Source organism: Aegilops tauschii, chromosome 2 (assembly GCF_002575655.3).
Source record: "Aegilops tauschii subsp. strangulata cultivar AL8/78 chromosome 2, Aet v6.0, whole genome shotgun sequence".
Taxonomy (NCBI): domain Eukaryota; kingdom Viridiplantae; phylum Streptophyta; class Magnoliopsida; order Poales; family Poaceae; genus Aegilops; species Aegilops tauschii.
In genome coordinates this window covers 415,116,678-415,188,766 of record NC_053036.3, presented here as the reverse complement: position 1 = coordinate 415,188,766, position 72,089 = coordinate 415,116,678, and the positions used below count along the sequence as shown (strand labels likewise).

Here is a 72,089-nt window from a genome sequence, read left to right as displayed (position 1 = left end):
GCCCATTGTTTCTACGGACCGCAGAAGGCCCATTGTTTCTACGGCCCGTAGGAGGCCCATTGTCACTAAAGTAAATATGTAGCCCATGGTTATTGTGGCCTAGTTTTAAAAAATAGGTTATTGCGGCCACTAGCAAACCGCGGAAAAAGAACTGCACTGACTACAAGCAAACAAATAAACAAGACAACAAGGAAATAAATAAGCAGCAAACTTACGCTAGGCTCTCGCAGCTATTACACATATTACATCCACTGGGCATCAAGGTTCACCACCAGTGCAAATAAACGCGTCGACAAAAGAATATACAAAACTGAGAACACTTCAGAAGGCACTAGGCCTGGCCAGGTCGGGGCCCCCAAACTGCCGAACAAGCTGATTAGACCTTAGTTGTGTCAACTAGATGCATCACCCGTAGCTGTATGGCATGATGGTGCGCAAGGCAGTCCTCTGACATCTTCATTACATCTTTGACTTCAAGTCGGAGCTAAGCTGAAGCAAGTCTTTCCGCTTTAAGTTGAGACTGAAGAAGTCGAACTAATTGAGGCAGCGACTGCACAGAGGTTGTCTCACACCTGCTGGTGAGTAGCTTCAACTCACTGTCTTCATCAAGACAGGACCTTGGGGTCATCTCGCTGTCCTCAAGATGGTTTGGCTCACTATCTTCCCTAAAGTTCTGCCTGGCATAAGAGATACGACTCTGAAAGAGAAACAAGGAGACACGTAACAGGTTTCACAATTATATAAGCAAATAAATGGATCTGTTCTGCATAAGGAACATGTTTTTACAACTACAATTTGAAACTGGTAGTTGTTGCAAACATCCAATCAGATGTAAACAACAAAGCAAACAACAGTGGAGGAAATGATGCCTATCCAAATCTATACTAGAACAAAGTTTGAAGGCTTGAGAAGGATGAACTTACATTACATGTTAACACGGGCTGGACAAAGCCCTTCTCCATGTTGATGGAAGGATAATTCAATAAATTCCCCAAAGAAAATTCTTTATAAGCATTGCCATTATTCTACATTTTGCAAAGAGTAAATATAGATCAAATAATATTGGAAGAAACAGAGGATAATGAAGCTCAGGTGCAGACTGATGATACATAATCAAATAGCAATTAATTAAGTACAGCGTTACAAGGCAAAAGGGAGAGAGGTACTGACAAGAGCAATGCAGAGCCCAGTATTGTTGTGAGATTGTATGATCCTTTGAGCAAGGAGATTCATCTGAAATTAGTTTTCATACAAGAGAGAAGGTAAGGCACACGCAGAAATTTAGGAGTTCAAATTTTGAATTGATATAATAGATAGTACCTGACGCTGGGCTCCCAGCAGTTCTAATAGGGGTTTGGCCACTGGAGTAGGGGTAAAGTGTGGTACAGTTGGGCCTGTGTTTTCTGTGGCTGCTGATCTATCTGATTTAATAGGTATCACTACCTTTTCCAAATACCTAGTTTGTACTCCTTGAGGATGTGCACTCACCCTCTTCCTTTTGGACATCTATTACGAAAGAACAATATTTGACTAGAAAAACATAGTATGACAACACATGGAATAAGTACAGAAAATGGACAGGTACGGCATATACTCATATATGATGCTTAAACTAAGCAGATGGTGTAACAAAGTAGAAGTAATGCAAGAGGTCAGATGCAAAGTATGTGCGACCAATACAACCTTGCCAAGTTAGAGCAAGCACCTTGATGGGTGAATAAGATAGGCCATCCTCCACCATGCCAATTTTGTTAGCCAGTGGATTGTTCTGCAATATTCCTCTCGTGCGCCCATTCTCATATTCATTTTGATAATGTTCAATATCTGACATGCATGAAAACATAAAAACAAGTGAGATTATCTTTGTAATGCAGAAGTGATTCTAATCCAATATTGCCTCCCTGTAAACCCCTTTGTGTTATCTCTGCAATTCTTTTAAGAGATGCCAAGCATGCTGTAATTTGGTGTGTGCATTAATATAATGTGGCCTACTACTCAAAATATGAGAGCTCCAGAAGTGATGACACTTCGCAGATAATAGCTTCAACATATAGTAAAGAAGAACAAGTCGACCTGACCTGACAGATTCAAAATATACTAAGGGAGAACAACTCGACCTGACCAGTTGACCGCAAGAGAAGAGGATCATCTTAAAGAAGAGCAGAAGAGCAAGCAGATTGAAGATATTACAAGTCTTTCAATACAATGTCGGTTGGCAACCCATGATGAACCAGAGCGCACAGAGGAATACTATTCTTTCCGGTCTCTCCATATGTGGCTCACATGCATTTCGAAACTAAAGTAGGAACATTTAGCTGACCAATTAAACATGTCTCAGCTTTACTAATATCAGCATAATATCAGATTTGAATTTGTACAACTAAGCTTGTTTAGCTCGATGGGTGGAGCAGTGCTATTACGACACGAACCACGTAGGCTGATCGTGGTCATCATAAAATGGGGAAACCATAAGCATGATGAGTACAGTGTTGACCGTGGCAGTGGGATGGCAGATCTGAAGCTGCAAACCGCGCAAAGGGTAGTTAGCAACCGATGTTCGCTTTGAAATAACAACTAAGATTTGGTATGGACAAGAAAGTACAGTCAACAAGTGACAAAGAAATACAATTCTGCTGTCTCTCTATATGTCGCGACATGCATTTGGAAACTCAAGTGGGACCTTTAGCTAATCAATTAAATGTGTCTGTTAACTAATATCAGTATCATATCACAATCATATCTGAACAACTAAGCTTTCGAATTTTGAGTGTTGTGTTGTCTAGCTTGAAGGGTGGAGTAATGCTAGTACGACAGAAAGCACCTACGCAGATCATAGTAGAGTAGATAAAAGGGGAAAACCCTAAGCATCAAGAGAAAAATCAGGAAAGTGGAACTAGCTGGACCAGTGGGTGGCGCACATGCTTTTCGAAACGAATATAGGAACATTAGGTGACCAATTAAACGTTCTTTGTTTTAGTGATATGAGCATCATATCAGATTCGTACTTCAACACGTAAGCTTTGGGTTGAGGTCTTGAGGAGCAATGCTAGCACGACACGAAGCACCTACGATGATGGTAGTGAATATAAATGGGGGAAACCATAAGCTTTACGAGTATAGTGCCCGTGCCACGGCGGATCTGAAGCTGCAAACCAGACAAAGCTACTTCGCAACCAATGTTTGCTTTCAACTAGCCACTACGATTTGGTACGGACAAGAAAAGTATAGTAAACAAATTACGATCTATTTTCCGGGTGAGATCAATAACTTAAGCACATATGGAAGAGTACCACCTCTCTTGCGACGCCGTGTATGCCTCTGCTGATACGTTGAGGGTGCTGCGGGTGCGATGGCTGTCGGCGGCGGGGAAGAAGACTTTAGACGGCAGACGGCCGGGTCGGGGGATAAATCCTGTTGCCGTGGACGAGGCGGTCATAGAAGCGGCAACGGCAAGGTGGACGACGGCGCCGATGAAGCGAGAGGATGCGATGAAAGGATCCTGGTCCAGTGCCGTGGATGAGAGACGTCCATCTCTTGCAGTGGACGATGGGGTAGGGGTAGCGGCTCCGGCAAGGTGGAGGATGGGGTGGCGAACGGAGGAGGCTGGCCGCAGTGGGGAGGTTGTCGTGGCGCCGACGGTGTATGAATGGGGAAATGGAGGGGAGGGGATCTCAAACTTTGGGACGCGCTTCTCTGAAATGTGGGAAAGTTACGAACTTATCCCCCGTTTAAAATTTCGGACATCGCGTCGGTTGGGGATAGGATGGTAATCTCGCATCTCCCAAATATTTGCCGGTAACTATTTCGGGCGAGGAGAGGGTGTTTTGCCGCCCACGGTTGGCGCCCATGGTGTATGAACGGGGCTGACAGGTAGGGCGGTTGGGTCACATCTGAGGGAAGTTACACATCTGCCCCTATTTAAAATATTAGCCTACATCGATTCCGGACGAGGAGAGTTTGTTTTGCTACCCACCGTGTATGAATGGGGAAATGGAGGGAGAGACACATGTCTTTCGGATGAGCTTGAATAAAATGTGTTTTGCCGCCCACGTTTGGCGCCCACCGTGTCTGAATGGGCTCAGAGGCCGTCGTGTCATGTCTGATTGAAGTTACTAGTCTACCCCTATCGACAGCAGTCTAAATCCGGTCAATAAGGATGTAAGTGTGAGGGGTAGACAATAATTTCCATCTCGCAAACACTTGCTTCGAGCAGCCCACAAATTATAGTGGGTGTTTAGCCGCTTCGTTCAAAACTTGGGAGAATTAGCATTCACGTTTGCCCTGGGCCCTGGCTAACTAAATTCAAATCCAATTTGTATTCGATTACAAATATCCATAGATAATTCTAGGTTTTGTTATTTATTTCTTCAAAACCACAACAAATATTTATTATACCTCTATATATGATTATGATTTAGAAATGCCGTGATCTTCGAATTCAGTAGGTTGGATACACTTTGAGTCAAACAGTTATTTCATCCAATACAATATGCTCACATGAAAAACAGTTCACCTTATGTCAATCATACAAGTACTGAGGACTACCTCACCTAAAAAATTCGGATAATTACAACACATGGACAACATAGGGGGTCTTACAACATAATCCATTTAGAGACATGACACAACATGCAAGTACAATAATCTAATGACAATTTCAACTGGTATCTAAAGAAGAACCGGGATTACCCTGGGCTTCAGATAGCAGAAACAGCAGGACCTCCTCCGTCTTCAAATGCAACATTCTTACTTCCTCCAATTATTGGGTTGCTTGCATAATGCGTGCCGCTAATTCCATAATTTCCAGCCTCAAGATAAATATTACCTCATTCATGGCGGCCTCACCATCTCTTTCTGCCTCTAGTAGAGCCTCAAGAACTATAATATCTGTGCTCAGACTGCTCTCCGGCAGTGTTGCCTCTGAACTGCTACCATCTGGTAACATGGACGGCGCACTGCTTCCACAAATAGATTCTGGGGTTGTACATTGTGTCCTAGTGTGAACGACATCCTGAAAGGTTTCGGCTAGACATAAGTAAGAGATAGTTATCGCATGATCCAGGCAGTAAGCTTACATGGTAAACAACATACGAATTATTGCCGAGCATGGCAAGCTATATTTAAATGGTTCGAAGCAGCATCAGCCAAAAAGAAATTAAAATGGTAAGATGAAAGTTGAAAGGGAGTGTACCACCGCTATATTTAAGTTGCCAAGGCATCTAAGCAGTTGAAATAATCTGAGAAAACACTTAACAGTGTGGCCTCATATAAACTACAAAGACAGTCTTGTGATGAAGTTCAGAGGAAAAGTTAAGGACTCAAATGAACTAGGCATGCATTTCTTTACGATAGTACAGCAGGCACTCCTGACATATTGGCCAACTCAGGTATAACATAACAACAAACAAGCATTCGAATCAAGCAATACAGCAAAGCAGACAACTGAACATTTGTAATTCTGTAGGATTACAGGTTGAGGGCACAAGCCAAGAAAGCAGCCCACTCGCATTACATTTCACATGTACTAAAACACACTGGCTTATCATATGTTGCTGTGAAGCCTCGCTGCTGATGCAATATTCTTTGAAGATATCGTCAGCATCCCGTGGTTGCAAATCTAGTTGTTGTAGTTTATTTTGCACCCTCTAGTTAGGTAAAATTAATTTTAATCGCATGCACTGGTCCGAATTGATCATCAATGGTTCATCTAAACTAATGAAAGAAGGGTGTGTGCATACACGGCAATATATCTGCTTCCCTCTATTTTTATGCTTGTTCGAGGTGCCAGCCCCAAAAGAACAAATATTTTGCTTGACGGGGTTGGCAGCTCCATAATTAATAGAAGCATCAAATTAGTCATGCAACTTGGGAAGATCAAGAACACACAAACAAGTAATGAACAGAGTCTCTGTCGGGGTTGGGTGCGACATATGCCAATGGATGGCTTATCATGGTGGGAGCGAGTAGAAAGACGCCGGTGCCTGGAAGCGGGATAAGGCATAGACACGAACGCCGGCGCACTTTACCCAGGTTCGGGGCTCTCCTAGGAGATAACACCCCTAGTCCTGCTCTGCGGGGTCTCCGCATGATCACTAAGGCACAAGTGAATACAATGGTGCTCCTCGAGCTGTATGCTAGAGGTAGGAGAAGGCAAGGTTAGCTCTCTCCTTTCTCTATGGGCTGGTCTAGTTCTAACAGGTTGGGAACCCTTTGCATGGGTGCCCTGGGGGGTTTATATAGGCCTACCCCCCAGGGGTACAATAGTAATCTGGCCGGGTGTAAGCCCCGGCTGTCAGTCTCTCAGGTCGCCGGCTTCTCCGCCGACTGCTGGGGCCCGCCGACTGGTCCGGTACGGGGCCGATAGGCCGTCTCCGCCGCTCTCGGGTCTGGTCGGCTGCTGATCACTGTGGTCGTGATACTAATGACGCAGGCTTGGTCAGGGGATCGTGGCTACAACTCCGCCGCCTGGCGGGCGATTACTGTAGCCACACCGTGTCTCGTCTGGTTAAAGGCGAGTGGGCCCCGAGGAAGGGGCGGGCCGACTGCTGGGGGCCGACCTCCCTCGGGTCCGACTGGTGGGGCTCTAGCCGTCTTCCGGGCTCTCGCTGATCGTGGGGCCCGTCGTCCTTGGGCCGTACCGACAAGTCATCGTGGGAGCAGGGCTCTGCCTGCTTGTGGTGATGTCAGGGGTAGAGTGGCTACAGTGCCACGCCGGGCGGAGATCCCCGCCTGTACGGTACACTGTGGCCACGCCCATCCCTGGATTTGGGAGGGATGGGCTATACTGTAGCCACTCCCTGTCTCGTCTTTCATGATGAGGGCGCAGGCTTCGTTGGCGCCACGGGCCGGCTGCTAGGGGTCGGCTTCTCTAGAAGCCGCCAACTAGGAGTCGGCTTGTCTTGAAGTCGATCTCTGGGACTCGGCCGTCTACGGGCAGCCAGCTATTCGTCCAGCCGGCCACCAGAAGGCGACACTTCATCTTGGTGCCTGGAGGCGCGCAGCCAGCCCCGATGTCTTGAAAGGTTCTGGGCCTCGGGTTAGCCTACCCGTGGCTCATTACTCCGACAGTAGTCCCCGAAGCTGGTGAGGTGCCGCGGCTGAGCAGCCGAGGAGCCTCAGCAGTTTCTTTCTCCGAGTGCGTGAGGTGGAGCTTCGTCCGTCTTCTCCCTGGCCGACTGGTAGGAGTCGGACTCGCCCGATCCGACTTATCCAAAATTCGAATGCATCAGCGGGAACCAAGTGGCGTGCTAGCTAAGCCTCCAGGCCGCCGCCCGTTATGGGCTTGTCACGTGGCGACGAGCGGCCGGGCCAGTCTGCCAACCCACGCTCGCGATGGGACATGCCTGCTGGCGGGGCCCGTCACTACCACGCCTCGGCACGCGAGCGGATCCGCTGCGGCCGAGGTGGGCGGTTGAGTTTCCCGCGGAGTTACTGCGCGTAGTAACTCGCGCGATAAACGTGGGGTTGTGGGGTCGTGGGCCCAGTAAATCCCACGATTGCCCCCTCGGCTTCGCAGCCCATAGGCCTATAAGTAGGGGGAGGAGGGGGGAGCAGCGGAGCACGCGCGTCCCTCCTCCCCACTCTTTCCTCCTTCTTCTTCCTCTCGCCGTTGCACCTCCAAGCCACGCTGAGCGCTGCGGTGGTTCCTTCCCGACGAGCTCATCTTCCACCCCCACGCCCCCCACGGCGCGCTCTGGAGCATGGGACGGCTCCGATTCACGACGACCACGTTGATTTCCTCCGCAGACGCGGCGGCTGCCCGGCAAGGATTACGCGAGGGTCCGCCTTGCGCCGAGGGGGGAGATCTCGCCGGCGCCGGAGGAGGGCGAGCGGGTCGTCTTCCGCTCGCACTGCCTGCACGGCCTTGGCTTGCCGGCGAGCAGCTTCTTCCGGTCCTTCCTCGAGTTCTACGGTCTCCAGCCGCACCACCTCACCCCGAACACGGTGGTGCTACTGTCCGCCTTCGTCACCTTGTGCGAAGGCTTCCTCAGCGTCCTCCCCACCATTGAGCTTTGGGGGGAGTTCTTCTACATCAAGCTCGGCACCCTCGTTGCCGGCCTGACGGCCCAATGCGGCGCGTTCATCGCGGTGCGGAGGTCGGTGGCCGACAATCCGTTTCCTCCCATCACGCTGATCAAGTCGGTGAAGATGTGGCAGCGGTCGTACTTCTACGTGAAGAGCGTCTTCGCGGAGGGTGACTAGGTCAACTTGCCGGCTTACGAAGTCGGCCCGCCTGCTGGGAGGCGGCCCAACTGGTCGTACTGGGCCAGGACGCTGTCGCCTTCTGGAGCCGCCGCCATCGCGTGGCTCCGAGTGTTGACACAGACGGAGGGCCTGACCAGGCCTGACTTGCTGTCCGCCTTCGTGGCGCGCCGAGTGCTCCCGCTCCAGAGCCGCCCTCACATGATCTGCCAAATGAGCGGGCACCGGGACCCAAGCCGACTGTGCACCAAGGAGATGCCTCACGCCGAGGTAGGTCTCATGGTGAACTATCTTGCGAACTGCGAGCTCACGGAGGAGTGGCGGTTAGGCAAGGAGCCGTATTCATGCGCCAACCCCCCGCCTATGGTAAGTCATCTGTGTTTTTTCTCTGTCTCTTTGTTGCCGAGTCCGGCCTGCCTGACCTGACCAATCGGCCTTTGAGCAGAGCCCCCTCCTCCAACCAGCAGCCGGCGCCGCGGGGCCGGAGCGCCAATTCCTCCCCGACCGGGCGGAGAGCGACGTTGACGACCCCGACTTGGGGGCGGCGGCCTTGGAGGACGACGCCGAGGGAGGAGGCGGCGAAGCAGGCTGCTCGAGGCTCGGAGCCAGCCTCGAGGACCGGCCTGATGACGACGCGGGCGAAGTCGCCCCGCGCCACCAGCCAGGAGCCGGCCAGCCGGGCGCGAGCTCTTCTGCCCCGCCGGATGCCCAAGGAGGCGCGAAGAAACGCAGGGCCGCGCCGAGCTTGTTCGGCAGCCGGCCGAAGAAGCCCAAGGGCTCGGCCGCAGCGACCAAGCGGGACGAGGCGGCCGCAAAGGCCATCCGCTTTCGCAAGGAGGTGAAGAAGCCGCAGCTGGTTTCAGCGTAAGTTCGGCCTTTATCTCGTACCTTCATTTTTTCCTTGTTGATCTTGTCTGAGTTTCTTCACTTTGTTTCCCTTGATCTAGGGCTCCACTCTCTCTCGAGAAATCGGCCGCCGCCTCCATCGTGGGGTCGGCGGAGACCTCCACCACCACTCGGCGGATTGATCCGGCTGCCGACCTCCGGGAGGCGAGGGAGCAGAATGCGCGGGAAGCGCGCGAGGAGGCGGAAGCCGCCCACCTGGAGAAGGCGGAGGCAGAGAAAGTGAAGGCCGCCGCCCTAAGGAAACTGGCGGAGGCTGAGGCCGCCGACGTGGCGAAGAAGCAGGCTGAAGAAGCCGCGCACCGCCAGTCGGCGATTTTCATCACTCCCCGGAACTCCGCGCCGCCACCTCCGGAGTTCATGGCGCAGACTGGGGAGGCCGGCGACGAGCACCCGGTCATGGAGAGGGACGGCGGCGACGTCGCTATGCCGAACGTGATTGTGCCTCCACCGCCGCCGTCCGGGAGCGCGCAAGGCGAGCAGCTGGCGTCGCTATGGCAAACTTCTTCCCTGGCCACTCGGACGCCGCCAATCAGGCCATTGAAGCTGATCGCGAAGGACGGAGGGCGGACAGCGCACAGATCGCCGCCGACGCCCCTCGAACCCTTAGCGAGCAGATCCTGAGCATCGAGGCTCGTCTTCGGCCGGCTCACCGGATGCTGCGCCGGCTTCAGCGTGTCGGCGCCCAGGCGATCGCCGCCCTGTGGCGGGACATGCCGGCACCGCGCACTCCCAGTCGGACTGCCGACTGGCTGGAGGTGGCGGCCGGCCATCTTGAGGCCTGGAAGGGCTCCTCGGCCCGGGCTGGAGCGCGCCGGGCCTTGGAATTCGTCAAGGTGTGGTACCCTGGGCTGAGTCTAGCCCAGCTAGCCATGTTCCGACTGAAGGCTCAGGAGGAGTTGGCGGTCGTGGAAGATGACCTTGTCAAGCGTGCGGCATCAATCGTCGAGTACACCGACACCAGCATTTTTGTCCCAGAGCGGGTTAAGAACGGCGCCGAGGCGCCACCAGAATGGTTCGGGCTGAACCCGGAAGACGGCGAGGACTCGGCGGAGGTGATCGACTCCAGCGGCGAGGAAAAAGGCAAGGCGGAGGAGGAAGGCGAAGAGGAGGCGCCAGAGGTCGGAGCGGACAGCCAGCCTCAGCTCGACCGCGCCTCCAGCAACGAGCCACGCCCAACCGAGCCGGCTACCACCGGAGGCGACCAAGCGGAGACTGACCAGCCGACCGCTCCACCAACTAGCGCCGCCGACTCCTCCGATCCTCCGAACCCGTTTGCCGCTCCCTAGGCCGCCAGTTTATCTTTTGCTTTACCTATCTATCAGTCTCGACGAACTTGTTAATTTTGCACAATTCCACCCGCGGGGTGTATCTCAAACTTCTGTTGAATATTGGCCAAGGGCCTTGCTATGTAAAATATTTTGTCCGAGTTCTATCTTTTCTTGCTTGCTCCTCTTTGGCTTCTTTCCTTTGCCGCCTTCCCTTGGTTGCCGTCTTGCCAGCCGAACAGCCGCTCTGCGGACTGTGGCTGGGTCAAGTACTTAGCTACTTCCGGGAAGGCAAGTACTTAGCCGTTTTTAGAACATTTTAGCAAGTTACGTAGAAGCCAGCAGGCCGGCTGCTCAACAGTCGGTCGTAGAAGGCGGGAAGCCGGCTTAAACTATGCACATGCTTTGTGTCCTTACCCATTTTTCATGTGGGCACCCTTTCTACCTTGCTCCTGCCCACCAGACAGTCGCTCTACGAGCTGCGGCTTCTGGCTGGAGACGGCTTAAGTGCCAACACATTACTTGTCCGGCTGCAGGAAGCATTTCATAGTACAAGGCGGCAAGTCCCCGGGCCGACTAGTCGGACCCGGTGCCAAGCAGCATAAAGAAAATGACATACTCATAGGCATAATTCTTATCATAAAGATAAAAGAGGGCAGTCCCCGAGCTCTTCTCGGGGGACCCGGAGTCTTCGTACTTTAATACAAAAGGTAGCGTGGTACATACTGCATCAACTGTAAAATCTTCGGAGGAGATTTGCATTCCATGGCCGCTCCGTCTCCTTGCCGGAGTCTTCCCTCTTGCGCGCTCGAGGCTTCTGAGCATCGATCAGGTAGTAGGAGTCGTTGCCCAACACTTTGCTGATGATGAAGGGGCCTTCCCAAGGCGCTGAGAGCTTGTGCTGGCCGGCTGTTCGCTAGATCAGCCGGAGCACAAGGTCTCCTTCTTGAAAAGATCTCGGCTTGACCTTCCGGTTGTAGTATCAGCGCAGGCTCTGCTGGTAGATGCTGGACCGGCTGAGTGCCAACAGCCGGCCCTCTTCCAACAGATTGACACCGTCTTGACGTGCTTCTTCTGCCTCCTCTTCGGTGTACATGGTGACTCGAGGGGAGTCGAATTCTATGTCCGTTGGGATGACGGATTCAGCACCGTAGACGAGGAAGAAAGGCGTGAAGCCGGTTGACTTGTTCGGAGTTGTGCGCAGGCTCTAGAGGACGGCTGGCAGCTCGTCGAGCCAGCAGCCGGCCGAACGCTCCAGAGGCTCGACTAGTCGGGGCTTGATGCCGGACAAGATGAGGCCGTTTGCTTGCTCTACTTGGCCATTTGACTGCGGATGGGCAACGTACGCTAGGTCCAGTCGGATGCCCTGCGTCGCGCAGAAACAGGCCAAGGCGCCTTTGGTAAAGTTTGTGCCATTGTCGGTGATGATGCTATGTGGTATGCCATACCGGATGGTGATGTCGGAGATGAAAGTCACAGCAGTCGGACCGTTCAGCTTCTTGATTGGTTTTTCTTCTATCCACTTGGTGAATTTGTCTACTGCGACAAGCAGAAGAGTCATGCCACCTCGTGCAGTCTTGAATGGTCCCACCATGTCCAGGCCCCAGACAGCAAAGGGCCAGACAATGGGGATAGTCTTGAGTGCAGAAGCCGGCTAATGTGGCTTGGAACGGAACTTCTGGCACCCTTTGCATTTCTGGACCAAGTCTTTGGCGTCTTCTAGAGTAGTCGGCCAGAAAAAACCATGGCGAAAAGCTTTGGCGAGAAGTGCTCTTGAAGCCGCATGGTGGCCACATTCGCCTTGATGGATGTCTTTGAGGATTGCTTGGCCTTGCTTCGGCTCCACGCAGCGCTGGTAGACACCAGTGACACTGCGCCTCACAAGCTCTCATTTGACTATGGTGTATGCTGCTGCCCGGCGTTGCACTTGCCGGCCCGAGATCTCATCAGTCGGCAGCTCTTTGTTTACCAGGAAGTTGAGGATGGGCTGGGCCCATGAAGGTGCTGCGATTTCTTCGACTCCCAGGACTGCAACTTGGACGAGGGCGGTTGGGCCGGGAGGCGGCGGGTTGGAGTCGGCTGCCGCTTGCTGGGTCGATGAAGTCCCCGGGCCGACTGCCGCAGTCCCCGGGCCGGGCTCTGAAGTCCCCGGGCTGGCCGTTGCAGTCCCCGGGCCGGGTTCTGAAGTCCCCGGGCCGGGTGCGACTGCCGCGGCCCCCGGGCCGCCTGCCGGAATTCCCGTGCCGGCTGCTGGAGCTCTCAAGTCGGATCCGACTGCTTCAGGAGGAGCCGGCACGAAGATAGAATCCGACTCTGGTGATGGCTTGACAGACGGCTTGAGGAGGCGTTGTAGGGCGACGCCGGTCGGTATTGCTTGACGGGTGGAGCCGATTCGTGCGAAGGCATCTACTTGCTCATTGTCATTTCTTGGCACATGGAGAAACTTGCACCCTTCAAAATATCCACTGAGTTACTGTACGAGGAAGCGGTAGCTCGCCATGTTTGCATCCTTGGCGTCCCAGTCGCCTGACGACTGCTGGACCACCAAGTCAGACTCACCATAGCACAGGATCCGGCGAATGCCGAGCTCTTTGGCAAGCCGGAGCCCGTGAATGAGTGCCTCGTATTCAGCGATGTTGTTGGAGGCGGCAAAATGGATTTGCAGCAAATATCTGAGCTTGTCGCCTTTGGGAGAGGTGAGGACGATGCCGGCTCCCAAACCGGTGCGCATCTTGGAACCATCAAAGTGCATCCGCCAATGGGTGGAGTCCGGCGCCGGTGGCAGGTACTGGGTCTCGGACTAGTCGACGAGGAAGTCGGCCAGCGCCTATGACTTGATGGCGGTGCGAGGCTGGTAGTAGATGGTGTAAGGGGCCAAATCTATGGCCCATTTGGCCACTCGGCCGGAGGCATCTCGGCTTCCAATGTCTCGGCAAGCGGAGCAGTGCAGACAACAGTGATTGGGTGCTCTTGAAAGTACCGCTTCAATTTCTTGGCGGCAAAGTGCACGCCGTACCACATCTTCTGATAGTGGGGGTAGTTTTGCTTGGAGGCTGACAACACTTCACTCAGGTAATACACCGGTCTCTGGACTGGTAGCGCCTTTCCTTCCTCCTTGCGTTCTACCACTGTGACTGTGCTGACCACTCGGCTGGTGGCGGCGATGTAGAGGAGAATGGGCTCCTTAGGAGTCGGAGCCGCCAGGACAGGTAGAGTAGTCAACATCTTCTTGAGCTGGAGAAAAAGCTTCATCCGCATTGTCGTTCCACTCGAAAAAGTGGTCTTCTTCATGAGCTGGTACAGGGGAAGAGCCTTCTCGCCCAGCCGACTGATGAATTGGCTGATGGATGCCAAACAGCCGGTGAACTTCTGCACGTCCAGCAGTCGGGTGGGCACTTCCATCCTCTCGATGGCCTTGATCTTCACGGGGTTGCACTCTATGTCGCGCTCTGGGACCAGGAATCCAAGAAGCTGGCCGGCTGGTACTCCGAAGACGCATTTCTCTGGGTTGAGCTTGATTTGAAATCGGCGTAAGTTCTCAAAGGTCTCCTTGAGGTCTTCCAGCAGCGTTCCACGCTTCTCTGTCTTCACCACAACATCGTCCATGTAAACGTGGGCGTTTCTGCCGAGTTGTTTGAGGAGGCACTTCTGCATGCAACGTTGAAACGTGGCGCCGGCATTCCTCAAGCCGAACGTCATGGTCAAGTAGCAGAAGGCTCCAAATGGTGTGATGAAGGCAGTCTTCAGTCTGTCGGCCGGGTTTAGCTTGATCTGGTGATACCCTGAGTATGCATCCAAAAAACTCAGCAGCTCGCATCCGGCTGTGGAGTCTATCACTTGGTCAATTCTCGGCAAAGCAAATGGGTCTTTGGGGCAGGCTTTGTTCAGGCTGGTGTAATCAATACACATGCGCCACTGCTTGTTTTTCTTCAGCACAAGGACTGGATTGGCCAGCCACTCTGGAAAGAACACTTCCATGATGAAGCCGGCTGCCAACAGCCGGGCTATCTCTTCTCCAACGACTCTTCTCTTCTCTTCTGACAGGCGGCGCAAGGGCTGCCTGACTGGCTTGGCATCAGACCGGACATGTAACTTGTGCTCGGCGAAATCCGTCGGAACACCCGGCATGTCTTTGGGCGACCATGCAAAGATGTCCCGATTCTCACGGAGGAAGTCGACGAGCTCGCCTTCCTATTTGTTGTCAAGGTTTGCGCCTATGACAACGTACTTCTCCGGGTGCTCCGGGTACAAGGGTATCTTCTTTGTCTCTTTGGCCGGCTTGAACGAGCCCTCGGCTTCCGACTCCTTGGGGTTGGGCGACATTTCCGGCTGCTTGCCTGCCATTGCCACAACTTGGTCAAGGAGCCGCTTCTCGGTCGCGATCACAAGGGACTCGGCCAGCCGGCTGCTATCTGCTGCGCAGGCGGACGACTTCTTGTAATCCCCTGCTATGGTCAGAATTCCCTTGGAACTCGGCATCTTCATCTTGAGGTAAGCATAGTGGGGGACAGCCATGAACTTGGCCAGAGTGGGCCGACCAAGTAGTGCATGGTATGGGCTCTTGAGGTCCACCACCTCAAGCCAGACTGGCTCTTGGCGGAAGTGATCCTTATCTTCAAAGAGGACGTCTATCTAGATCTTGCCGATTGGTGAGCAGGAAAGGCCAGGAACTATGCCATGGAATACAGTCCGGCTGGACTGAAGTTGCCTTTGTTTGATTCCTAACTTCTCCATGGTATCTTTGTACAAGATGTTGATGCTGCTGCCGCCATCTATCAGAACTCGGGAGAAGCGAGCAGCTCGCCTATCAGTGGCAAAGGTGGCATCCAGAACCAGGGCGTAAGAGCCGGGATTGGGCATCACTTCCGGGTGGTCAGCTCTGCTCCAGCTGATGGGCTTCTCGAACCAATGCATGAACTCGGGGGTCTCTGACGCTACTGCATTTACTTCTTGCTGTCGTTGCCATCTGCTGTGCTTATCGTCGGCCACGCTGGTGAACACGACATAAGCCCCGTGCTCTTCGGGATACTCGTCTTGTATGGCTCCGACTGGTCGAACTGCCGGCTGCTGGGGTGGAGGAGGAGGCGGCTGCCCAGCAGGCGGAGGAGGCAGAAGGCCGTCACCCTTGGCGATCCTGGTGAGCCAGTGGCACTTCCGAGTGGTGTGGTTGGACGGCTTCGCGCCGCTGTGGAATTTGCAGGGCGCGTCAAGAGTCTGCTCATACGAGAAAGCCGGCAGCCAATTGGGCTTGCCGCCCTTCTGGCGCTTGGATGGAGGCTGCCCTTCCGGCTGCTGGTCTTCGACTGTCGCCACCTGCCGACTTATGGAAGCCGGCTGCATGGCCTTGCGCTTGTTGTCGCTTGGTTGCTGGCGCTGACTGGTGTCGCCAGCCGGGGTTCGAGGAGCTTGAGGGGCCACTTTGCCAGACGCATCAACTTGGATCTCTGCCTTCATGGAGGAATCGGCCGTGGCGTATTTGTCTGCTATGATCAGTAGCTCGTCAAGGGTTGCCGGCTCGTCGCAGAGAAGTCGGTGCTTGAGGAGGGTGCCCTCTCGGCACCCAGCGGTGAAGTACTCGATGGCCTGCACCTCGTGCACACCTTCGCAAGAGTTGCGGAGCTCGGCCCAACGCGTGAGATAGTCGCGAGTCGACTCGTTGGGGCCTTGTACGCACAAGGAGAGCTGGCGGGGCTTGGGCAGCCGCTTGTAAGTGCTGGTGAAGTTGTGGACAAAGGCTTCGGTGAAGTCAACCCAGCTATTGATGCTACGGGGCTTCAGGCTGTTCAGCCATGTCCGGGCCATGCCCTGGAGCATGAGCGGAACGTACTTCACAGCAGCGCGCTTGTTGCCGTTTGCTATGCTGACGGCTATGGAGTAGTCGACCAACCAGTCCTCCAGCTTCACGGAGCCGGTGTATTTGGGCGTGTCTCTCGGGAGCGTTAACCCTTTGGGGAAGGGCTCATCTCGAATGCGGGGGCCGAAACAAGGCGGACCCAACTCATCTTCCTCTTCTAGCGCCAGGGATCGGTGGAGACGGTCGATCCGGTTGCGGGCATCGTTCTCTCCGACTCCTTCTCGGTGGCCAATGCGGTCGCCGAGTGTCGGGTGTTCAACAAGCGGCGGGGTGACGCGCCTTTCCCGGCGAGGGGGAGGAGGCGGGCAGTCATCCCGTCGTTCCACTGCTCTCAGGCGGCCGTCTCGGTCGCGCTCAATGGTGATGCGAGTCTGGCTGCGGCTGGCAGCCGGCTCCTTGTCTCTTCTTCCGCGGACGCCGCCAGTCGGCGTCCGGGATGTCGCGCCTTGATCTCGACGAGGAGGCAGATCATCGTTTTGCCGGTGTGGTGCCTCAGTGCGGCAGCCGGCCTCATGCTGCTCGGCAGCCGCATCGAGGAGCCGCTGGACGCGCTCCGCCATCTGGCGACGTTCTTCGCCCTCGAACTTGTCCAGCTCTTCTGCTGCCGCCTGGGCAGCCAGGATATTTTCCGCGGGCGTGGCGTAGAATGTCACGGCAGATGTCCTAATGAAAGGACTTAGTCGTGAGGCCAACGCATCTATGTGGTAGCTTGAGATGGGTTGAGCGGAATCGAGAGACGCGACACAAGACAGGGATTTAGAGAGCTTCGGGCCTCGGGAAACATCATCTGGTAACAACCCTACATGCTGTTTGAGGCTAGGTCTCATTATCATCACGAGGGAGTCGTCGGTAAACCGGCTCTTTGTGTCTAGCCCTAGAGATTGTTTCTTCTTCCTTGCCCCCTCTTTGGGGAGCCCTGCCCCTCCTTATATATGTTGAAGGGGCGGGTTACATGTGGAGTCCTATTAGGATTAGGACTAGTCTATCTCTAATACAAACCGGATACAAGTCCAGGTCTTAACTCCTTATAAAACAAATATTCCTCACTCCTTTCCTCTTAAACCGGCCCACCATAGTATGAACCAGCCTTCATGAACCGCCCGTTGGGCCACCGGGTCTTGTCGCTCCTCTGACCCGCCTGCCGGATTACCAATGAATCGTAAACTGCCAGGTCCAAACGGGTCGCCAGTGAATCGTTAAGTCTCAGCCGGGTCTCAAGTAAACCGCCAAGTCCGGCCGGGTTAAACTTCCGGCCGGTTTACGCTGCGGGGTATATCCCCGACAAAAACCCCAATGGCAGAATCGACTGACACGCAGAGCCGTGATTGGAATTCCCTCCCCAATGTTCTCTTGGAGCAGATCTGTAATCGTATGGACCTACTCAGCATCGTCCGTCTGGCCGCATGCTCGGTTTCTTTGTACCGTCTACTCGTCTGCAACCGGCCGGCTCTTTTCAAGACACCCTGCTTGCTGATGCCCGATCCTCGCAGGTGGCCCAGACACCGACTTGACGATCCTACGGAGGTTGCCGTGGTGCCCCTCGACATGCTACCACTACCCGTCCACCTGTTCTTCATGCGCGGCCACTACTAGGCGGGCATCAAGGCCAACTGGATCGTCCTCATCCACCAATCTGGTAGTCCATGGCGTCTCGTGGATATCTACACCCAGCGAGAGATCACCCTTCCGTCGTTGGATACCGCCGCCATCGAGCCTCGCAGCCCGCCGGACACTCCTTCCTACTACGCATGAGACTCGTCAAGCTTTTGGCTCGACCTCTGTTTGCTGAAAGTTGTTATCTGCGAAGTGCCCACACCATCAGAAGACTACATGGATTACAAGCTCATTGCCTTGTTCAACATGGGATTAGTCTATCTGGAATCCGGTCGCCATACATGGTTATGGCTCATCGTCAATCCTGTTGAGGCAACATTTCTGTCTGATGCTATAGTGCACAATGGCATCGTTTACGCGGTCGATGCACAGATTGGCTGCCTATACTGGTGGAATCTACCGTCGTGTAATTGTTCTATCTCATCTCATCTTTACCTTATGAATACGACTGCCTGTTCATTGTTACAAATTTAGAATAGATGGTATGTCTATAACCACATCATTGCTATATGTTCCTCTCATTTCCTAGATTTTTATGACCACACATGTTATTGTTAGAGTTGATATGAGAACAATTGGCATCTAATGATTGTTAGAATAGACAATATGAGCATAACATCATGATTGCTATATGTTACTCTCATTTCCAAGATTTTTATAACAACACATGTTATTGCTTAGAGTTGATATGAGAACAGTTGTAGTAAGTGCTATGGTAGAATATGAGTAGGCTCTGTCATAGCTATTTTTCTCTCATTGTTACATGATGTTTGAACCATGACATATTGCTAGAATATGAAAGCCATTGGCTTATTTTTTTAACTTGGGGTATGATTATGACCAAGACATTGCAATTCTCTGTCTATGATATGTGTCATTCTTATAATAATCTTAATTCCACACATACTCTGAACATGATTGTTTATTTTTGTCCTTTTGGTCTCTAATATGAATTGACAGCTGGCCTTCATGATTCCAGGACCTGGAATCATACCAGCCGATGGGTGGTGGTTTATCGCTCGTTCAGCTGACGGCGGTCATTTGATGCTCATTCGCACGCACCAAATTGACCAAACCATTACATCAAACCACATGTAGTACAGTGCCTGGGGCGTTCGTGACATTGATGGCTATGGCTGCTTCATTCTCAAGAAAGATCCCACCTCTGTTGGGCCAGGCGTATTCAACTGGAGGCTGGTTTACAGCCTCGGCAACCACTCCATGTTCCTCGGACTCAATTATCCGATCATCCAACCAATCATCGATCATATCACCGGCGATGATTACCGTGCTATGCAACTTCCATTCGTCAGGGGGGGCTGTGTTTACACATCATACCATAGGTTTCATGAATCACCATATCCAGAAATTCGTCGACACAGCTTGTTGCCAGATAATCTTCAGTGTGTGAAAGGCATCAAGCTTCCATGCGATGGATGGCTTTTGCAAACCCGACATGCGGCGATGTGGTTCATGCCAACAACAAATATGCACAACTTGATTCGTACTGATATCTAGACTGAGCCGTGTATTCTGCTGCTATAGCACGACCCTCTTTTGTTGGATATTATGTACTATTGTTAGTTTGAAGCACTCCTCTGGTTTGAAGGATAGATACCTTTCTAGGATCAAGTGCATCCTAACTCACCTGCGCAGGATGTACTGATAATGATGATGGAGATGCTGTGCAATATATATATATATATATATATATATATATATCAATTAGGCTTCAAGTGCATACTTGTTAGTTAAACCTATGGTTAAAATGTGACACTAAATATGACTAGTAAGTAGTACAGTAGCAGTACTAGTATACGTCGGTGAAATTATTCATCATGTCCACACATTCAATTGACGTGACAACACGCTGCGCGTGAGGTGACACAAGAATCCCGGTGGCGTGCTCGGGTATTCTGGACTTTAGATTTGGAGTACCACTTATCTGTCGAAATCTTTCATCATTCACTTAAAACAGTCGATTGATCATACATTGAGTACGATATAACTGGAATTAAACGATGCAAGTCGAAGAAGGATTGGCCGGTGCTGCCGACTGGCGTCATGTTCGATCCCACGGATCAGGAGCTGATCGAGCACCTTGAGGCCAAAGTGGGTGCTGACAGCGCGAGATCTCACCCTCTCATCGATTTGTTCATACCAACCATCGACAGCGAGCACGGCATATGCTACACCCATCCTGAGAAACTTCCAGGTAAGACACCGATCGGCCGTCTACTTGCACAAACATATTCCTTTGTTTATAGCTCTATTTTTCTTTTTAGACGCAGAATTGGTGAAGCAATTACAATTTGACAGTTAATAAAAAGTGAAACAAGTGACTGCAACATGCCAAACATGTTATGAAAATGCCAACTACATACACTAAAACCTGTATTCGACAATACTGCAGGTATCACACTGAGTGTCCTAAGCAAGCATTTCTTCCAGCGCAATTCCAGGGTGTTCAAATGGGGCACGTGGACGCGTCGCAAGATACAGTCGGAGTGCGGCATGCACACGATGTGGCACAACACCGACATTACCTTGCCGGTGATTGTCAACGGCCGGCAGATGGGCAGCAAAAAGGTTCTGGTGCTGCACACCAACAAGAACTTCGACCAGCAGAGGACCAACTGGGTGATGCACCAGTACCACCTCGGGGACCTGGAGCAAGAGAAGGAGCGGGAGCTGGTCCTCTACAAGATTTTCTACCAGACGAACACTAGGGCCAGGAGTAAAAAGATTATAAGTTAGTTTGGTATTGGTACTTGTACTACCTTGTCGTCCGCAAGTTGGTATTGTTGTTAGCGATCTTTTGGTATGAACTTGGCATTTGCTTCCAACCATCATGCCGAGGGTCGACGTGGATATAAAGCTGAATCATTTGTTTCGAAATGAATTTTCAGGCATCTGATTTTTATTTGATGGGTAGCATAAGCACCTGCCATTTGAATTCCCAGTTCTCCAAATTTTTGAAACAAGTGCATGCACTTATTATCACGATGAAAAAACAATATCCCTGCTGCATCCCAGTTATCAGTCTGTACTTGCAGAATTCTCTCGTTTATTGAGCACGTATATTGTTTTTTCAGGTCGAGCAAGTTTCAACTGGGCTGTAGACTGCCCAGGCTTGGTTTTCTTTTTAACAAGCCCAGCCCATGACGACAACGGGGCACAAATATCCAGCAGGTATCTACTGGCCTCTGGCCCGCCAGCATTAGTTATATTTTGTCTTACAACATCCGCAGGCAGTTTTTTTACTGAATCAAACACACAGCCCAGTTCTATTTTCCTCTTGAAACGCATGTCCTACATCCGTTTTCTAATCTCTACCTATAGTTTTACTAGTTCATATACACGTATCATTATATTGAAAATACATAAAATTCCCTTTTCATATTTACATCCTTATTTTTGTTGTTGTTTTCCCTCCCAACGCTAATTTTTTTACCACTGGTTTTCCCTTAAACCAACTCAATTGTCCCACGTCTTATTTGCTTACAAAAACAAAACGAATTTTTTGGCAAATCAATAAGTTCTTAAAAATGTTTATCATTTCGGGATTACAAAAGTTTGGACTCCACCGAAATATGCAAAATAAGGTTGAACTTTTTAACCGTGGTCCTGGGCAGAAAATGGGCTATAATAAATTACTTAAGAATTAGCAAACGGGCAGCAAATTATTAAGAAATAGCAAATGGGCTCTATCTTGTCTGCCACAGATTTGGAGGCTGACTTGTGGGCCTACTAAGTTCATGCGTACACAAGGTTTCTCAAAAAAGAAACTTAGTCAACAATCGACACTACCAGCGTCAGACCGTTAGATGTCAATCTATCGGCAATCGTGCTTCTTCAGTCTGTGATCTTCCTGCCCCAGCCACCCAAACCAGCGCCGTCGGAACCACCTGCTCCCGCCTCCCGTGGCCGGCTGTGCTGCCGGGCAGGCCTCACGGCCCCATCATATACTCGCATCCCTGGCCTGTCTATCCCTCTACTCACCCACACCTCCTGTTATTTTCTGGCGACGGTAGCCGAACCAGTCAACCCTCGTACTCTCCACCGCGTGGGCAGCCACTGTCGTGTCTTCCCCGGCTCTGTATCGTTCCCTTTGTAGGCCTCGCCGTCGTCCACCGCCCTGGTGCTCTCGGCGCGGCGTGGTCAACGAACGACATCCATCGGAAGTGGACTGTACGTGGAGAGGCTGACAGCTGGGTCCACGGCCGCACACAAGGAAATGCCTCCTTATTACATGCAAAATAATGATTCCTCCACCTGACATCTGGGACCCGTCGGAAGGGCCTCTGTATTTCACGAAAAAAACGTTCCCTCCGCTGACAGGTCGGACCCACCAACTATATCTTCGCACGCAAGGAAGTGCCTCCTTATTGCGCATAAAAAAATGAATACCCCCCTGCCAGCTAGGACCCACCACAGTGGGAGGCTGACTTGTGGGCCTACTAAGTTGACGGGGATGGAGGGCTTTGTCAACTTAGTCAATATATGAACGATTCTTGCTCCAGTGACTGTATGATGTCCATCCAATGACCATAGTGCTTCTTCAACCTCTGGTCTTCTTGCTCCAGCCACCCAAACCAGCGCGGGTCGTGCCGCGTGCTCCTGCCTCCCGTGGCCGGCTGTGATGCCCCGGAGGCCTCACCGCCCCCTACTACTCCCACCGCTGGCCAGGCCATCCCTCTACTCACCCACACCCCCTGTTATTCTGCGGCGACGGCAGCCTCACACCGCAGCCGAACCAGTGAACCCTCGTACTCCTCTCCGCGTGGGCATCCACTGCCGCGTCTTCCCTGGCTCCGCGCCGTCCCCTTCCTAGGCCTCGCCATCGTCCACCGCCTTGGTGGTCTCGGCGCGGCGTGGTCAATGTGGTCAACGACCGACTTCCATCGGAAGAGTACTGTACGTGGAGAGGCTGACAGCTGGGTCCACGACAGCCGCAAGGAAGTGCCTCCTTATTACGCGCAAAATAATTATTCCTACACCTGACAGCGGGGACCCACCGGATGGGCCACCATATTTCGTGAAAAAACGTTTCCCCCCTGACTGCTGGGACCCACTAGCTACATCTTCGCACGCAAGGAGGTGCGTCCGGGCAAAAAGAAACGATTCGCTCCCCTAACTGCTGGGACCCACTAGCTACATCTTCGCACGGAAGGAAGTGCCTGACAGTCAGGACCCACCTGGTCGAAGAGTACGTAGCGTTGTCATTCTGGTCGCGAACGTGTACGTACATACTGGTCGATGTAGAGGCGTGCACGTGTCGTAGTAGAGGCGCGCACGTAGCACGTACACGTACGTACATCGGCCAGTGTGCAAGAAAGAAAATACGTCCACATACGTACATACGGGCGGGGTCTCGAACGCCTACTCGCGCATACGTACGGCCAGGGCTCGTGTACATGGCTGGGTCGGAACGGAGAAATAGCGTCGTCGTCGTGTTCATGGGGAGCCAACCGGCTGGGTCGGAACGAAATGCGTTGTCGTGTTCATCGGGAGGGCTTGGACGGAACAGCCGATGGAAACGAGGCCTGGCGTACCGCAGAACGGAGGAAACGGCCTTGTGTTCGATCGGCCACGTTCGAAACGAGATCATGTTCATCGGGAGGGGTCTGGCGTTACCGCAAAACGGAGGAAACAGACTTGTGTTGGACCTCCTACAGTCGAAACGGGGTCCTGTTGATTGGGAGGGGTGTGGCGTACCGCAAAACGGAGGAAACGGACTTGTGTTGGAGCGCTACGGTCGAAACGGGGGTCCTGTTCATCGGGAGGGGTGTGGCGTACTGCAAAACGGGACTCCAAGTGATACTGTTCATCTCCACCATCGACCCCCTCCAGCCTCCACGGGCTACTGTTCGTCCACTGTCGACCTCCTCCAGCCTCCACCTGCGACTGTTCATCCACGGGCTCCTGTTCATCCAGCCTCCACTGCGCGCTACTCCACCGGCTACTGTTCAACCAGCCCTCTCCACGGGCTCCTGTTCAACCACCCCTCCACGGGCTACTGTTCATCCACCCCTCCACCGTCTAATGTTCATCTAGCCCTCCACGCAGTGGTCCTGTTCATCCAGCCCTCCACGGGGTCCTGTTCATCCAGCCCCAACCGGCTTGATCGATCGGGGTCCTGTTCATCCAGAGGCAACACCACGGGGTCCTGTTCATCCACCCCCACCGGGAACTGTTCATCCAACCCCCCAGCAACGCTCACTGTTCATCCAGAGGCAGCATTGATCGGCTTCAGTTAGCAGCAGTAGCGAAGGAATCGCTCGATCGGGTTCAGTTAACAGCCATCGATCGATCGCTCCGGTTTAGTAACGCGTAGCCTGCAGTGCAATTGCTCGGGTTCAGTAGGCGAACGCCTCGCCCGGGTTCAGTTAGAGCCCAACGCCTCGCACCCACGCGCGTGCGTGTACGAGAGAAACACGCAAACCTCAGTGCATCGCTCGGCCCCGACCACCCACCGTAACCGGGAACACCCCGATATTTTTCTCGCCCTCGCTTCTACCACGGTTTTTTCTGTCATGGACGGCCCAAAGAATGTCATGCAGCTGCGTCTCCGGCCCGCCCAGGACGAAAAGCCCATTTTATATCATGATTTTTTGTCATAGAAGTAGGAGCCCACCACATCTATGATGATACTGGGTTTTGTCACAATTATCGTCATAGAAGTGTCATAAGTATGACAGATTTTTTTTTGTTCAGCCCAAAATGTCACGGATGTGTCTTTTTTTAGTGATCGCCATCCCCGGTTACCTCCGAACGAGCAACTCCAAATTCACCATAGACCTTCATCATCGAAGCCAACCCCGCAAGCAACTGCACCGAAACCATGATGACACATGCCAACAGAAGGCCACACGCGCAAACAACTGACAACTCTGACTCTGACGACGAGCATCACAAGGGAAATGTGCAGGACTTGCGGTGCTGCAGCTTTGACTTCAAACAACCAAACAACCAGCGAAAGAGCACCTCGGACACGTCGAGAAGATCTGACTAGTGAAGCCCGAGCCACGAACGAAGCTCCTCTCGACTCCATCATCGTTGCCAAACAAACACCATCGCCCCGAAATGGTTGCCTCAACAAACTACACGGCGAAGATGCTGCAAAGCATGCAGCGAACATGCCATCATCCACCAGTCTCCGGGTAGTGGCCGACTCTGAGACGATGCCCCAAAGAAGGAAGAAGACGTGAAGGCCCCTTTGTCGCCCGATCCTGAGGATCTGAGCTTTCCCTCCGGAGACAAGGCCGCGGGGATGGGCCGAGAGGAGCACCACATAGCAACAACGCTTCCAAGAAAGTGCACGACGCCCACGGGCATCACTGTCACCGAACCCGGCAAAGGCCAAACATAGGATTTCTCCCAGAGATACTCAACCATCAACTACTCACACCGGCACAACAAACAAACCCCATCCTGCCGAGGCCGACAATGAACTTGTCATGGGATCCCACGATGCACCACGTCTAGACGCATGCACCACCCCCTCCCCCCAGCCAAAGCCGCTAACACCAAATCCGGGGCCACCGCTCCAGCAGCCTCCACCATGCCACAACCACGCCGGGCTAGCAAGATGGCCATATTCGTCGCACCAAGCCTGAAGGGGGCCACCACCCCGCCCCATCCCGCAGAGCAGAGCTGCCGAAACGAAGCCTGAGGAACCCGCAGCAGCCGCAACCCCACCCTTGGAGTGGGTGGCAAGTAGCCGCCGGAGCGCCACCGACCACCATGCCATCCCTGGCAGATGCCGTCGAGGCGCCCCAAAGCCGCTCCCCAAGCAACATGAAGAAGGACACCCATCTCCCGGTTGCCTCGTTGTCGCCCACGCAGCCGAAGGGGACCGCCGCATCTGCCGTCAACCGACCAGACCAGCGTTGTGACCAACCTCGGGGCTGCCGCCACGAGCTCCCAGCACTGTTGTCAGAACGATGTATGGGTACCCCGCCGCCGCCACGCAAGCGCCAGCGGCAGTGGCGGCAGGCCGCTTCATTTGGCCTATCCTCTCGCGGCTAGGTTTGGCGCCCTGGTGCCGCCAGGAGCGGCACTCGAGCGGGGTCTTTTCTCTATGGGACCAAATTTTACCTCTATCTCTTCATCCGCCCTTAATCTAGTATTATTGTCAAATCCCAAACTTTATCTTCTCGCTTTACCATCATTTGACGTTTTTACTTTCAACTTTAGGAAATCAATGAAATGGTCCTCATGTACTGCGAAAGATGGCATATTGTCTGCTTTAAAAACGAAACAGTTCTCACATGCACTATTCAAGGAAGAAAAAGAATATAGTTAATTAGCAAATGCCATATGTGTAGACCGGAGAATGGTAAACACTCAAAGGTAGTTGCCGCACCCATTACTTCTTTTTCTTTTTTGCGCCTTGTCGCACCCATTACTAACCGCAAGGAAATTCTGCATTACCTATAATGGTCTGTATCACCATGGGGTGGAACCCAGGAGCACAGGACGAAGGCAGGATGGGATAAGGGAGGGTGTGAAACCTAGTAGCCCTGTTCTGCAGAAAAGGGAATGGTAGAGAGAAAGGACATACCATTTTGTATAGAAATTTGGACAAGCTTTGTGTAGGTAATGTTCAATATTAATGTGCGAACAATTTTCAACATGATAACTGCCATGGTGTACTGACCGGGAACTACTTACTTACTGAAGATCACATAAGTGCGGCTTTTAGCATTTAATGAAGAAGAATGTATTCACATCAGAGAAGTATGTTCCGGTTTTATGGGTTATATATAATTTGACTGTTCTTATCATGGGTTATACAACCGAAAACATTATTAATTATATGCATAAAATAAATAAATAAATGTGAAACTTCATTGTAAATTCATCTTTGCCACTCCATGTAATCGGAAACAAAAAAAATTATAAACACGTTGATGCACAAGACAAGTGATGGTCTTGAGGCAGGAGGGTCAGAGGAGGGTGACGAGACCTAGTCTGTCTCCACTGTGGTCTTCTCGTATGGTCCTATGGCGATACGATGTAAATCCAATGGTGAAAAGTAATCAAAGTGGGTTCTCCCTAAATCCAATTGTCCAAATCAGAATATCAAACAAATTTAATTACAAAGTTCTACAGATAACTGACAGACATTAGTACAAGAGCATACCTGTTTGCTGATGGCAACTGTAATTCGAAATCCAAAAGTTTAAATAACCTCAAAGTTGAAATACTGCATCCTTGCAGCTATGTCTCCACTGACAAATTGACTTCTTGCTAATAGAGAAGCCCAACGAATGGTGGTAAGCAACAAAAATGTCCGCAATGTGGTTACTGCACTGATACTTTCTTTTTTATCGTATGCCCACAGTATCGTATGGTAACACACTCGTAGTATCCACTTCATCTGCAAATAGCAGCAATAAAATTTAGCACGAAAGAGTATAATTTATATATGACAAATTGTATGGGTTGTACAATCTTTTATTTTGAGGCAAACATTATACAGTTTGTACTCTGTACTACTTGCCAATTCACAAGATATACAGTGCAGTAGCAGCAATCGATCATCATTCTTTGTTCATCCTCTTTCTCGGGACCAGAGCAAGCATACCGCCAGTCAATCAACCTTATATAAGGCCCTAATGAAAAGTGAAAACTTGGAAGAAAGAGCATCACTAGTTAGTGAAGCTGCAGGACTAATCAATATATTTATTGGGTGTCATACAACTTAGAATAATTTTAAAGTACTTTTCATGTTTTCGTAACAACCCATTTGAAGCAGCATGAGCAATCAATAGATTTATTGGAGCTAGCAAAGCGGTGCATATATATCTTACACATGCTATTTTTCACAGTTGATGATTGTGTCTTGTTACTATTAATTAAACGATGTTCTCTCCTTCATTATCATGGAGAGTATGTACGTCAGTGCAATCTCAAGGAATCTGAGGATCGTGCAGAAATTCTCATCCACTTTTAGATTGCGTGCCTGGTGTAATATATAGCGCAAGGTCTGCAGGTAAGCGATTATAGGAATCCAGCAGATATAAACCATCGTCGCCCGCAAACCTGATGTACATCACTACTACAAACCTAATAAGCCGATCTAATTGAGAAAGGTTTATTAGAATTTAGAAAGCCTTACCTCGGCAGAGCTGATATTCGTTATTGATCCAGGAGAAGCATGCCAACACAGCGGAAGCGGCATCCATGTCGGTTCGTGACGAATGGCGGCGACGTCGCCCACCTCCTTACAGGATGAGGCATCTCTCACCTCGTGGCAGCGACCGTCCGTCCTCAACAATGAGTCGACTCCTGTGTCCTTGCGAGAGGAGATCCTCAAATGCGGCGGATACATGGGGAATCAGTGCGCCATAGTGATAGAGAGGCCACCATCGACGATGGTCTACACGATCTGGGCGACCATGGTCACAGTGATGCTCGATGTGACAGAGGCAAAGGCGACCACGACTCTTAGCCGGACAACGCCGGATCAGACCGAGCTCTTGAAACCCTCGATACCTAGCGAAGGTGCTGACGACATGATGCCAAGGAGGATGATGGCAGCCTGAGGGGAGCGGCCGAGCGGGCCCATCCCCTGCGTGAGCGTGCACGAGAGATAGAGAGCGAGGGAGAGGGAGGAATCCGGGATGGGGTAGGGCACGAGGCTACGTGGTGGCGGCGGCGCTCGGACTCTTCGAGCGGTAGGCCAGGATGATAGAAGTGAGATGAGGCGTCTGCATTTTTTTGTTGCTGCCATTGGATAATATTCGATTACAAATTAAATAGGTACATAAATACTTTAATAATGAGATAATATTTCATTACAAATTAAGTAGGTACATAAATGCTTTAATAATGAGATTTCTCAAAATTGGTTATTTGTTTCCTAATTAATGTGAGTGAGCGATTTAAGGTAATTAATTTAGATTTGATCTTTAGAGATTGATCGTGATTGATTCTTTCACATAAAGATATTACTAAATAATTTGCGTCAGTATGGAAAGTTCTGATCCGTTCAGATTTATTTTGTTGTGTGTGAGGGTGATGCGAAACTAAACCGGTGGGGTGGGGGAGGGGATGAAAAAACCAGCGAAATAAAACGGTTGAAAGTGATGGGACAAAAATAAACCGTGGATACTATTCAACCAACTCAGACATTAAAAGTAGAGATTAATCAATAACAGTTATTTCCGCAGTACACTTGACTACTTGAGCACTGCCTCTGCCTGATTATAGCTCTTTTCCCTTGATCAAGTGGGCGCCGCTCTAGCTTAGCTACAACAAATCATGGTGCCTTTTCCTGAATCATCAGTGCTACCTGTGTGCTGCTGCCAGTAGAGGAGGATGTCATTTCTCTTTCAAGTCTCGCTCTCTGATGAAGACCCGATTCTGCCTGCTGCCGCCGCCGCCCTCTTGACGGTCGGGCTCGACTCGGGGTTGCCGGAATCATCGTCGGAGCGCTTCCTCTTGAGACGATCAGTGGAGATAATCTGCTCCAGCACATAGGGCGGCAGGTCCTTCCTTCGGGTGTGCGAGACGTTCAGCTCCATGCCAGGCCTCCAGAACGCGTACGTGTACACCTCGTCCTTGAACTCCTGCGTCGTCAGGCGAAGGTCGAACTGCGGCGGCTGCTGCGGTTGCTGTGGCGACGGTGCTGGCTTGGACAGTCTCACGAAGAAGGACACGCGCCGCCGATCATCATCATCGGCGTAGGCGTGCGGGTGCGGATGGCAGAGCAGCATGCCGGCCGTGGCCATCTCGACCCTGACCACCAGCTGCCTCAGCCGCGACTCCACCCACCCCTTCCACTCCCGCAGATCCTCCTCCCCGCTGGCCACCTTCACGTCCACCCGCAGGTAGCTCTTGTACGCCTTGAAGAAATCGAACGGCCTGAACAGCGCGTCCCACGCGCCGGCCACGGCGATCTCCTGGCAAACCTTGTGCGCCGCCTCGAACTCCGCTGTCATGGTTCGCAGGGTGGCGCGGGAGATGTTGTAGCTAGAGTTCATGCAGGGGTATGCCGGCGTGATGACGGGCATGAGGTGGCTCCCGTCGCGGGGGTTCCTCCTCGGGTCCCACACGGGGAGCCCAAGCGGCATCTCGCCGCCGTCGTCGTCGTGCTCGATCTCCCGCAGCATCACCGGGTTGGGCCACTTCCACTGCGAGAAGATCCGGAAGAAGCGCGGCACCAGCATGCTGGGCGCGGCGTTGGGGTAGAGCTGGCACACGCGCGCCACGAGGATGGCCCACCCCACGCCGCCGACGAAGCCCATGGCGTTGGAGTAGATGCCCCTCGCCTTGGCCCAATGCTTCACGCAGCGCAGCTTCGTGCGGAAGGCGCCGGCGTCCGGGACCAGCCGCAGGATCTCGTCGGCGACGCGGACGCCGTTGAGGCTGCGGACGGTGGCCATGTCCAGGCCGCAGAGCACGGAGCGGCCGCGCAGGTCCAGGTCGAGGCAGACGCTGGCGTAGAGGAGGTCCACCTGCACGCCGCGGAACCTCATCTTGATGACCGGCACGTACGCACCGGAAACCAGCTGCAGCTCCGTCACCGCCTCGGTCTCGGCCAGCACGCAGCCAAGCACGTCGAAGAAGTCGTGGTGGCGGTCAACATAGGCGGGCCCGACAACAAGGGCGTCGATGTCGGAGCCGCGGCCATGGACGCCGAGGCGGTAGGAACCGAAGGGGAGCAGCAGGGCGGTTGCATGCTCAGCCATGCCATCGGGGTACTCTCGCTGAGTCGTGAGCCGCTTCACCCAGCAGTTGAAGATGCCGTGGAGCTCGCCACTGCTATGAAAAGGGCTATAGATAATATGAACATTAATGGCGCATCACATATGTGGTGCGCCACTATTATATACTAATGGCGCATCATGTGTTGGTGCGTCATTAGTGTCCAAATACTAATGGCGCACCACATCCACGATGCGCCACTAGTAACAATTTTTTTAATTTTTTTTCAAAACTAGTAATGGCGCACCAGTGAATAGTGCGCCATTACTAGTTAAACTAGTAATGGCGCACCACATCCACGGTGCGCCACTAGTAATTTTTTTTTAATTTTTTTTTCAAAACTAGTAATGGCGCACCGTGTGTGGTGCGCCATTACTAGTTCAACTAGTAGTGGCGCACCACTCCCATGGTGCGTCATTACCAACTTGGCCCAAAAATTCCACAGGATGCACCCCCCGTGGACCGCCTTTTCAGTTTAAAAAAATAAAAGAAAATAAGTTTCCCATGTGATATGTGGTCTATTTGTTGGGAAAATTTACAAATATGAATTTCGACTTTATTTGCAAAATCTCTGTGGAATTTGTAAAATGGGCATAACTTTTGCATACGAACTCGGATTAAAAAGTTTTTTATATGAAAAATCATCTACTCGAAAAGTTACATCAAATTTAACCGGGGAACCCCGTCAAACATTTTCAAAATCCTCAAAAACCAAACAGAAAAAAAGTTACGGGGCTTTTAAGATCTAGAGGGAAAAAATGGAAAAAAAAATTCAAACTTACTAGTGGCGCACCATTTGCTAGGTGCGCCACTAGTAGTAAAAAAAATTGGTTTCGAACTATTTTGTTTGGAATTTTTTTCAAAAAATGATACGTAATATGACCGGGAAGTTTGAAATATTTTTCAAAATTTCATCATACTCATGAACATGAACAAAGTCCTAGACATCAACAAGGTTTGATAGGATTGATATGATAGATATATCAACAAGTGCCTGTTAAGTGAGGTGGTGCTGGGGTTGGATTTGACTTGAGATTAAGCCATAGTGACCCGAGATTAGAAAAAACGAAAAAAAAATTTGAAAAAAAAAGTTGTTAGTGGTGCGCCATTACTAAGTCAGATAGTATCTGGTATACTAATGGCGCACCGTGTGATATACTAATGGCGCACTCCCTGGTACGCCATTAGTATCTGGTATACTAATGGCGCACCAGGGGTACGCCATTAGTATTAAATTCTAATGGCGTGATGCTAGTGGCGCACCTATAGTGCGCCATTAGTAGCCAAAATAGGTGCGCCACTAGCAGGCCTTTTCCTAGTAGTGCGCTCAACACATCCTCGCGGGCAGCCGTCTCCTCAGCGCTCTTGTGTAGGCCAGCTTCACGCAGGTGCTTCTCGAGCTGCGCCCTGCTCTCCTGCTCCGCCGGCGTCGGGCCAACCAGGAAAATCGGGGACGCCATTGTTTGTGGGCTGCTAGTATGCCAGAACTAAATCAATCGACTTGAACGAAGATGGAGAGAGGTCTTGCTTTTATCTGCGTGGTGAGATGATTGATGGGAAAGGGAGACGGCATTGTAGTCGAACTCGGATTCCAGTAAAAGAAACGCGTGCGATTGCAGCGTTCGTTGCAGTCCTAAGCCGTTTCCGGCAACAACTCGTTTGCATTTGGTAGGAATGAAACGAAAACACGTTCCGCAAAGGATTTGATTTGGTGGGGTTTGGATTCCAAATCTAATTTCCTCGTTTAGCAGCCACATGGATTTGTGAAGCGAAACCCTATTTTGTGGAAGGATTTGTGAAATGAAATGAATGACCTGTTTCGTTTGCCCGCTATTTTGAAATGCACACAATCAATGTAATTTTACGTTGTAAATGGGTTTTTTGTAGAGACAACATCAGATTTGTATGATGTATTAATTGCACGAAGTATTGCTCATGTGCAAAGGCACGTATATATGATGTACAAAGGTGGGCCACGACCTGAACTATACAAGGAACTAAGAGGTGGGCCCAATACATAGATATGCACAACATATATACTCAACATCCCCCTCCCCCCGCAGTCGAAGCGGCACCGCTGCTGACGCAAAGACTGGACCAGAACTCCTCAAATGACGTCGTAGGCAAGCCCTTGGTCATAATATCTGTAAATTGTTGGGAAGTAGGAACGTGTACCACCTGTTCCCGAACAAAATGGATATCCAACTCAATATGCTTGGTCCGACGATGATGTACCGGGTTGGCGGAGAGGTAGACCGCCGACACATTGTCGCAGTAGACCATCGTAGCACGATCCACAGGACAAGAGAGCTCCTGAAGCAGCTGGCGAAGCTACGAACACTCGGCGACGACGTTGGCCACCGCTCGATACTCAGCCTCAGCACTGGAACAAGAGACCGTAGGCTGCCGCTTGGACGACCACGAGATAAGTGAGGGTCCAAGGAAGACACAATAGCCCGAGGATGAGCGACGAGTGTCAGGACAGCCCGCCCAGTCTGCATCGGAGTAGGCGGTGAGGGCGGAGGCGTGGAGCGTGGCGCCAAGATCCATACTGCCACAGACATAGCGGAGTATCCGCTTGACAACAGCCCAGTGAACGTCCCGAGGAGCATGCATATGAGGACACACCTGCTGCACGGCATACTGGATCTCCGGTCGAGTCAGAGTGAGGTACTGGAGAGCACCAATGATAGACCGGTAGAATGCAGCATCCGAAGCGGGAGAACCATCCGTGGCAGAGAGCTTGGCCTTTGTATCAATAGGCGTAGCGGCGGGCTTGCAGTTAAGCATGCCAGCACGATCCAGGAGCTCATGAGCGTACTTCCGCTGATGAAGAAAGAAGCCATCCAGACGGCGCACCACCTCAACTCCGAGGAAGTAGTGCAAAGGACCCAAGTCCTTGATGGCGAATTCAGCGCGAAGACGAGCAGTGAGCTGACTGAGAAGACCAGCCGTGCATGCCGTCAGGATGATGTCGTCGACATAGAACAACAAGTAGGCTGTGTCGGAGCCCTGGTGATAGACGAAGAGCGATGCGTCCGAGCGGGTGGAGCGGTGTTGGGGAACGTATCATGCAATTTCAAAAAATTTCCTACGATGACACAAGATCTATCTAGGAGATGCATAGCAACGAGAGGGGAGAGTGTGTCCACGTACCCTCCTAGACCGAAAGCAGAAGCGTTAGATTAAAGCGGTTGATGTAGTCGAACGTCTTCATGATCCAACCGATCCAAGTACCGAACGTATGGCACCTCCGTGTTTAGCACACGTTAAGCTCGATGACGTCTCTCGAACTCTTGATCCAGTAGAGGCTCAAGGGAGAGTTCCGTCAGCACGACGGCGTGGTGACGGTGATGGTGATGTGATCCGCGCAGGGCTTCGCCTAAGCACTACAACGCTATGGCCGAAGGAGTAAACTGTGGAGGGGGGCACCGCACACGGCTAAGAGAACAACTGATGTGCTTGGGGTGCCCCCCCACCCCCGTATATAAAGAAGGGGAGGAGGAGGCCGGCGGCGGCCAGGAGGGGTGCGCCATGGGGGGGGGGGGTCCTACTAGGACTCCTAGTCCTAGTAGGATTCGCCCCCCTTTTCCTTTCTCCACCGGAGGGAAAAGGAAGGAGAGGGAGAGGGAAAGGGGGGCGCCGCCCCTCCCTTTAGTCCAATTCGGACTGCCATGGGGGGGGGGGCGCGGTCACCCCTTGCGGCCCTCCTCTCTCTCCACTAAGGCCCACTAAGGCCCAATATTTCCCCGGGGGGGTTCCGGTAACCCCTCGGTACTCCGATAAAATACCCGAATCACTCGGAACCATTCCGATGTCCGAATACTACCTTTCAATATATGAATCTTTACTTCTCGACCATTTCGAGACTCCTCGTCATGTCCGTGATCTCATCCGGGACTCCGAACAAACTTCGGTCACCAAAACACACAACTCATAATACAAATCGTCATCGAACGTTAAATGTGCGGACCATATGGTTTCGAGAACTATGTAGACATGACGAGACACATCTCCCATCAATAACCAATAGCGGAACCTGGATGCTCATATTGCTTCCTACATATTCTACGAAGATCCTTATCGGTTAAACCGCATAACAACATACGTCATTCCCTTTGTCATCGGTATGTTACTTGCCCGAGATTCGATTGTCAGTATCATCATACCTAGTTCAATCTCGTTACCGGCAAGTCTCTTTACTCATTCCGTAATGTATCATCCCACAACTAACTCATTAGTCACATTGCTTGCAAGGCTTATAGTGATGTGCATTACCGAGAGCGCCCAGAGATACCTCTCCGATACTCGGAGTGACAAATCCTAATCTTGATCTATGCCAACCCAACAAACACCTTTGGAGACACCTATAGAGCATCTTTATAATCACCCAGTTACGTTGTGACGTTTGATAGCACACAAGGTGTTCCTCCGGTATTCAGGAGTTGCATAATCTCTTAGTTAGAGGAATATGTATAAGTCATGAAGAAAACAATAGCAATAAAACTAAACGATCATAATGCTAATTAAGCTAACGGATGGGTCTTGTCCATCACATCATTCTCTAATGATGTGATCCCGTTCATCAAATGACAACACATGTATATGGTCAGGAAACTTAACCATCTTTGATTAACGAGCTAGTCAAGTAGAGGCATACTAGGGACACTCTGTTTTGTCTATGTATTCACGCATGTACTAAGTTTCCGGTTAATAGAATTCTAGCATGAATAATAAACATTTATCATGATATAAGGAAATATAAAATAACAACTTTATTATTGCCTCTAGGGCATATTTCCTTCAGTCTCCCACTTGCACTAGAGTCAATAATCTAGTTCACATCGCCATGTGATTTACACCAATAGTTCACATCATTATGTGATTAACACCCATAGTTCACATCGCCATGTGACCAACAGCCAAAGGTTTACTAGAGTTAATAATCTAGTTCACATCGCTATGTGAGTAACACCCAAAGAGTACTAAGGTGTGATCATGTTTTACTTATGAGAGAAGTTTTAGTCAACGGGTCTGCCACATTCAGATCCGTATGTATTTTGCAAATTTCAATGTCTACAATGCTCTGCATGGAGCTACTCTAGCTAATTGCTCCCACTTATCCAGATTGAGACTCAGAGTCATCTGGATCGGTGTAACAGCTTGCATTGACGTAACTCTTTACGACGAACTCTTTATTACCTCCATAACCGAGAAATATTTCCTTAGTCCTCTTAGGTAACTAAGGATAACTTTGACCACTGTACAGTGATCCACTCGTGGATCACTGTCGTACCCCTTACCAAACTCCTGGCAAGGTACACAATAGGTCCGGTACATAGCATAGCATACTTTATAGAACCTATGGTTGAGGCATAGGGAATGACTTTCATTCTCTTTCTATTTTCTGCCGTGGTCGGGTTTTGAGTCTTACTCAACTTCACACCTTTGCAACACAGGCAAGAACTCCTTCTTTGCCTGTTCCATTTTGAACTATTTCAAAATCTTGTCAACGTATGTACTCATTGAAAATCTTATCAAGCGTCTTGATCTGTCTCTATAGATCTTGATGCCCAATATGTAAGCAGCTTCACCAAGGTCTTTCATTGAGGAATTCTTATTCAAGTATCCTTTTATGCTATCCAGAAATTCTATATCATTTCCGATCAACAATATGTCATCCACATATATTATTAGAAATGCTACAGAGCTCCCACTCACTTTCTTGTAAATACAGGCTTCACCATAAGTCTGTATAAAACCATATGCTTTGATCACCTTATCAAAACGTATATTCCAACTCCGAGATGCTTGCACCAGTGCATAGATGGATCTCTGGAGTTTGCACACTTTGTTAGCACCTTTAGGATTGAGAAAACCTTCTGGTTGCATCATATACAACTCTTTTTTAAGATATCCATTAAGGAATGCAGTTTTGACATCCATTTGCCAAATTTCATTATCATAAGAGGCAATTGCTAACATGATTCGGACAGACTTAAGCATCGCTACGGGTGAGAAGGTCTCATCGTAGTAAACCCCTTGAACTTGTCGAAAACCTTTCGCAACAAGTCGAGCTTTGTAGACAGTAACATTACCATCAGCGTCAGTCTTCTTCTTGAAGATCTATTTATTTTCTATGGCATGCCGATCATCTGGCAAGTCAACCAAAGTCCACACTTTGTTCTCATACATGGATCCCATCTTAGATTTCATGGCCTCAAGCCATTTCGCAGAATCTGGGCTCATCATCGCTTCCTCATAGTTCGTAGGTTCATCATGGTCTAGTAACATGACTTCCAGAACAGGATTACCGTACCACTTTGGTGCGGATCATGCTCTGGTTGGCCTACGAGGTTCGGTAGTAACTTGATCTGAAGTTTCATGACCATTATCATTAGCTTCCTCACTAATTGGTGTAGGAATCACCGAAACTGATTTATGTGATGAATTACTTTCCAATTTGCGAGAAGGTACAATTACCTCATCAAGTTCTACTTTCCTCCCACTCATTTCTTTCGAGAGAAACTCCTTCTCTAGAAAGGATCCATTCTTAGCAACTAATATCTTGCCTTCGGATTTGTGATAGAAGGTGTATCCAACAGTCTCCTTTGGGTATCCTATGAAGACACAGTTCTCCGATTTGGGTTCGAGCTTATCAGGTTGAAGCTTTTTCACATAAGCATCACAACCCCAAACTTTAAGAAACGACATCTTAGGTTTCTTGCCAAACAATAGTTCATATGGTGTCGTCTCAATGGATTTAGATGGTGCCTTATTTAATGTGAATGCAGCCGTCTCTAAAGCATAACCCCAAAACGATAGCGGTAAATCAGTAAGAGTCATCATCGATCGCACCATATCTAATAAAGTACGGTTATTACGTTCGGACACACCATTACGCTGTGGTGTTCCAGGTGGCGTTAGTTGCAAAACTATTCCGCATTGTTTCAAATGAAGACCAAACTCATAACTCAAATATTCACCTCCACGATTAGATCGTAGAAACTTTATTTTCTTGTTACGATGATTTTCCACTTCACTCTGAAATTCTTTGAACTTTTCAAATGTTCAGACTTATGTTTCATCAAGTAGATATACCCATATCTGCTCAAATCATCTGTGAAGGTCAGAAAATAACGATACCCGCCGCGAGCCTCAACACTCATTGGTCCGCATACATCCGTATGTATTATTTCCAATAAGACAGTTGCTCGCTCCAGTGTTCTGGAGAACGGAGTCTTAGTCATCTTGCCCATGAGGCATGGTTCGCAAGCATCAAGTGATTCATAATCAAGTGATTCCAAAAGCCCATCTGCATGGAGTTTCTTCATGCGCTTTACACCAATATGACCTAAACGGCAGTGCCACAAATAAGTTGCACTATCATTATTAACCTTGCATCGTTTGGCTTCAATATTATGAATATGTGTATCACTACAATCGAGATTCAATAAAGTAGACCACTCATCAAGGGTGCATGACCATAAAGATATTACTCATATAAATAGAACAACAATTATTCTCTGATTTAAATGAATAACCATCTCGCATCAAACAAGATCCAGATATAATGTTCATGCTTAACGCTGGCACCAAATAATAATTATTCAGGTCTAAAACTAATCCCGAAGGTAGATGTAGAGGTAGCGTGCCGAGGAAGATCACATCGACTTTGGAATCATTTCCCACGCGCATCATCACCTCGTCCTTAGCCAATCTTCGTTTAATCCGTAGCCCCTGTTTCGAGTTGCAAATATGAGCAACAGAAGCAGTATCAAATACCCAGGTGCTACTACGAGCATTACTAAGGTACACATCAATAACATGTATATCAAATATACCTTTCACTTTGCCATCCTTCTTATCCGCCAAATACATGGGGCAGTTCCACTTCCAGTGACCAGTCCCTTTGCAGGAGAAGCACCCAGTCTCAGGCTTGGGTCTAGCTTTGGGCTTCTTCACATGAGTGACAACTTGCTTGCCATTTTTGAAGTTCCCTTCCTTTCCCTTGCCCTTTTTCTTGAAACTAGTGGTCTTGTTAACCATCAACACTTGATGCTATTTCTTGATTTCTACCTTCGCTGATTTCTGCATCACGAAGAGCTTGGGAATCATTTTCATCATCCCTTGCATATTGTAGTTCAGCATGAAGTTCTAGTAACTTGGTGATAATGACTAGAGAACTCTGTCAATCACTATCTTATCTGGAAGATTAACTCCCACTTGATTCAAGCGATTGTAGTACCCAGACATTCTGAGCACATGCTCACTAGCTGAGCTATTCTCCTCCATCTTGTAGGCAAAGTACTTGTCACAGGTCTCATACCTCTTAGCACGGGCATGAGTCTGAAATATCATTTCAGCTCTTGGAACATCTCATATGCTCCGTGGCGTTCAAAACATTTTTGAAGTCCCGGTTCTAAGCCGTAAAGTGGTGCGCTAGACTATCAAGTAGTCATCATAGCGAGCTTGTCCAACGTTCATAACGTCTGCTTCTGCTCCTGCAATAGGTCTGTCACCTAGCGGTGCATCAAGGACATAATTCTTCTGTGCAGCAATGAGGATAATCCTCATATCACGGACCCAGTCTGCATCATTGCTACTATTATATTTCAACTTAGTTTTCTCTAGGAACATATCAAAAATAAAACAGGGGAGCTATACGCGAGCTATTGATCTACAACATAGATATGCAAATACTATCAGGACTAAGTTGATGATAAATTTATGTTCAATGAATCATATTACTTAAGAACTCCCAACTAGATAGACATCACTCTAGTCATCTAAATGATCACGTGATCCATATCAACTAAACCATGTCTGATCATCACGTGAGATGGAGTAGTTTTCAATGGTGAGCATCTCTATGGTGATCATATCTACTATATAATTCACGTCGACCTTTCGGTCTCAGTGTTCCGAGGCCATATCTGCATATGCTAGGCTTGTCAAGTTTAACCCGAGTATTCTACACGTGCAAAACTGGCTTGCACCCGTTGTATGTGAACGTAGAGCTTATCACACCCGATCATCGCGTGGTGTCTTGGCACGACGAACTGTAGCAACGGTGCATACTCAAGGAGAACACTTATACCTTGAAATTTAGTGAGGGATCATCTCATAATGCTACCGCCGTACTAAGAAAAATAAGATGCATAAAGGATAAACATCACATGCAATCAAAATATGTGACATGATATGGCCATCATCATCTTGTGCCTTTGATCTCCATTTTTTTTGCAAGTTTTACGTGGCTGCTACGGGCTTCTAGCAAGAACCGTTCTTACCTACGCATCAAAACCACAATGATTTTTCGTCAAGTGTGTTGTTTTAACCTTTAACAAGGACCGGCCGTAGTCAAACTCGATTCAACTAAAGTTGGAGAAACAGACACCCGCCAGCCACCAGTGTGCGAAGCACGTCGGTAGAACCAGTCTCATGAACGCGATCATGTAATGTCGGTTCGGGCCACTTGATCCAACAATACCGCCGAATCAAGGTAAGTCGTTGGTGGTAAGCAGTATGACTATTATCACCCACAACTCTTTGTGTTCTACTCGTGCATATAACATCTACGCATAGACCTGGCTCGGATGCCACTGTTGGGGAACACAGTATTTCAAAATTTTCCTACGATCACGCAAGATCTATCTAGGAGATGCATAGCAACGAGACTGGAGAGTGTGTCCACGTACCATCGTAGACCGTAAGCGGAAGCGTTTAGTAACACGGTTGATGTAGTCGAACGTCTTCACGATCCAACTGATCCAAGTACCGAACGTACGACACCTCCGTGTTCAGCACACGTTCAGCACAATGACGTCCCTCGAGCTCTTGATCCAGTAGAGGGTCGAGGGAGAGTTCTGTCAGCACGATGGCGTGGCAACGGTGATGATGAAGTTACCGGCGTGGGGCTTCGCCTAAGAACTACAACGATATGGCCGAGGTGTTAAACTGTGGAGGGGGGCACCGCACACGGCTAAGAGATTGTATGTTGTGCTTTGGGGTGCCCCCTGCCCACGTATATAAAGGAGGGGGGAGGAGGAGGCTGGCCCAAGGGGGGCGCGCCATGGGGAGGGAGTCCTACTAGGACTCCGTTCCTAGTAGGATTCGGCCCCCTTTCCTTCCAACGGAGAGGAAAGGGAAGGGAGAGAGAGGGAGAAGGAAAGATGGGGGCCGCGCCCCCTCCCCTTGTCCAATTCGGTTTGGGCAAGGGGGGGCACCTCACGTGGCCTGCCTCCTCTCCTCCACTATGGCCCAATAGGCCCATTAGCTTTCCCGGGGGGATTCGGTAACCTCACGGTACTCCGAAAAATCCCCGATCTTCTTCGGAACCATTCCGGTGTCCGTATATAACCTTCCAATATATAAATCTTTACCTCTCGACCATTTCGAGACTCCTCGTCATGTTCGTGATCTCATCCGGTACTCCGAACAAACTTCGGTCACCAAAACACATAACTCATAATACAAATCATCATCGAACGTTAAGCGTGCGGACCCTACGGGTTCGAGAACTATGCAGACATGACCAAGACACATCTCTGGTCAATAACCAATAGCGCAACCTGGATGCTCATATTGGCTCCCACATATTCTATGAAGATCTTTATCAGTCAAACCGCATAACAACATACGTTATTACCTTTGTCATCGGTATGTTACTTGCCCGAGATTCGATCATCGGTATCATCATACCTAGTTAAATCTCGTTACCGGCAAGTCTCTTTACTCGTTCCGTAATGCAACATCCCGAAACTACCTCATTACTCATTAGTCACATAGTGATGTGCATTACCAAGAGGGCCCAGAGATACCTCTCCGATACTCGGAGTGACAAATCCTAATCCTGATGTATGTCAACCCAACAAACACCTTCGGAGACAATGTAGAGCATGTTTATAATCACCCAGTTACGTCGTGACGTTTGATAGCACACAAGGTGTTCCTCCGGTATTCGGGAGTTGCATAATCTCATAGTCATAGGAATATGCATAAGTCATGAAGAAAGCAATAGCAATAAAACTTAACGATCATTATGCTAAGCTAACGAATGGGTCTTGTCAATCACATGATTTTCTAATGATGTGATCCCGTTCATCAAATGACAACACATGTCTATGATCAGGAAACTTAACCATCTTTGATTAATGAGCTAGTCAAGTAGAGGCATACTAGGGACACCCTGTTTTGTCTATGTATTCACACATGTACTAAGTTTCGGTTAATACAATTCTAGCATGAATAATAAACATTTATCATGATATAAGGAAATATAAAATAACAACTTTATTATTGCCTCTAGGGCATATTTCCTTCCTGAACTTGTCGAAAACCTTTCGCAACAAGTCGAGCTTTGTAGACATTAACATTACCGTCAGTGTCTGTCTTCTTCTTGAAGATCCATTTATTCTCGATGGCTTGCCGATCATCGGGCAAGTCAAGCAAAGTCCACACTTTGTTTTCATACATGGATCCCATCTCAGATTTCATGGCCTCAAGCCATTTTGCGGAATCTGGGCTCACCATCGCTTCCTCATAGTTCGCAGGTTCATCATGGTCTAGTAACATGACTTCCAGAACTGGATTACCATACCACTCTGGTGTGGACCGTACTCTGGTTGACCTACGAGGTTCAGTAGTAACTTGATTTGAAGTTTCATGATAATCATCATTAGCTTCCTCACTAATTGGTGTAGGAATCACTGGAACTAATTTATGTGATGAACTACTTTCCAATTCGGGAGAAGGTACAATTACCTCATCAAGTTCTACTTTTCTCCCACTCACTTCTTTCGAGAGAAAATCCTTCTCTAGAAAGGATCCTTTCTTAGCAATGAATATCTTGCCTTCGGATCTGTGATAGAAGGTGTACCCAACAGTCTCCTTTGGGTATCCTGTGAAGACGCATTTTTCCGATTTGGGTTCGAGCTTATTAGGTTGAAGCTTTTTCACATAAGCATCGCATCCCCAAACTTTAAGAAACGTCAGCTTAGGTTTCTTGCCAAACCACTGTTCATATGGTGTCGTCTCAACGGATTTAGATGATGCCCTATTTAACGTGAATGCAGCCGTCTCTAAAGCATAACCCCAAAACGATAGCGGTAAATCGGTAAGAGACATCCTAGATCGCACCATATCTAATAAATTACAGTTACGACGTTCGGACACACCATTACGCTGTGGTGTTCCAGGTGGAGTGAGTTGTGAAACTATTCCACATTGTTTCAAATGAAGACCAAACTCATAACTCAAATATTCACCTCCACGATTAGATCGTAGAAATTTTATTTTCTTGTTACGATGATTTTCTACTTCACGCTGAAATTCTTTGAACTTTTCAAATGTTTTAGACTTATGTTTCATTAATTAGATATACCCATATCTGCTCAAATCATCTGTGAAGGTCAGAAAATAACGATACCCGCCGCGAGCCTCAACACTCATCGGACCGCATACATCAGTATGTATTATTTCCAATAAATCAGTTGCTCGCTCCATTGTTTCGGAGAACGGAGTCTTAGTCATCTTGCCCATGAGGCATGATTCGCAAGCATCAAGTGATTCCAAAAGCCCATCAGCATGGAGTTTCTTCATGCGCTTTACACCAATATGACCTAAACGGTAGTGCCACAAATAGGCTGCACTATCATTATTAACTTTGCATCTTTTGGCTTCAATATTATGAATATGTGTATCACTACAATTGAGATTCAACAAAAATAGACCACTCATCAAGGGTGCATGACCATAAAAGATATTACTCATATAAATAGAACAACCATTATTCTCTGATTTAAACGAATAACCGTCTCGCATTAAACAAGATCCAGATATAATATTCATGCTCAACGCTGGCACCAAATAACAATTATTTAGGTCTAAAACTAATCTCGAAGGTAGATGTAGAGGTAGCGTGCCCACGGCGATCACATCGACTTTGGAACCATTTCCCACACGCATCGTCACCTCGTCCTTAGCCAATCTTCGTTTAATCCGTAGCCCCTGTTTTGAGTTGCAAATATGAGCAACAGAACCAGTATCAAATACCTAGGTGCTACTACGAGCATTAGTAAGGTACACATCAATAACATGTATATCAAATATACCTTTCACTTTGCCATCCTTCTTATCTGCCAAATACTTGGGGCAGTTCCGCTTCCAGTGACCAGTCCCTTTGCAGTAGAAGCACTCAGTTTCAGGCTTTGATCCAGACTTGGGCTTCTTCCCGGGCGTAGCAACTTGCTTGCTATTCTTCTTGAAGTTCCCCTTCTTCCCTTTGCCATTTTTCTTGAAACTAGTGGTCTTGTTAACCATCAACACTTGATGCTCCTCTTGATTTCTACCTCCGCAGCCTTTAGCATCGCGAAGACCTCGGGAATTGTCTTTTCCATCCCTTGCATATTATAGTTCATCACGAAGCCTTTATAGCTTGGTGGCAGTGATTGAAGAACTCTGTCAATGACACTATCATCAGGAAGATTAACTCCTAGCTGAGTCAAGTGGTTATGGTACCCAGACATTTTGAGTATATGTTCATTTTGAGTATACCTGGTGGATCAGCTGGCAAACCGCTTGCCCAGGTGGAAGGCAGCGCTTATGCCTAAAAGTGGTAGGCTCACTTTGGTGCTTTTGGTTCTGTGCGTGATGCCCATCCATGCGATGATGGCTTTGGACCTTCCTGTCAAAATGCTTGCGGCCATGAACAAGATTTGTCGTGGGTTTCTATGGTGCCGGAAAGCAGAGGTAAATGGAGGCAATTGTGCGGTGGCGTGGGAGACTGTGTGTGCCCCGAAATGGGCAGGTGGCTTAGGACTGCCTAACTTGAGGTGGATGAATGTGGCAATGCTGGCCAAATGGCCATGGTTGCAGAGGACGGACAGAAGTAGACCATGGAGCGAATTCAAAACCAAAGTGCCACCCGATGCGATGCAAATCTTCCAACTGGCCACAAGGTGCACGACAAAAAATGGGCTTAATACCTTATTTTGGGAAGACCGATGGCTGGACGGGATGAGGATTTAGGAGATCGTCCCGACTATTTATGACATGGTGCCGCACCGGGTTAGACAAACGTGCATACTTGGCCAGGTGGTGTCCGATGGGTCCTAGGCAGCATGCCTCGGCCCCAACATGAGTATGGTGGCACTACAACAGTTCCTACAGCTCTGGCAGAGGGTACAGGCGTGGGCACCTGTGGAGAATGCCTCAGACAGGATAGCTTGGTCGTGGGAGATGACGGGACAGTTCACAGTGAGATCTGCATACGCAGCGAAGTTTTGGGGACGGGAGGTTATTTCATTTGTGGAGTTAACTTGGAAATCATGAGCTCCATCACAATGCAAATTCTTCGCGTGGCTGGCACTACGAAATAGATGCTGGGTGTCCGACCGGCTTGCTAGGAGGGGGCTGCCCCATCAGGATAAATGCCCTCTATGTGATCAAGAGGAGGAAACAATTGACTATGTGTTACTAACATGCGTCTTCACCAGAACGATTTGGATGGTGGTCTGTACTGCGTTAGGGAAGCCAGAGTGGACGCCATCCACGCAGGATGTGTTCATGCCATGGTTATGTGGAAAACAAGCGGCCGACAACATGGCAAGGAAGGATTTGCACACTATACTTCTTCTGACGCTGTGGGAGTTGTGGAAGCATAGAAATGCAGTTGTGTTTGACGGTGCTTCGCCATCGACAGGTCACCTCATTCAGAAAATTGAGGCAGAAGGATGGAGTTGGTCCATGTCTGGACTCATGAAAGGAAACATAGAGTTTGTGTTTGCAAGCTTAGCTAGGTGGATTAGTAGCGAGGAGTAGTCCAGTTAGCATACATGGTGTAGAGTTGTACATACGGGCGTGAGTAATCACACCTCTTGTAAATGACTGGTGGAGGCATTCTATGCCTTTCCTTCTTTAATATATGATATGCACACTCGTGCATATTCGAGAAAACTATTCTCCTCCATCTTGCAGCTATAGAACTTGTTGGAGACTTCATATCTCTCAACTCGGGGATTTTCTTGAAATATTAACTTCAACTCCTGGAACATCTCATATGCTCCATGATGTTCAAAACGTCTTTGAAGTCCCGATTCTAAGCCGTAAAGCATGGCACACTGAACTATCGAGTAGTCATCCGCTTTAGCTTGCCAGACGTTCATAACTTCCGAAGTTGCTCCTTCAGCGGGCCTTCCACCTAGTGGTGCTTCTAGGACGTAATTCTTCTGTGCAGCAATGAGGATAATCCACAAGTTACGAACCCAGTCCGTGTAATTGCTACCATCATCTTTCAACTTAGCTTTCTTCTAAGAACGCATTAAAATTCAAGGGAACGGTAGCATGGGCCATTGATCTACAACAACATAGATATGCAAAAACTATCAGGTACTAAGTTCATGATAAATTAAAGTTCAATTTATCATATTACTTAAGAACTCCCACTTAGATAGACATCCCTCTAGTCATCTAAATGATCACGTGATCCATATCAACTAAACCATGTCCGATCATCACGTGGGATGGAGTAGTTTTCAATGGTGAACACCTCTATGTTGATCATATCTACTATATGATTCACGTTCGACCTTCCGGTCTCAGTGTTCCGAGGCCATATCTGCATATGCTAGGCTCTTCAAGTTTAACCTGAGTATTCTGCACGTGCAAAACTGGCTTGCACCCGTTGTATGTGAACGTAGAGCTTATCACACCCGATCATCACGCGGTGTCTCGGCACGACGAATTGTAGCAACGGTGCATACTCAGGGAGAACACTTATACCTTGAAATTTAGTGAGGGATCATCTTATAATGCTACCGCCGTACTAAGCAAAATAAGATGCATAAAAGATAAACATAACATGCAATCAAAAATATGTGACATTATATGGCCATCACCATCTTGTGCCTTTGATCTCCATCTCCAAAGCACCGTCATGATCTCCATCGTCACCGGCTTGACACCTTGATCTCCATCGTAGCGTCGTTGTAGTCTCGCCAACTATTGCTTCTACGACTATCGCTACCGCATAGTGATAAAGTAAAGCAATTACATGGCGATTGCATTTCATACAATAAAGCGATAACCATAAGGCTCCTGCCAGTTGCCGAGAACTTTTACAAAACATGATCATCTCATACAATAACTTATATCACATCATGTCTTGACCATATCACATCACAACATGCCCTGCAAAAACAAGTTAGACGTACTCTACTTTGTTGTTGCAAGTTTTACATGGCTGCTACGGGCTTCTAGCAAGAACTTTTCTTACCTACGCATCAAAACCACAATGATTTTTCGTCAAGTGTGCTATTTTAACCTTCAACAAGGACCGACCGTAGTCAAACTTGATTCAATTAAAGTTGGAGAAACAGACAGCCGCCAGCCACCTGTGTGCAAAGCACGTCGGTAGAACCGGTCTCATGAACGTGGTCATGTAATGTTGGTCCAGGCGCTTCATCCAACAATACCGCCGAATCAAAGTAAGACGTTGGTGGTAAGCAGTATGACTATTATCGCCCACAAGTCTTTGTGTTCTACTCGTGCATATCATCTACGCATAGACCTGGCTCTAATACCACTGTTGGGGAACATTGCATGTAATTTCAAAAAAAATCCTACGATCACACAAGATCTATCTAGGAGATGCATAGCAACGAGAGGGGAGAGTGTGTCCACGTACCCCCGTAGACCGAAAGCAAAAGCGTTAGATTAACGAGGTTGATGTAGTCGAACGTCTTCACGATCCAACCGATCCAAGTACCGAAAGTACGGCACCTCCGTGTTTAGCACACGTTCAGCTCGATGACGTCCCTTGAACTCTTGATCTAGTAGAGGGTCGAGGGAGAGTTCCGTCAGCACGACGGCGTGGTGACGGTGATGGTTATGTGATACGCGTAGGGCTTCGCCTAAGCACTACGACGCTATGACCGGAGGAGTAAACTGTGGAGGGGGGCACCGCACACGGCTAAGAGAACAACTGATGTGCCTTTGGGGTGCCCCCGCCCCTGTATATAAAGGAGGGGAGGAGGAGGCCGGCGGCTAGGATGGGCGCGCCATGGGGGGAGTCCTACTAGGACTCCTAGTCCTAGTAGGATTCGCCCCCCTTTTTCCTTTCTCCACCAGAGAGGGAGAGGGGGAGGGAAAGGGGTGCGCCGCCCCCTCCCCTTAGTCCAATTCGGACTGCCATGGGGGGGGGCGCGGCCACCCTTTGCGGCCCTCCTCTCTCTCCACTAAGGCCCACTAAGGGCCAATATTTCCCCCGGGGGGTTCCGCTAACCCCTCGGTACTCAGGTAAAATACCCAAATCACTCGGAACCATTCCGATGTCTGAATACTGCCTTCCAATATATGAATCTTTACTTCTCGACCATTTCGAGACTCCTCGTCATGTCCGTGATCTCATCCGGGACTCCAAACAAACTTCGGTAACCAAAACACACAACTCATAATACAAATCGTCATCGAACGTTAAGCGTGCGGACCCTACGGGTTCGAGAACTATGTAGACATGACCGAGACACATCTCCGGTTAATAACCAATAGCGAAACCTGGATGCTCATATTGGTTCCTACATATTCTACGAAGATCTTTATCGGTCAAACCGCATAACAACATACGTCATTCCCTTTGTCATCGGTATGTTAGTTGCCCGAGATTCGATCGTCGGTATCATCATACCTAGTTCAATCACATTACCGGCAAGTATCTTTGTCAGTGGAAAACGACACCTGTGGGTTCACAAGAATCCCTACTATGGTTGGCGGGGCACGGGGTCGTGAGAAGAGCAGGTCTAACAGGAAGCACACGGATCGTTTACCCAGGTTTGGGCCACGAGGATGCGTAATACCCTAGTCCTGCTGTGGTGGATGTATTGAGTGTTCTTGTGTTCTTGAGCTAGCTACGGGGTGCAACTTGCCCAAAAGAGCTGAATCCCTCTCAAGTATGCCATGGGCCTCCTTTTATAGTCGAAAGGGGCTGCCACAGTGGCACACAGGAGGTGGAAAGGTCTACAGTGTTGCGAGCTTAAAGCCCGTATTACAGGACAAGACGCATTTAATGCGTCGTTTAGGTGTCCCTTAGCTTTATTGGGGACGGGAATGAGGCCTGCCCCGTCCGTCGCCGCTCCACCTCGCTTCGACACGCGCCCAGGCCAGCGATGCGTGCTGTTCCATGTAGGCAGGCAGGCTACTGAGGTGGCGCGATGGTGGAGCCTTCACGAAGATCTGCATGCCACCACGCAGGTGCTTGCTGAGTTGGCGTAGCGGCCGCCCGTCGCCAGACAGGTGCCTGCCCAGCTGGTTGAGCTAGCAGCTGCTTGGGGACGGCGGTGGAGTCTTGGCTGGGGCAGGCCTGGCAGTGGCCCCATTGATGCCCTCGGCAAGAGCCTTGTCGGGGGCCCGGCAAGGGTCTTGCCGTGGCGTTGCAGTTGTCCCCCACAAGGCGCTTGCCGAGGGTCTTGTGGATCTCCTCGGCTAGGATCCCGCCAAGGGTCGCCATCTTCTAGTCCTCATTTGATCTCAGATGTTTATGATCTTGACAAAGATCTGCATGCCACCACGGAGGTGCCTCCCGAGCCTTGGTCCCAACGTAGTCGTTGGCGGCGTTTGGAACTCTTGGGCTCAAGGGTGGCTCACTCCGCTGGTGTTGGGCGAGCTGCCCCGGCAAGGGTCTTGCCGGGGGATCCTGCTTCGCCCCTCTGCTCTTCGGGTTCTTGGTCTTGGCATTGCCTTGTTTGTCTTGGGCTTCGGCTTTTCTCCGGCTTCCCTCCTTTGCCCTGCTACGTGCGGCCGTGGCGCGCGGCTCTGACTGCCCGTGCACAAGTAAAGGGGTCAAAAGGAGAGCCCCTACTTTTGTACACCGACAGGAGCCCCCGGGCCTGGGCCATACATAAGCGCGACGCGTTGTTGGGCGAGGCCCAGAACGGTGCGTGGGCAGGTGGAGCGGATTTTACCGCAGTAACTATTTCGTCCGCTGCGCGGCCCCACGACCCGCGTTGAATGTGCGACGTGGGGGGTTGTGCGTGACGTGGGGGTCATGCGCGATCCAGTTCCCGCACGCATGCGTCACGTCGCAGTCAATGGGAAAGGAGGCGGCCCGTGCCTTCCCCGTAAAAAGGAATAACCGCGGGCGCGCTGCTCACTTTACCCCCTGCATCTTCTTCAATCTCGGAACCGCCGTCCCCTTCTCCTCCCTTCCCAAGCTTTCTCCTTGCTCGCCGTTGTTGCATCTTTGCTGTACTCCGTCCCTCGCCCCTCGCAGTCGCCATGGCCCCCAAATCCACCAAGGGCAAGGGAGTGGCCAAGGACGCCGGAGCGACGGAGCCGCCGGAGAGTGCGTTGGCGGCGCAGCGGATGCAGCTTGCCTACTTCCCCTCGACGGTCGATGTTTTCGAGCTCCGGGACTGCTTCAAGCCCCTGTGGGGGTGCAAGACGGGGGGGGGGGGGGGGGAGACGACGGGGCATCCAGCCACGCGTCTCATCCCCGCCAATTGCGCCGAGGCCGCCCCAAATCGGTATCTGTTCTTCGTCGGTTACTTCTCTTGCGGCCTCTGCCCCCTTCTCTGATTTCTTCAATGACGTCATGCACACCTACGGCTTCCACCTTCTGGATTTTACTCCAAATGCCGTGGCGTGCATGGCTCTCTTTGCGCACCTCTGCGAGGGTTTCGCCGGGGTGCATCCCAACACGGCGCTCTTCCGCCACTACTTCTTCCCTCGGATCCAACCGGGGGGCGCCATTTCCGGTTGCGTCGCCTGGATCCCACGGTCCAAGGGGGCATACCCGGAGGGCGCTCAGAAGGAGAGGTGGGAAGAATGGCGGGGCCGATGGTGCTGGATTGAGGAGGATGATCCACAAGATTTCTGCCGGGTTCGCCAGGCGCCGCCGGTTCGGCGGAGCGACTGGAGCGATGTTGATGCCGACGATGCGAAGCTCACGGTCGCCAGCACCAGGATTCTTCGCCTCTCTGAGGCCGGGCTCACCCTTGAGATGATCGGGGCGGATTTCATCCGCCGCTGAATCGCTCCGCTGCACAACAAGGGGAGGCCGGCCTGGCTTTTAACGAACGCCACCGACATCATGAGGCTTCGCCCCGGCCTCGACCATAACTTCACGGTAATGGGGCATGCCCACTTCTGCCAGCGGCTCTTTCAGCTCGGCGTGAACCGCGATGGCGAGGTCGAGCGGTTCGGCAAGGCCGCGAGGGCCGCCGCGAAGGCCGGCAAGGTCGCCAAGGGGCCCATGTTTAAGTTGCCGGCGGGAGTGGTCCCGCTGAGCAACAACTCTCGCCAGACCGACATCATCGCCATGATGCCGGACTTCAACGCGCATGGCCTTGACCCGAGCTGGGTCGAGCTTCTTCGACACCTTGAATGAGGGGTACGTCACTGACAAGCCGCGGCTCGTCCAGGACACCACCCAGGCGGAGCTGGACTACATCGCCGCCAGGGCGGTGGAGGCAGAGCTCGCCAAGGAGGCCAGCAGCGCCGGTGGCGTGGAGGACAAGGCCGCGACGGAGGCGGAGGAGAAGGAGCTCGCCCAGTGGGCGGAGGCAGCTGGGGAGGCCAGCAGCGCCGGCACCGGGGCCCCTCTTGTCGAAGATGTGGTCGACGAGTCGTCGTTGTCGGAGGAGGCCGAGGCTGTCGACCCTCCGGCCATGGGGAGAGGGCGAGTCCTGCGGCGGGCCACCTCTGGCGAGCCGGTTCGGCCCAGCAGGGTCGGGCAGCCCCGGCAAGCTCAGGAAGCATCCGCACGCCAGACGAGGCCGTGATTGCGAAGAAATTGGTGAAGGCCGCGGTGGCGAAGGGGAAGGCATCTGCCTCCTCTTCGTCCAAGCGCGTCCAGACTCCGCCGCCCTCCCCTCTCCCGGCAGACGTCGACATGGACGTCGATGCAGAGGTCACCTTTGACTTCGGGTCCCTCAGCCCAAGGAGGAAGAGGAAAGCAGCAGAGGAGGAGGTGGAGGACGAGTAAGTATCTTGTCCCTTTCTGTCATCTCCGTTTCCTCGGATCATGCCACTTACCTTGATTCGTATTCATCTTTGCAGGGATGCGGAGACACTGGCCCAGAGGGTGAAGAGGGCCAGGGCTTCAGCGAGGGGCCATCCCCCGGCAGGCACTTCTGGCACACCTCTGGTGGTGTTGACCAGCCCGGACAGCAGCCCCCGGCACAACCCCCAGCGTAAGTTCACCGCTGACCCCTCGTCGACGTGTGTTGTGGGCATGATCTCTTGGTGCTGACCTTGCCGCGGTTGTAGGAGGAGGACAGCAGCAGGAGGAGCCACAGAGGGCTACCCCCAACATGCCGCCCCCATCGACTACGCCGCCCCGAGGGGCGTCCCCGGCAAGGGCGCCAAGCACCGAGCCCATGCACATGGAGGAGGAGGAGGAGAACCAGGGCGCTGGTGGCTTCGCCTCGGCGCCAAATGTCGGGGGGAGGGGACTTGTGCTTCCCAGCCCGGCACGGGTAAGTCGCTCGTCTTCCGTCCCTGTTCTTTTTTTGTTCTTTCTGAATCTTGATCTCGGCTTTGCCTTATCCCCCTCCTTGGTATCCAGATCCCCCGTCGGTGGACCAGGAGGACATAGACACCGTCATCGGGGATGTCGCCAAGGCCGCCGAGGCGGAGGCCAAGAAAATCGCCGCCAAGGAGGCCGCCCAGGGCGCTGCTAAGGACGCCGCCAAGGGGCCCGCCGGGGAGCCCGGCAAGGGGCCTGCCGGGGAGGCCGGCAAGGCCGCTGCCGAGGAGGAGGTGGTTGATGACCAGCCTTCCTCCTCTGCTGCCTCTGGCTCCGGCAGTATCTGAGGGTGACCGACAACCTTTTCGTCCACCTCCCAGGGTCGTCGAGCTCCAGGGCGCCTGTCGAGGGAGAGGTGTTCGACGAGGAGGTGCTTGCCGCCGCCGGGCTCGAGGTTGTTGACGAACCAAGCACCGGTGGCGACGGTTCTCAGGAGGAGCGGCTTCTCCAGGCCATGGGCGCCAACTTCCGGAAGCTCCAGGCGCTCCACCGCGCCCGCCTGGACAAGGCCAAGTCCAGGATGGCAACGGTGGACATGGCGGAGGCGGACCTCAAGGTGCGCATCGCCGAGATGCAGACTTAGTTCCGCTAGGCTTGCGAGGAGCTGAAGGTTGCCCAGGGTGAGCTGGCCAAGCGCGACGTGGAGCTCACCATGAAGCGGGCCGACATTGAGAAGGCCCAGCAGACGGCGGAGAACTTGGCCGCTGCCGCCGAGGCCGCTCGAACCCAGCACCAGGCCGTGCTGAACTCGCAGGAGGAGGACCTTGCCGCGCGTGAGGAGAAGCTTGCCGCAACGCTCCGCGGCAAGGATGAGGAGGTGGAGAAGCTCGTCGTGTAGCGGACCCAGGAGCTGGAGTAGAGGCACAAGGAGGCGCTCGATGCCCAGGCTCTGGTTCACGCCGACAAGGTGAAGGAGCTGGAGGTGGCGCGGGACGAGCTGAAGAAGCAGGCCCTGGAGCTGATGGGGGAGAGGGACGCGACCAAGGGCGCATTGGCTGACGCGAAGGCCGCAGTCCTTGGCAAGGCCAAGCTGCTCTCCACGGCCAACAACTCCATTAGGGACCTGAAGCTGAAGCTGGATGGCCTCGAGGGGATGCTCTCGGAGGCCAAGGCCCGGGAGGGGACCCTGTCCAAGGAGCTGGAGACCGAGAAGCAGCTGCAAAAGAACGAAGCCGCCAACCACAAGGATTCCGTAGAGGGTGTGAACTGCTGGATCGGCCGTCTCGTGGACGTCGCTGGCAGGATCACCACGCAGCTAGCTACCATGGGGATGCCAAATGTGAGGTACGCCCCAGAGCGCAGCGGGACTACCAACGCCAAGCTGACCCTGTTCTTCGAGGGCGTCCTCGGGGCCCTGGAGCAGCTTCACTCCAACCGGGCGGCCTCCCTGGCCGATGAGTCCCAGAGACTTTGCCGGGGTGCCATGACCAAGGTCCTCACCAAGGTGGCATACTGGTATCCTGACCTCGACTTAGACGCCGCGCTGGAGAGCTTGCCGGAGGATGCTGACCTCGCACCGCTCAAGGAGCGTATCAAGCCCGTCATCAGCGGTATCGACAGAATTCAGAGGGTGGAGGGCCAGCGCCGGGATTATGCACCCCGTTTCTTATCGTCGCTGGAGGTTCATGACCAAGACAATTTCTATCTTTAGTTAGAACCGTGGTGGCAATTGATGTAATATAACACTGCAGTACTTTTGATATGATGCATGTTATTTTCCTGTTCAACCTCTCTTTGTATGTCCACCCTACGTTTATCGGGTAGGCTTGCCGGCGCGTAAACCCAAGGCGGCGTCTTGAGGACGGATCCCCAATGGCCTGCCGGGTGTGCATGCTGCCGGGCGAACCACCTTACCGCCCTTAACGCGGCCGCTTGAACTGTCGAAATCGAGAGCATTGCCAATTGCGGAAGGCTACCCTGCCACCCTCGACGCGGCTGCTTGAGCTGTTGAGCAGACTCGAAACAGAACAAGGGAGTTGCCAATCGCGGGAGGGCCCCTTGGCGTGCAGGTTTTCCATACAAAGAACGAGATATCCGAGGGGAATAACCTTATATAAAAAGGAAATATTTAAAGTTCGGCATGACTTAGCTTTCCCGTCACCGCACTGGCGCCCTTCGCGCTTGCAGGCAGCGCCGTCCTCTTGGCCGTCTTATTCTCCGGAAGCCGTGGCCACGAGAAACTGCTAAGCCGGCTGCTAAACCAGATTCTCACAACTGCACCCCTACCTGGCGCGCCAAAGGTGTTGGTGGAAAACGACACCTATGGGAACACAAGAATCCCTACTACGGTTGGCAGGGCGCGGGGTCGTGAGAAGAGCAGGTCTAACAGGAAGCACACGGATCGTTTACCCAGGTTCGGTCCGCGAGGATGCGTAATACCCTAGTCCTGCTTTGGTGGATGTATTGAGTGTTCTTGTGTTCTTGAGCTAGCTACGGGGTGCAACTTGCCCAAAAGAGCCGAATCCCTCTGCAGTATGCCATGGGCCTCCTTTTATAGTCGAAAGGGGCTGCCACAGTGGCACACAGGAGGTGGAAAGGTCTATAGTGCTGCGAGCTTATCGCCCAAATTACAGGACAAGATGCATTTAATGCGTCGCTTAGGTGTCCCTTAGCTTTATCGGGGACGGGAACGAGGCCCGTCCCGTCCGTCGCCACTCCGCCTTGCTTCGACACGCGCCCAGGCCAGCGATGCGTGCGGTGCCATGTAGGCAGGCAGGCTGCTGAGGTGGCGCGATGGTCGAACCTTCATGAAGATCTGCATGCCACCACGCAGGTGCTTGCTGAGTTGGCGTAGAGGCCGCCCGTCGCCACGCAGGTGCCTGCCCAGCTGGTTGAGCTAGCAGCTGCTTGGGGACGGCGGTGGAGTCTTGGTTGGGGCGGGCCTGGCAGTGGCCCCGCTGATGCCCTCGGCAAGAGCCTTGCCGGGGGCCCGGCAAGGGTCTTGCCGTGGCATTGCAGTTGTCCCTGGCAAGGCGCTTGCCGGGGGTCTTGTGGATCTCCTCGGCTAGGATACCATCGAGGGTCGCCGTCTTCTTGGTCCTCATCTGATCTCAGATGTTTATGATCTTGACAAAGATCTGCATGCCACAACGGAGGTGCCTCCCGAGCCTTGGTCCCAACGTAGTCGTTGGCGGCGTTTGGAACTCTTGGGCTCAAGGGTGGCTCACTCCGCTGGTGTTGGGCGAGCTGCCCCAGCAAGGCTCTTGCTGGGGCTACTGAGGCTGCCCCGACAAGGGTCTTGCCGGGGGAACCTGCTTTGCCCCTCTGCTCTTCGGGTTCTTGGTCTTGGCGTTGCCTTGTTTGTCTTGGGCTTCGGCTTTTCTCCGGCTTCCCTCCTTTGCCCTGCTATGTGCGGCCGTGGCGCGCGGCTCTGACTGCGCGTGCACAAGTAAAGGGGTCAAAAGGAGAGCCCCTACTTTTGTACACCGACACTCTTTACTCGTTCCGTAATGCATCACCCCACAACTAACACGTTAGTCACATTGCTTGCAAGGCTTATAGTGATGTGCATTACCGAGAGGGCCCAGAGATACCTCTCCGATACTCGGAGTGACAAATCCTAATATTGATCTATGCCAACCCAACAAACACCTTTGGAGACACCTATAGAGCATCTTTATAATCACCTAGTTATGTTGTGACGTTTGATAGCACACAAGGTGTTCCTCCAGTATTCGGGAGTTGCATAATATCATATTCAGAGGAATATGTATAAGTCATGAAGAAAGCAATAGCAATAAAACTAAACGATCATAATGCTAAGCTAACGGATGGGTCTTGTCCATCACATCATTCTCTAATGATGTGATCCCGTTCATCAAATGACAACACATGTCTATGGTCAGGAAACTTAACCATCTTTGATTAACGAGCTAGTCAAGTAGAGGCATACTAGGGACACTCTGTTTTGTCTATCTATTCACACATGTAATAAGTTTCCGGTTAATACAATTCTAGCATGAATAATAAACATTTATCATGATATAAGGAAATATAAATAACAACTTTATTACTGCCTCTAGGGCATATTTCCGTACAAGGACCTTGAAAGCAGGCACACGTATAAGGACCTGCTTGTACATACCCCGTGAGTCCGTACAAGGACCTCGAAAGCAGGCACACGTGGTTGGGAAGATCTGGATCATTGAACCCCGTGGGCTACTGGCAGAAGACCTACTCCTCGAGGTGACCATGAAGGAAGGCGTTGGAGACGTCCATCTAGTGCACTGACCAAGAATGGGAGACCGCAAGGTGGAGAACCGTGCGAATCGTGCTGGGCTTAACGAACGGAGCGAAGGTGTCGGTGAAGTCGATGCTAGCATGCTGTCGGAAGCCACGAACAACCCAACGTGCTTTATAGCGATCAAGGGTACCATCAGGACGGAGCTTGTGTTTGAAGACCCACTTCCCGGTAATCACGTTGGCGTGCTGGGGACGGGGAACAAGCTGGCATGTCCGGTTGCCCTGCAGGGCATCAAACTCCTCTTGCATCGCAGCCATCCGGAGCAGGTCACGAAGAGCGGCTCGAACGTAGGATGGCAATGGCGATGGCGTAGAGGTGGATGCCACATGGACGTAGTCATCCAAGGCGTAGCGCGAGCTCGGGCGAAAAATGCCAGCACGGGCGCGGGTGACCGGACCGTCCATGGGAGACTCGGCCGCAGGCGCCGACGAGGAGGGCCACGGAGTTGCCAGGACCACGGACGCCGAGGCGAGCGCTGAGGTGATAACCCACAAGTATAGGGGATCGCAACAGTTTTCGAGGGTAGAGTATTCAACCCAAATTTATTGATTTGACACAAGGGGAGCCAAAGAATATTGCCAAGTATTAGCAGCCGAGTTGTCAATTCAACCACACCTGAAAGACTTAATATCTACAGCAAAATATTTAGTAGCAAATTAGTATGGAAGTAGCGGTAACAGTGGCAAAAGTAACAGTAGCAGTTTTGTAGCAATTGTAACAGTAAGAACGGAGAAGTAACAAAGCAAAGATCAATATGTGAAAAGCTCGTAGGCAATGTATAAATGATGGATAATTATGTTGGATGGCATTCATCATGCAACGGTTATAACATAGGGTGACACAGAACTAGCTCCAATTCATCAATATAATGTAGGCATGTATTTCAAATATAGTCATACGTGCTTATGGAAAAGAACTTGCATGACATCTTTTGTCCTACCCTCCTGTGGCAGCGGGGTCCTATTGGAAACTAAGGGATATTAAGGCCTCCTTTTAATATAGTACCGGACAAAAGCATTAGCACTTAGTGAATACATGAACTCCTCAAACTACAGTCATCACCGGGAGTGGTCCCGACTATTGTCACTCCGAGGTTGCCGGATCATAACACGTAGTAGGTGACTATTGACTTGCAAGATAGGATCAAGAACACAAATATATTTATGAAAACATAATAGGTTCAGATCTGAAATCATGGCACTCGGGCCCTAGTGACAAGCATTAAGCATAGAAAAGTCATAGCAACATCAATCTTAGAACATAGTGGATGCTAGGGATCAAACCCTACCAAAACTAACTCGATTACATGGTAAATCTCATCCAACCCATCACTGTCCACCAAGCCTATGATGGAATTACTCACGCACGGCGGTGAGCATCATGAAATTGGTGATGGAGGATGGTTGATGGCGACGGATTCTCCTCTCCGGAGCCCCGAACGGACTCCAGATCTGCCCTCCCGAGGAAGAACAGGGCTTGGCGGCGGCTCCATATCATAAAACGCGATGAATCTTTCTCTCTAATTTTTTTCTCCCTGAAAGTGAATATATGGAGTTGGAGTTGAGGTCGGTGGAGGTCCAGGGGGCCCACAAGGTCGGAGAGCGCGCCCTAGGGGGGTGGGCGCACCCCCACCCTTGTGGCTAGGGTGTGGGCCCTGCTGCTGATTCTTTCGCCAATATTTTTTATTCCAAAAGTTATCTCCGTTGATTTTCAGGTCATTCCGAGAACTTCTTATTCTGCACAAAAATAACACCATGGCAATTCTACTGAAAACAACGTTAGTCCGGGTTAGTTTCATTCAAATCATGCAAGTTAGAGTCCAAAACAAGGGCAAGAGAGTTTGGAAAAGTAGATACGACGGTGATATATCAACTCCCCCAAGCTTAACCCATTGCTTGTCCTCAAGCAATTCAGTTGACAAACTGAAAGTGATAAAGAAAAAAACTTTTATAAACTCTGTTTGATCTTGTTGTTACAAATATGTAAAGCCAGCATTCAAGTTTTCAGCAAAGATTATGAACTAACCATATTCACAATAACGTTTAGGTCTCACATTTACTCATATCAATGGCATAATCAACTAGCGAGCAATAATAATATATCTCGGATGACAACACTTCTTCAAAACAATCATGATATGATATAACACGATGGTATCTCGCTATCCCTTTCTGAGACCGCAAAGCATAAGTGCAGAGCACCTCTGAAGATCAAGGACTGACTGGACATTGTAATTCAAGGTAAAAGAGATCCAGTCATACTCAATATAAATTAATAACAATGCATACAAATGACAGTGGTGCTCTCTAACTAGTGCTTTTTATAAGCGGATGATGACTGAACAATAAAAGTAAATAGATAGACCCTTCGCAAAGGGAAGCAGGGATTTGTAGAGGTGTCAGAGCTCGAGTTTTGAAATAGAGATAAATAGTTTGAGCTGTATACTTTCATTGTCAACGTAACAACAAAGAGATCTTGGTATGTTCCATGCTACATACATTATAGGCGGTTCCCAAACAGAATGGTAAAATTTATACTCCCCCACCACCAACAAGCACACTCCACGGCTGGTCCGAAACAACGGGTACTGTCCAACTAACAATAGTCTTGGGGGAGTTTTATTTGCAATTATTTTGATTTCATTTGCTTTGAGCATGGGACTGGGCATCCCGGTTACCAGCCATTTTCTCGTGAATGATGAGCAGAGTCCACTCATCGTGAGAATAACCCACCTAGCATGGAAGATATTGATAGCCCTAGTTGGTACATGTGCTATTTGAGCATACAAAACAGATTATCATTTGAAGGTTTAGAGTTTGGCATGTGCAAATTTACTTGGAACGGCAGGTAAATACCGTATATAGGAAGGTATGGTGGACTCATATGGAACAACTTTGGGTTTATGAAAGTGGATGCACAAGCAGTATTCCTGCGTAGTGCTAGTGAAGGCTAGAAAGAGACTGGGAAGCGACCAACTAGAGAGTGACAACAGTCATAAACATGCATTGAGATTAACCAACATTGAATGCAAGCATGAGTAGGATATAAATCACCATGAACATAAATATCGTAGAGGCTATGTTGATTTTGTTTCAACTACATTCGTGAACATGAGCCAAGTCAAGCCACTCGAAGCATTCAAAGGAGGATACCATCCTATCATACTACATCACAACCATTTTAATTTCCATGTTGGCATGCAAGGTAAACCATTTTTGAGAACTATGCAAGGTAAACCATTATAAACTCCTAGCTAATTAAGCATGGCATGAGTAACTACAATCTCTAGTTGTCATTGCAAACATGTTTCATTCATAATAGGCTAAATCATGAACGATGAACTAATCATATTTACAAAAACAAGATAGGTCGAGTTCATACCAGCTTTTCTTCATCTCAATCATTTCATCATATGTCGTCATTATTGCCTTTCACTTGCACGACCGAACGGTGTGGATAATAATAATAGTGCACGTGCATTGGACTAAGCTGGAATTTGCAAACATTTATTCAAAGGAGAAGACAAGGTAATATAGGCTCTTTGTTAGATCAACAATAATGCATATGAGAGCCACTCAACATTTTCATCGTGATCTTCTCCTCTCGACCCCCAAAGAAAAGAAAAGAAATTCAAAGAAACACACTAAAATATTTTTGGAGTTTTTGTTTTTCTGCAGAAGGTAAAGCAAGAACGAGAAAAAATATTTACACGGGAAAACTCCCAACAAGCACGAGAAATCTTTTGGGTTTTCTATTAATATTACAACTAAGCATGCATAGAAAGTAAACTAACTACAACTATTTTTTTGTTTTTCTTAAGGTTTTTCAAGCACACAAGAAGAAAGCGAAAAAAATAAATAAACAAGCATGGATAATAAAATGAAAAAGTATGAGCACCGACAACTAAAATGAGTGTGTGAACATGAATATAATGTCGCTGAGAAATACGTACTCCCCCAAGCTTAGACTTTTGGCCCAAGTTGGTCTACGCCCATGGATCAAAGTAGTTCTCTCCGGTGTACTGAGGAGGATCCTGGGGGTTCCACTGGTTAGCGAGCTCCTGTGGATCCCACTGATAAATAGACTCCTGATATGGATCAGGTGATGGCTCTGGCTCAGGAGGTGGGGATCGTGTCCCCTCCCAGTATGCATGAATATCCGCGGGCAAAACAATGTACCTGCCTGAATGGATATCGAACAAAATAGGAGCAGGCAAGGTAACAATCTGAAAAGTATTCTCGCTAAATACCAGGTTATAAATAAGTCTCTTTTCCTCATCATGTCGAATAAACTTATGTGCTACCATGTTGTCATAATCTAAATATATAGTGGGTAGCAATTTCTCTTCTTTTTTCATAGGGCCTAATGGGTATCTCAAAGTGTTTGGCAAGGCGAGTGGCAAAGATACCTCCAACAATAGGACCGTTTGCACGGTTCATACTCAACCGTCTAGCAACCATAGCGCCCAAACTGTAAGTTCTATCTCTGTGTAAAGCGTGGCGCAAAATAGCGAGGTCAGGGGCACCAAGGACCCCACTCTCTCCACGACCAATTAAACATCTCCCAGCAAATAATGAGTAGTAGCGTAAAACAGGAAGATGTATACTAGCCACTCTCGCTCCCGACACTCCTCTACCTTCCCCTATGATAATTCAATGAATAAGGCCTTCCACATCACTTGGAGGTGGCTCCTCAACGCTGCCCTCATAAGGTAATTTACAAACCTCACAAAAGTCAGAAAGCGTCATTTCTTTGTACTCATCATATAAGTGAAAGTCTACCGTGGGTGGTGATTTCCTAGCATGAAAATTAAAAATTTTCATGGAAGTATTAGTGAGTAGGAGATACTGAGTACACCGGTCGAGGAGGAAGTCGGTGATGTCTGCATTCCCAGCCAAATAATAGAAAACATCATAAATCCCGGCTGCTTATAAGAATGCATCACATGGCCATTCGCACGGCCAAATTTTCGCGGCACGAGGAAGATTATAGTTGGGTTTTCCTTCTCCTCATTTTCTTTTTCCTTCGAACCCCAGCTTGAGGAGCCTCTCAACAATCTCCTTAACATTTTCTTCCTCTGAAAATTTCTGAAATTTTTAGTAACTCAAAATAAAAGTGAACCAAACTAACTAAAATTGATAGCAACTACCCCTACAAGTGTCTAGAGGCTAAACCATGCATCAAAACTACTTTGGACCATATAAATTTGACATGCAAGCTCAAGAACAAGGTCACCTCAACAGCAAAAATTTGCAATGAATAAAGTCCTAGAACAAAAACTAATTGGACCATTGGAGGAGTCACATACCGATGAACAATCCCCCAAAGCAGTTTTGTGAATGGGTCTTTGAGCAAGGAGATCGAAAATGGCAGCAAGATGAGCAAGAACACAAGTTTGAGCAATGGAGTGATTTTTTCTGGAGGAAGAAGGAGTGGATGGATGCTAGAATAAATGGAGGGGGCACGTGGGGCCCACAAGGTCAGGGGCGCGCCCAAGGGGGTTGGGTGCGCCCTCCACCCTTGTGGCCAGCTGGTGAGGCCCCCTGGTGTGTTCTTTGCACCAGAAATTCTTAAATATTGCATAAAAATCATACTAAATTTTAAGGGCATTTGGAGAACTTTTATTTTTGGGACATTTTTTATTGCACGGATAACTCAGAAAACAAACAGAAAAATACTATTTTTGCTTTATTTAAACTAAATAACAGAAAGTAAAAGAGTGGTTATAGAGAGTTGTGCTTTCTAAATTCATCCATCTCATGCTCATCAAAAGGAATCCATTAACGAGGTTGATCAAGTCTCATTAACAAACTTCTTCCGAGTGACATGAAACCGAAGAACTTTCGAATAACACTAGGTTACCTCTGCAGGGATATGCATGTCCCCAACATTAAGAATATCATATTTCTTTTTGACAGTAGGTAGAGGGAATTCAAAACCTCCAATAGTAATAGTTTAAAATTTTCCAATAGCATTGATACTATGAACTTGAGGTTGTTTCTTCGGGAAGTGTACTGTATGCTCATTACCATTAACATGAAAAGTGACATTGCCTTTGTTGCAATCAATAATAGCCCCTATAGTATTCAAAAAGGGTCTACCAAGAATGATCGACATACTGTCGTCCTCGGGAATATCAAGAATAACCAAATCCGTTAAGATAGTAACGTTTGCAACCACAACAGGCACATCCTCACAAATACCGATAGGTATAGCAGTTAATTTATCAGCCATTTGGAAAGATATTTCAGTAGGTGTCAACTTATTCAATTCAAGTCGATACAAAGACAAAGGCATAACACTAACACCGGCTCCAAGATCACATAAGGCAGTTTTAACATAGTTTCTTTTAATGGAGCATGGTATAGTTGGTACTCCTGTATCTCCAAGTTCCTTTGGTATTCCACCCTTAAAAGAATAATTAGCAAGCATGGTGGAAATTTCAGCTTCAGGTATCTTTCTTTTATTTGTAACAACATCTTTCATATACTTAGCATAAGGAGGCATTTTAAGCATATCAGTCAAACGCATATGCAAAAAAATAGGTCTAATCATTTCAGCAAAGTGTTCAAAATCCTCATCATCCTTTTTCTTGGATGGCTTAGGAGGAAAGGGCATGGGTTTCTGAACCCATGGTTCTCTTTCTTTACCATGTTTCCTAGCAACAAAATCAATCTTATCATAACGTTGACTCTTTGATTGTGGGTTATCAAGATCAACATCAGGTTTAATCTCTACATCATTATCATTTCTAGGTTGAGCATCAACATGAACATCATTATTAACATTATCACTAGGTTCATGTTCATCACTAGATTGTGTCTCAGCATCAGAAATAGAAATATCATTGGGATTCTCAGGTGTGTCTATAGTAGGTTCACTAGCATGCAAAGTCCTATCAGTTTTCTTTTTCTTTTTATTACTAGGACTAGGTGAATCAGTATTAGTTCTCTGAGAAGCTTGCTCAACTCTCTTAGGATGACCCTCAAGATACAAAGGTTCCTGGGTCAGTTTATCACCTCTAGTCATAACCCTAACATCATTATCATTATTCTTATTATTCAACTCATTAAGCAAATCATCTTGGGCCTTAAGTACTTGTTCTACTTGAGTTGTGAGCATGGAAGCATGTTTAGTAATAAGCTTAAGATCATTAACAGTTCTACTCATATAATTTCCCAAGTGGTCAAGCATGTAAGCATTACGTTTCAATTGTCTACTAACATAAGCATTGAAATTCTCTTGTTTAACAATAAAATTATCAAACTCATCAAAGCATTGACTAGTAGACTTATTATGAGGAATATCACCTTCATCAAGTCTACGGAGAGAGTTTACCTCTACTACCTGTGTCGGGTTAACAAGCCCATGTATTTCTTCAATGGGTGGTAGATTCTTAACATCTTCAGCTTTAATACCTTTTTCTTTCATAGATTTCTTTGCCTCTTGCATATCTTCAGGACTGAGAAATAGAATACCCCTTTTCTTCGGAGTTAGCTTCAGAGTTGGTTCAGGGAGTGTCCAATCATTTTCATTACTCAATATATTGTTCAATAGCAATTCAGCTTGCTCAACAGTTCTTTCCCTGAAAACACAACTAGCACAACTATCCAGGTGATCTCTGGAAGCATCAGTTAGTCCATTATAAAAGATATCAAGTATTTCATTTTTCTTGAGAGGATGATCGGGCCAAACATTAAGTAATTGGAGAAGCCTCCCCCAAGCTTGTGGGAGACTTTCTTCTTCAATTTGCACAAAATTATACATTTCCCTTAAAGCAGCTTCTTTCTTATGAGCGGGGCAATATTTGGCAGAGAAGTAATAAATCATATTCTGGGGACTACGCACACAACTAGGAGCAAGAGAATTAAACCATATCTTAGCATCACCCTTTAATGAGAAAGGAAATAATTTAAGAATATAGTAATAGAGAATTTTTTCCTCATGAGCAAATAGGGTGGCTATATCTAATTTAGTAAGATGTGCCACAACAGTTTCATATTCATAACCATGAAAAGGATCAGATTCAACCAAAGTAATTAAGTCAGCATCGACAGAGAATTCATAATCCTTATGAGTAACAAAGATAGGTGAAGTAGCAAAAGTGGGATCATATTTCATTCTAGCATTCAAGGATTTTTCTTTCAGCTTAGCTAACAATTTCTTAAGATCCTCTCTATCATTACAAGCAAATAAGTCTCTAGCAGTTTCTTCATCCATAACATAACCCTCAGGCACAACAGGTAATTCATATCTAGGGGGAGAATCATAATCATAATCTTCAACAATATCATCAGTTTCAGTAATTTCATTCTCTCTAGCCCTAGCAAGTTGTTCATCAAGAAATTCACCTAGTGGCACAATATTATCAAGCACAGAAGTAGTTTCATTAAAAGCATCATGCATAGCAGAAGTGGCACATCAATAACATGCGACATATTGGAATCGATAGCAGGTGTAGGTGTCGCAAGTTCACTCAAAACAGAAGGAGAATCAAGTGCAGAGCTAGATGGCAGTTCCTTACCTCCCCTCGTAGTTGAGGAAAAAATCTTAGTTCTTTGATCTTTCAAATTCCTCATAGTGATCAACAGATATAAATCCCAAGTGACTCAGAGAATAGAGCTATGCTCCCCGGCAACGGCGCCAGAAAAAAGGTCTTGATAACCTACAAGTATAGGGGATCGCAATAGTTTTTGAGGGTAGAGTATTCAACCCAAATTTATTTATTCGACACAAGGGGAGCCAAAGAATATTCTCAAGTATTAGCTGTTGGGGAACGCGGTAATTTCAAAAAAAATTCCTACGCACATGCATGATCCATCTAGGTGATGGATAGCAACGAGAGGGGAGAGTGTTGTCCATGTACCCTCGTAGACCGAAAGCGAAAGCGTTATGAGAACGAGGTTGATGTAGTCGTATGTCTTCATGATCCGACCGATCCTAGTACCGGAAGTATGGAACCTCCGCGATCTGCACACATTCAGCTCGGTGACGTCCCACGAACTCTAGATCCAGCTGAGGTCGAGGGAGAGTTTCGTCAGCACGACGGCGTGATGACGGTGATGATGAAGTTACCGACGCAGGGCTTCGCCTAAGCACTACAAAGATATGACCGAGGTGGAAATCTGTGGAGGGGGGCACCGCACACGACTAAACAATCAACTGTGTGTCTATGGGGTGCCCCCCTCCCCCGTATATAAAGGAGTGGAGGAGGGGAGGGTCGGCCCTCTCATGGCGCGCCCTAGGGGGGAGTCCTACTCCCGGTGGGAGTAGGATTCCCCCTTTCCCTAATTGGAGTATGAGAAGGAAGAGGGAGAGGGAGAGAAGGAAAGGGGGTCGGCCCCCCTCCCAATTCGGATTGGGCTGGGGGGGGGGGCGCCCCCACCTTGGCTGCCTCCTAGTCTCTCCCACTAAGGCCCATTAAGGCCCAATGACTCCCCGGGGGGTTCCGGTAACCTCCCAGTACTCCGGAAAAATGCCCGAACCACCCGGAACCTTTCCGGTGTCCAAACATAGCCTTCCAATATATCAATCTTTTTTCCGACCATTTCGAGACTCTTCCTCGTGTCCGTGATCACATCCGGGACTCTGAACTACCTTCGGTACATCAAAACACATAAACTCATAATACCGATCGTCATCGAACGTTAAGCGTGCGGACCCTACGGGTTTGAGAACTATGTAGACATGACCGAGACTCAGTTCCGGTCAATAACCAATAGCGGAACCTTGATGCTAATATTGGTTCCTACTTATTCTACGAAGATCTTTATCGGTCAAACAACATAACAACATACGTTGTTCCCTTTGTCATTGGTATGTTACTTGCCCGATATTCGATCATCGGTATCTCAATACCTAGTTCAATCTCGTTACCGGCAAGTCTCTTTACTCGTTCCGTAATGCATCATCCTGCAACTAACTCATTAGTCACATTGCTTGCAAGGCTTATAGTGATGTGCATTACCGAGAGGGCCCAGAGATACCTCTCCAACAATCGGAGTGACAAATCCTAATCTTGATCTATGCCAACTCAACAAACACCATCGGAGACACCTGTAGAGCATCTTTATAATCACCCAGTTACGTTGTGACATTTGATAGCACACAAAGTGTTCCTGGGGTATTCGGGAGTTGCATAATCTCATAGTCATAGGAACATGTATAAGTCATGAAGAAAGCAATAGCAACAAACTAAACGATCATTGTGCTAAGCTAACGGATGGGTCAAGTCAATCACATCATTCTCTAATGATGTGATCCTGTTAATCAAATGACAACTCATGTCTATGGCTAGGAAACTTAACCATCTTTGATTCAACGAGCTAGTCAAGTAGAGGCATACTAGTGACACTCTGTTTGTCTATGTATTCACACATGTACTAATTTTCCGGTTAATACAATTCTAGCATGAATAATAAACATTTATCATGATATAAGGAAATATAAATAACAACTTTATCATGTTTTGCTCGTGAGAGAGGCTTAGTCAACGGGTCTACAACATTCAGATCCGTATGTATCTTGCAAATCTCTATGTCTCCCTCTTGACTTGATCGCGGATGGAATTGAAGCATCTCTTGATGTGCTTGGTTCTCTTGTGAAATCTGGATTCCTTTGCCAAGGCAATTGCACCAGTATTGTCACAAAAGATTTTCATTGGACCCGATGCACTAGGTATGACACCTAGATCGGATATGAACTCCTTCATCTAGAATCCTTCATTTGCTGCTTCCGAAGTAGCTATGTACTCCGCTTCACACGTAGATCCCACCACGACGCTTTGGTTAGAACTGCACCAACTTACAGCTCCACCGTTCAATATAAATACGTATCCGGTTTGTGACTTAGAGTCATCCGGATTAGTGTCAAAGCTTGCATCGACGTAACCATTTACGACGAGTTCTTTGTCACCTCCATAAACGAGAAACATATCCTTAGTCCTTTTCAGGTATTTCAGGATGTTCTTGACCGTTCTCCAGTGATCCACTCCTAGATTACTTTGGTACCTCCCTGCTAAAGTAATAGCAAGGCACACATCAGGTCTGGTACACAACATTGCATACATGATAGAACCTATGGCTGAAGCATACGGAATGACTTTCATTTTCTCTCTATCTTCTACAGTGGTCAGGCATTGAGTCTGAGTCAACTTCACACCTTGTAACACAGGAAATAACCCTTTCTTTGCTTGATCCACTTTGAACTTCTTCAAAACTTTATCAAGGTATGTGCTTTGTGAAAGTCCAATTAAGCGTCTTGATCTATCTCTATAGATCTTGATGCCCAATATATAAGCAGCTTCACCGCGGTCTTTCATTGAAAAACTCTTATTCAAGTATCCTTTTATGCTATCCAGAAATTCTATATCATTTCCAATCAACAATATGTCATCCACATATAATATTAGAAATGCGATAGAGCTCCCACTCACTTTCTTGTAAATGCAGCCTTCTCCAAAAGTCTGTATAAAACTGTCACGACCGGTTTTTCAATAAAATAATTATTGAGAGACCAATCCCTTTTACGGACCAGTAAGGAAGTATTCCTTCTCACTGGTAGACAATATCTTGGTCACAGAAGAAAAATACCAGGAGTACTGAATATAATACAAGGTTGAGCGGAGGATGCCCAACAATTTATTACATGCACGCCGCTAAGACGACGGATAGGGTGGCATACTACTAACTCATGATAATAACGGTGGTGGAAAAATCACCGCGAAGCGAGTGATATGATTCCAGAAGACTACAGCTCTTCGAGCGTCGGAGAGAGGCTCGAGGAGACTTATTGCGGGTGGCGGAAGCGTATATAATACAAGTGACCAATATTCGGGATCGCGCAGGACTGACTGGGACTCCTCTAGGCGTCGGACGTGCTATCAAACTCTTCATCCAAGAGATCGCCTTCGTCAACATCTGGCCAAATCAACAAGCCAGGTGAGTACTATGAAAGTACTCGCAAGAAAGTTCGGACATAAGATATAACAAATGTAAACATGAAGCATATGAACAATTTATCTAGTGTGTTCGGACATAGAGATAATAAATACTGGGTGCCAAGCGAGGGTCTGAATGACGCCTCGAGCGGAAACTGCAGAATAGTAATACTGGTGCCAGACGAGTGTCTGAATGACTCCTCGAGCGGAAAATGCAAGAATAGTAATACTGGTGCCAAACGAGTGTCTGAATGACTCCTCAAGCGGAAAATGCAAGAATAATAATGCTGGTGCCAAACGAGTGTCTGAATGACTCCTCGAGCGGAAAATGCAAGAATAGTAATACTGGTGCCAAACGAGTGTCTGAATGACTCCTCGAGCGGAAAATGCAAGAATAATAATGCCACAGTCGGGCGTCGGGGCGACACCACATAAAGGGCTTATAACAGAAAATAAAAGACGAACATGCCACAGTCGGACGTCTGCGCGACGTCACATAAAGGGCTTATATTGTAGCTCAATAATACAATAGTTCGGGAACATAAAATATCACAAGTACGAGACAAATATAAAGTTAGTCCATCCACAGGAATAATAATTTAACTGGATTTACCACTTGAGCTTGTTCACCGGGGACAAGTTTTCCACGCGGATAGATATGGATATACTGATTACACTACTTGATCATGGATACGATGACTTGGAAGGAATTGACTCTGCAGAGTTTGTACTTAACCACAGCCAATGGATTTCAGTAGTCACGGGGACTAGTTCCGTCTACGGTGTTTTGGAAGAAACACGTCTAACCAGTACACACCCAATTCAACCTTCCGTAGCCAGGGATCACCCTCGGCAACGTTCAAGAAAAACCTTGAGACGGGGAGGCTACAACCTCGCGTAGCATGGGATCAAATTTCTATACGCGCGCTCTAAGGGGGTGCCCCCCTCTCGGTCCCAACCGGAAACACCCATGCCCCCTGACCGGATGACTGGCTTTAATCCTGGGCCAAGGTACCATCATCCCGGCCTCTCTGTTTGGTGTGTACACGGAAAGAGGTTACCAACTTACTAAACCGCATCCTGGCAAATGAAACATGTGGTAGCACGGAAGGGGGAAAGAACGATAACGTGACTCCGTCCACGTTAGCGTCAGAAATAGTCGGATGACGCAAGGCTGGTATGCTACAACAGTACCACCTTGCTGCCCTTCATGTCACCACATGATTAGGCCATCTCTCATCAGAGATCATCGCAACTATGAAACATGCGGGGGAAAAGAATGATAACGTGACTCCGTCCACGTTAACGTCGGAGAAAGTCGGATGACGCAAGGCTGGTATGCTACAACAGTACCACCTTGCTGCCCTTCATGTCACCACATGATTAGGCCATCTCTCATCAGAGATCATCGCAACTTTGGAACATGCGGGTAGTTGCCTTACAAGCAACGAAGGATTTACCGACACTCATATGCCACGCACAAATTTTCAAGCAAACATGCAAAGCACTTATCATATCAAATGTTCAAACATGCTTGCCTGGTTCGGAGAAGTCGGAGTCTAGCTCGGCGAAGTTCGCGGCTCTGTCACCTCTTCCGGAACCTATGGCAATCACGAAAACGGGCACTAACGTGAAAACCAACGCGTGCACAGAAACTCCTCCAAATATTTCTCAAATAAATCCCATAAAAAACTAGACAAAATTTGAAGATTGTCAGAAAAAGAATCACTCAAAAATCCCTTTTTATTAAAAAGTTATAAAGGTTTCTGTCCAGGGACTTATCTGTAATGAAACAGAAAAGTTCCAGGGTTTTAACTGAGAAAACAGAAAACGGTTCGATTGGAAATGCGCAAGCTCAAGAGAGAAAACGTATTTGCCCGAAGGTGCCAACAGAAAACGGTTCGAGGAAGAATATAACAGAGGCTGACATGCGGGGTCCACATGTCAGGTTTGAAAAGCTCGCCGGCGCCCGAAGACTGCGGTGGACGCCGGCGTCGAACCACGGCGAGTTAGGAGGATTGGAGGGTACTAAGAGCTTCAGCGTCTTCTTCCGCGTCGGTGGGTGGTGGACTCAACCAACGGGGAGCACCACGTCGACGGCGACACTATCTCCGGCGGACGGCGGCTCGGGTGATGGTGGGGAACTCCGGTCGAGGGCTGCAAACTTCGAATTGAAGCGCGGGTCAGAAAGAGAGGTGCATGGTAAAGCTACTGGCAAGAGAAGGGAGGCGGAGGTGCACACACGGGGGCGAATCGGGCTGGATCCCGTGGCGGGTCGCGGCGGCCGGAGTCGAGGAAGGAGACCTCCTCGGGGATCTTCCAGTGGCTAGGCATGATCTAGGTGGAGTGCAGGGATGGTGGGTGCTCGAGTTGAAGCTCGGGGCCTCTATTTATAGGCGGATCGACGGGGTGGCCGTGAACGGAGAATCTCCGGCGAGCGATTACGGCGATGCAGTGGATTGGCAGGAGGTTTTAGTGGCCAGGCAGCATCAGTGGAGGTTACTGGTGTCGTTCCACAGCTGAACAGGGTTGGTCTTGGCGTAATGGTGTCGGTCCACGGTGAGATGGCCACACGGGCTCGACGGCGGCAGAGAGCGTGCTCCGCGCCCTGCGGTTCACGACGAGAGCGGCAGCGCGTTCGGGGGAGTGGAAGGCCACGCGGTGAGCTCCGGTAGTTTGGGCGGCGCTGGGTGGCGCCGTCAGCGCCGTGCCTCCCGCTGGCGGCCGCAAAGCCGCCGCTGGCGTCGGTCACGGGGTGGCGCACCTTCTGCTGCTCGTCGCCGACGTCCGCAAGGTGCCAGCCGTTCGTGCGGTGCAGGAACAAGGGGGAGGGGACGAGGAGCAAGGCGACACAGTGGCACTGGCGAGATTGACAACCATCTCTGAAGAAAACGATAGTCAGCCACTGAACTGTTCTCTGAATTTTCTGAACTTGACAATGACCATGCACTGCAGGTGTTCGACAGAAAGATTTGGCTATGAGATAAATTTTTCTGGGGCTGTAACTTGGTGAGGTGACCACTCAATGCACCCAGAGGCTGCCTGATTTTACTTGGAATTTCTGGAGAAGGATTTGAATGAATTTCACCAAATTTGACAAATCTGGTCCAAACTTGCAGTAAGTGTAGTTTGAAAAATTTGAACTGAAGACCAGTGGATCTTCATGGATCTTGGTTGAGGGTTCAAAGGACTAGGGAGGAGAGTTGGTTTGGGGGCAAAAATCAAAACAGAAAGTAGAGTTCCTTTGTAAATCACCAATGGATAGAATAGGTGACAGAAATTTATTTGAATAAGATTTAAATGAAAATAATCACATGGGGGAGGTTCAACTTGCTGGATTAGATGCCAAACATGATCCAAATATGAGGGGAGGGTTAGGAGAGAGTATTTGCACTAAGGCCATGGCAAGAGGGAATTGTTGAAAGTGGCAAAGGATTATTCCAAAAGCCATAGTGCAAATTTCAAAGAGATTTTCAAAAGGCATTTTCCCAAGTGAAAAGTATTTGTCTTGAGTCCAAATGCAAAGCAAGAACCTCCAAGACCAAAAACAGATCTTGGGTGAATCCAAATAAAACTTCTGCCAAAAAAAATATTTGAAAGGGAGAGTTCTTTTGAAGAAAAAATTAAATCACCTCCCTCAAGTCAAATAAAAATCTTTTTGAAAAAAACCAAATAAAAACTTGGGTGTCACAACACCTACCCCCTTAGGAAAAATCTCATCCTCGAGATTTCTGCTGACCCTCAAATAGATATGGATACTCTGCCCGGAGAAAATCTTCCCTTTCCCAAGTAGCTTCATCCTCAGTGTGGTTGCTCCACTGAACCCT

The 72,089-nt window shown here is 49.3% G+C and overlaps 1 protein-coding gene across 1 annotated transcript; it reads right to left on the bottom strand.

The window, feature by feature from the left end:
* Positions 1-29,183: 29,183 nt before the first annotated feature.
* On the bottom strand, positions 29,184-32,024 carry LOC109767465 (nuclear poly(A) polymerase 2-like). The gene is made up of 2 exons (XM_020326225.2): positions 31,891-32,024; positions 29,184-30,615 (listed from the first exon to the last, which is right to left on the bottom strand). Exons 1-2 carry the CDS (start codon positions 32,016-32,018, stop codon positions 29,184-29,186), a joined length of 1,560 nt encoding a protein of 519 aa, XP_020181814.2. The 5' UTR covers positions 32,019-32,024.
* Positions 32,025-72,089: the final 40,065 nt, after the last annotated feature.

What these genes read in the sequence shown, in the direction of transcription:
- LOC109767465 (XM_020326225.2), bottom strand. Translation starts at nt 32,018, where the DNA reads ATGGCGTCCCCGATTTTCCTGGTTGGCCCGACGCCGGCGGAGCAGGAG. An exon ending in ACGGCTGCCCGCGAGGATGT is followed by an intron (nt 30,616 to 31,890) that starts GTTGAGCGCACT and finishes CCCTTTTCATAG; the next exon opens with CAGTGGCGAGCTCCACGGCA.